The sequence below is a fragment of the Fringilla coelebs genome (genome assembly GCF_963513975.1).
Source record: "Fringilla coelebs genome assembly, chromosome: 2".
In the NCBI taxonomy this organism is placed as follows: Eukaryota; Metazoa; Chordata; class Aves; order Passeriformes; family Fringillidae; genus Fringilla; species Fringilla coelebs.
Window position 1 is genome coordinate 23,063,385 of NC_140029.1, and position 72,089 is coordinate 23,135,473.

A 72,089-nucleotide genomic window follows, 5' to 3' on the forward strand; every position below is an offset into this window, starting at 1 on the left:
AATGTGATAATTTTGTGATAATTGGACCAAGCTTTAAAAAAAACCATTAACATGTACATATACAAACACACATATTTGTTTGAACATGTATATGAACATGTGCAAAACTTGTCCAGCTTGAAATAATGCTCCTAGAAATATGCATGTTCTCTGCTTATATCATGAAGATACCAGTCCGTAGTTATTTTGTAAGATTTATCATTTGTAGAAGTCCTTGTTAAAATACATCTTAATTTGAATTTTATCTTTGATCCTGTCATTGTAGTACATTGTCAGTGGTATAGACTTGATTCAGCTTTCCTTTACACCCATGAATTCAGTTCTTTCTGCAGCATAAGCTAAAGGTGAAATATATACTTAGCGCAACTACAGGAGAGTAACTTATTTGGCATAAACCAGCTAAGCCTCCTCCTCCTGGCTCTTTTTTCAGACACAATATGCTCAACAGCCACAGTAGTAGAGGTCACACAGTTTGGGAGTCAGGATGTACCAATAATCCTGCAGTTCCCATAAAGAGCTAGACATTGCACCTGGTTACTCATGACAGCTTAAGCCACTAAGGTACCAAAAGCAACCTTTACCTTTAGTTCCACTTTCAAATTCAGTTTCAGTACAATCAGTGTTCATCTTTACTGAGTTTTTATGAAATTGAGAGTTGCTAAATTAAATATTCTAGGTTTGGCTTACACAGCTTTGTTTCATACTGCTGTTTCAAATCAAAACCAAACCAAACCAGACCAAAAAAGATTAAACCAAACAAAAATAAACCCCTACAGAAACACCAAGATTAAATTGCCTGTTTAAAATCAAATTGAGTTGAAAGAATAATTCAAATTCCCTAGCTAGTATTTGAAACATTCATCTCTGTTTTAATATTCTTAATTGAGTAGCTTCTTAAACCAGTTAATCTTTTGATTATTTCATTTTACTTTTGCTGATCTTTTCTGTAAAACTTCTTTTTGTTGGCTTTACTTGATTCTCTTTTTTATCAAATTTTCTATCAAAATCTTATTTCATTTGCATAATACTTTACCTTCTTCAAACATTTCAGAATATGCTGTTTTTGCTCTGCCAGTCTGTGAAAGAGAATTTTCTTGAATGCCTTTCTTCAAAAACATTTTAGTTAATAAAGTATTTACTAAATATGTGTGTTACAGGAATTGATTTTTACCATAGAGCTTTTTAAATCAGTAAAAAATAAACATAAACTTATTTTAGTGTTCATACTCCATACCCATAATAATACAGAGTGTATAAGAGATCCAATCATATTGGTTTCATACTGTGGAGTATCTGTCTGTATAAATAAACAAAACTTTGTCAGTTTATTTTTCTACAATGATAGAAGCAATGCTTAAGAATGGGTTTTGAATTATAAATGTAATCAACATACAATTATCATGACTCCTAATCTATAATTCTTTTCCTTGTATTCATTCCTCTTTACATTTTGTTCTATACAGTTTTTATTTTCATCTAGACATCATGCATACACACAGGTATTTTTTCATGTTATTTTTTTCTTTGCTTTTGCTGTAATGTGCAAATACACAATGATTACAAAGTTGTTCTGCCTTATCATAATAGCCTCTTAAAACACCCCCACACTCCCAAAAGTGAATATGTCACTGAATATACTTCTTGAATATACTTAATAAATTTTACTTTGTTTCCCTTCTCCCCTCCCCTGAATCTCTTCTATTTTCATTCTTCAGTATCAAGTTCAGGAAGTAGAAACGTTAACAGACAAAAACCAGTGCTATTCAATGGATATCTGCACCTACATTTGTCATCTTACACTGTGATTATGTGAAATGGGGAAAATAAGAAATTCAAAAGAGAATGAATCTGTTCTACCATCTATATACATCTACAATCTATATACAGACCAGAAGTATCAATATCTAAAAGACCAATTATTTTTATTAGCTCCAAATATAACTTAGTATGGCCAACTGAGGTCTGGACCACAATGGTCTCCAGAGAGTGTGTCTCAGGATAAACAAAAGCAATGATTCTAGTATCCAACAGTTAATTAGAAGGTTTTTAAAAACATGATAGCTGTTGCCTGCATTCAGAAGAACATCCAGCTAGATTCATTACATGCTTTTGAGCTTTTGATCTAACGTAGAAGAGATATCTATAGGTCTACTATTTGTTGTATATATCTTTGCTGAGAAGAATATCACAAATGAATGGCTTAGGTTTGTCCACCATGTTTAACATTTTGAACAGTTGAAGCATTTCTGTTGCACCCTGGGTTTTGCCATAAATCCTTTCACAAAAAAAGTGGTATTTTACCAGTAACTATACACAATGTAAATGTCTTACTCAGCATTACATATTCCAACCCAGAACAAGGAATCTAAATTTTAGTCAAGTGATATCAGGTATCACAGTGAGATATGTAGCTTATCTGCCTCTAAGTACAGAATTTTTTTTCGCATGACCCATAGTATTAGCTGAAGTGATGTTAGAGTAACTGAAGCAAATGTCTCAAATTTTTACTAAAAATACTCAATATATTCAGAGATAAAGAAAAAAAATGGAAGAAATTAGAAGAAAAAAATGTATAAGGCAAAGGTAGTCAATGAGTGAACTGAAAAAGCAGAAAGTGTTCAGATAAAAGCATTTAACTTTAGAAGAAGTCCTGCAGGCAAAGCCAAGATTCTCTGAAACTATTCATGCCAAACTGACTTGTCAGTAGAAAGAGAACTATTTACAGGCACAAGAAACCTAAGTATGGTGAGGGGAATGTTAATAGGAAGTGACTTTCCCTGCCATTATTGATCATGCTAATGGCTTTGAATATTGCTCTTCAGGCTGATGCATGATGCGTGAAAAGGGGATGGTAAGTCCTAATGCAGCCAGAAGATGAGATATCCCCCATTCCTTCCGGTGCTTTAGTATGTACTCTCTGATTCAACAGTAAAATTCATCTTTCACAGGGATTAAAATGAGTAAAAGAATTTCTAATGTTTGCATCTGCTTCTCTGTCATTGTCCCATAGATTAAATCAAATCTACTGCCTACTGAATGCGGTCATTTTTTGCCAGTTTAGTGCCACATTACATTAAATTCAACAAACATATTACAGCAATTTTATGATGTAGTACTAGCTGTGTCAGAGGTTCACAGCTAAACTTTCACTTTTAACAATGAGTTCAAAGGGTACTGGTCAAATATTGTGTCTGGTCTTAACTTGGCACATGAAAGGCACCATCTGGCTGCCTCTTTCCCAGCCATTAAAAGAATAATTTAAATAGTTATAGATATGGCTCTATCAACGACTAAAATTTATTGCTTCCAGGTTCCTTTTTCTTCTAAAGCTCTTTTTACTTACAGTAACTAGGCTTTAATGCAAATATCACATTTGGGACAAACCATATACAATGTTATATCATTTTTTTAGGTGCTGGAGCATGTCCAAACAAGAGCAAAAATGGCTGTGAAACATCTTATAAGGAGTGGCTGAGAGAACTGGAGTTGTTAAGTCTGGAGAAAAGGAAGCTCAGGGAGGACCTTATTACTCTCCTCCACTACCTGAAAGAAGACTCTCAGGAGATGGGGGTTGGCATCTTCCCTAACATCCAGCCTAAACCTTCCCCAGGTAACAAGTGACAAGTCAAGAAGAAGTGGCCCCAGCTGCACCAGGGGAGGTTTAGGCTGGATGTTAGGGAAAATTTCTTCATCAAAAGGGTTGTCAAGCACTGGAACAGGCAACCCAGAAACTGGTGGGTGGAGACACCATCACTGGAGGTATTTCAAAGACTGGATGAGCCACTTAGGGACATGGTTTAGTGGTGGCATTGGCAGTGCTGGCTTAACCATTAGACCTGCTGATCTTGAATACTTTTTCAACCTAAATGGCTATGCAATTCTATTTGGACAAAATTCCTAGTCTTCACATGCAGAAAATAATCAAGGAAAAATTACATTGATGGGTAATGCTGTTTACATTATGTTTAAATTTTAATGTTGTCAGAATTATTGTTTTCACTCCTTTCTACAATTAATGTTTGTTTCAATAGATTAGTAAAAAAAAGAAAATAGTGTTTACCTGATCTCACAAATCCATTCCTTTAGCTGGTTTGCTTTCACTAATAGCTTTGAAATACTGTGGATTTTAATAAAGAAGTAGCCTATTTAATCTATGTATATGTGCGTGAATAAACAAACTTACATATCTACATGTACCCCTATGTACATCAGTAATCAGTACACATTGTGTAAGATGTGTATACTTGTGCATGCATATATATTATTTAGATGTGATTCTGTATATATAGAGACATTTTAACTTTCATTAAATTTGATTGAGTAAAAATGTTATTAACTGCACTGTTTCAATTCAAATAGAAAGTGCAGTGCAAACCCACAATTCCCTTTAAGTAGAGCAGAATGTATATTGGGAATAGAAATATCAAAATTATGGACTTCACATTTGTTTGTTGACTGTGCCATTGTTTATTTTTTTGTCTTTGTCAGTCTTTCTGTCTGAGTGTGACATGGCAGGGTACAGGAAAAACAAATACATTATTTTAATATATTTTTTAGCTTTATTTTATTTTAAGATAGGAGGGTTTTTCAATCTGCTCCTATATTTATTTTATTTTGGTGAGAAAATTGTGATAATTTATATGTATTCTGTTCATAATCAGTTAAAAATATATTATGACAGTCTCAACTAGAAATGAAAAGAAAAAAAAGGGGTTTTTCCCACTATTATTTTTGAAATAATTATGAATCTCCAATTAACACACATGTAAATAATTTTTTATGTCAAATTATAGTACTATCAGAAAAAGCAACCTTAGGAACACATGGACCTAATAAAATAAGAATTTTGTCATAGAAGCTGAGTTTGGTCATAGTACTGTGGTTTGAAAAGGATATCACACTGAACCAACTTCACCGTATTTAACCCCACATGAAACAACGCAGTTCTTCTCTTAGCTGTTTGAGATTCTATTAGCTCCCTTGACTTCAGTGGGAGCTGACTGTATCCCAGTGAAGTAATTATCTTCACTCAGCTAAAAGAACAGAAGCGACTGACTGGGGAGAGGTGCTGCAGCCGAGGCTCAGCATTACTCACACAGCAGGAGTGTGGATGAAAGACACCAGGCACCATCACAGAAGCCACTCAGCCACCAGGTCAAGATAAGAAAAGAAAAACTGTTGGCAGTAATTCCACCTTTCCCTGAGGAATAAAAAAAGCAGCCCTAGATAGCTTTCAGGAAGGATGACAAAAACTTGGTGAAGACTGTAGAACACCTGCACTTAAACTACAAAGAAAAGGAAAAGCTCAATATGTGTTCAAACCAAGGGATAATATACTGCCTCAGGGTATTGTGCTTGTAAACTGCACAATAATGCTGCTGGGTGTGTATATATGTTATTTTAATGCAGCATGAAAAAAAGACTGAAAATGAGAAAGTCATGCTGTATATTTTAAGGGATAACTATAATCCTGGGAATAGTGCCTTAAAATGAGTGTTAAAAATAATGTATAATCTATAGAAGTTTCCACAGGAAAAAAAAAAGTGCTGTGTTTTCATGCCTAAAAGATTCATTTCTGTACATTCTAAAGACAATGTTTTTATATTTCCATAAAGAAAATTTACAGTTAAATCAGTAGGTATTGATAATTTCTCTTTAGGAAAGATCAATCTGAAAACCTATTGAATAATCAGTATGGTAAATTTTATTATAAGTTAATAAAATCTCCTTAATCTAGTGAAGAGTAAAATAAAGTACAGAAACTTAAGACTGGCTAGTACAAAAATTATTCTGAAACATCACTAGTTACACAGAATTTTACACAGAAGATAACAGTGGCGCCATAATGATTGAAGAAGGAAATGCCATGCCCTGCCCCTGAGGAGGAATGACATCTTGCTCTGGCAAAAGCTGGAGCTGTGTGGAAAAGAATTCTGCAGAGAGGAACCTGTGCATGTTGGTGAACGATACATTGAACATGAGCCAGAAATGTTCCTTCCTGGGAAAGACAGCCATATACCTCCCTGGCTACCACAGGCACAGTGCTCCCAGGCACAGTGCCCCCAGCAGACTGACAAAAGTGATCCTTGCCCTCTGCTCAGCCCCAAGAACTGACTTCTGGACTCCTGGGTTCTCCAGTACAGGAAGGACATGAAAAAACTGAAGTGTGTGCAGCTAAGGGCTACAAGGATGATAAAGGGCCTGGGGCATCTGACAGGGCAGCCAGGCTGAAACAGTGGGGCTGTTCAGCATTGAGAAGAGAAGACTCAGGGAGATCTTAGAAATGTGTGAAAATACCTGCCAGGAGGGACTAAAAATATGTCCCTTCTAGGGATTAGACCATCTTTGGGATAAAGCTGAAAAAGATTTGACAGGCTGTTTCCTCTCTTACGGAATACATCTAGCTTGCAAAAAAAACCACTCTGCAAGTCAAACCTATGGAAATCTCAAATGGATTTACAGTTCCAAATTAAAAAAATACAGTTCCAAATTAAAAAAAAAATAGTGTAAATGCACTTTTATCTTGTTCAGTTTATACTATGATCTGGGTTGAACAACAACATTTAATGATCACTGGAAAATGCAGAACACAAAGCTCATTTGTCACATAAAATTTGTCACTGCCAGAAAAAGGCATCAGTATGGAACAATCCAAAATTGTGTGAGAAAAATCTTAGTTGAAAAACAATAAATGTGACACTTTCACCAAGAAAAATCAAAAAATATCACTCCTCATATGAGAAGACAGAACTGGAGCACATGTGCACTCAGTGTGCGACAAAGATGACTAAGCTGTTAGCAAGCTAAGACTAAATACCCAAATCATGGCTTCATGCTGAGAATGATCTAACTTTGAGTGAAAACCATCCTGCCAATCACTGAAATATTACCAATGATTAATTACCCGACTAATTACTTGAGAACGCTTTTCCATAGCCAAAAAGCTAGGAAGCTTGTTCCTTCCTCTCGTTTGGCCTTTCTCAGCCCATGACTGTGCCTGACGATTGTAGCACATTCCCTGACTCCTCCAAGGAGAATGGATGGAAAATCCACCTGCTGCTCCCATATATTATCTTCCTGCCTGTCTACCCCACTCTCCTGAGGTACAGAGTACTGGTCTGTTCACATTTAATAGGGAGTTGAAGGTGACATCAGACACAAAGCTGGGCTGAGGATGAGCATTGGATAAAAAACAGAGAAACAATTCTGCTACCACAATGATTCCACCACCATCATCAATCTGCTGTCAAAGGCAAAGCAATACAGAAATGCCAGTGATGATGTTGAAAACTTTCTGGATTTCTGAGTTCAGTGTGTGCTGAATACTGCTGATGGCTCATTACACCCAGACACTGTGGGCAAGGCAACTTACCTTAAAATGAATTCATACGCCTTTGCCAATTCCCAGCTTGTTGTGTCTTATAGCTCAGACTATAAATGACTTTGTGGCAGCAGCTATCTTTTATTATATTTCTGCAAAATGCTAAACAGTAGAATGCCCAGCATTTAGGAGTTCCAACAATGGAAAGTAGAAGTTAATATATATTCTTTTATTTCACTTTTTCCTCACACAGCCTTTTTCAAAAATATAGTAAGATTAAAAACTATAAAAGGAAAGATCTGTCATGTGCTTAAAACATCTTTATGTGACCTAAGATGAAGAAACACAGTTTGATACAGAAGGTCTTCAAGGTTCTTCTGCATGGTCAGTGCAATAGGGAATTTTTGTGGATAGCCGCCTCCTCCGTCTCCTTGTCCCAATCTCTCCTGCAGTCTCCAGAATCACGGAAGCTTCAGTGGTAACAACAGCTGGAGAAGCTGAAAGGTCTGTATGATGTTTCATTTATACACTTACTAAAAAACATTGCTCTGATTTGCTGATTTTTGACTAGATGCAAGGTGCCTAGCAAGCTGCTCTATCACACCCCTTCTCAGTAGGACAGGATGGAAGAAATAAGATGCAAAAAATTAATGGGTCAAATAAAGGCAGTTTAATAAAGTGAAAGCAAAATTTGCTTGTGCAGGAATAAAGAAAAACAATAGATTTATCTTCTAATTCCGTTAACAGGTGGTGCCAGTCTGTTTCTCAAGAAGTGGAGTTTCAGTATGCATAGTGGTATCTCCAGATGATAAACACAAATAATGAATGGTCCTACCCTTCCTCCTTCTTTCTCTTAGTTTTCATTATCTGAGCAGATGTCATATGGAATGGAACTCCCCTTGGGTCAATTTGAGTGACCTGTACTGGCTATGTACCCGCCCAAAATCTTGTCCACCCCCAGCCTATTGGTAAGGGGGAAATGTTGTTGAGACAGCCCTGGTGCTGTTGAGCACTGCCCAGAAGTTACAAAAACACTGGTATTTTATTAGCTTCTTCCTGGCTATTAATGCAAAGACCAGCACCATGAGGGTTGCTGTGAGGAATATTATCTCAGCCAGACCAAATACAACTGCTTATTCAATGTCTTCCCTTTTAAACTCTTTCCAATTTTAACTCAAAAAGCTTTAAAACACTTACAATTGTACAAAAATAACCCCCTAAAATATTTTGATCATATTTATGAAAGACTCCAGTTTACTACAAAGCTCGAGTTTTCATATGTGGGTGGATGTTTTTTTGTGCTGGTCAAGAACAGTGCACTGGAAAGGCTAAATCATTGACAAATTTGGATTCACAGACGTAGGTTTCTCTGGAATACTGAGAAGAAAAGAGGAAAAATGAAAAAAATATAAAAGCAGCCTCACCCTCTCACCCTGCAAAGATAGAAAATAGTAATAATATAGAGATACCACAGGCAGGATATACAGGAAACCATCTTGATACCAATTACTTGAGTTACTTGTGCCACAATCTTCAACCTACTCATCTTGAATGCTGAAGAAAATTTCTGTATATATAGTTAATACAATTGTCAATTCAGCCAAATCTGAATATCTTTGGTTATTTAGTTCCTAACTAAAGCAGATAAAGTTTTCAATTTACCTACTTTTTTTTTTACCAAATTCTATCTTCTTTTGACAGGATGTAGGTTTGAAAAAATTATTTCATTTGTTTGATTGTCTTTCTTTTTGATTAAAGGAAGTTGGAATCTCTTGGTTGTAGTTTTGTTCATTTCCTTGCTTGGGGTGAGTTTTTTGGGGTTTTGGGGGGTTTTTTGTTTTAGTTGGTTTTGTTAGTTTGTTTGGTTTTGGTTTTTGGGGGTTTTTTTGTGGGCTTTTTGTGGGATTTTTTTGTTTGTTTGTTTTGGGTTTTGTTGTGGTTTTTTTTTGGTGGGGTGTCTTTTAGTTTGGTTTTGGTTTGTTTGTTAGCTTGTGTATTTGATTTTATTTGGGTTTTTTAGGAGAAATTATTAAAAGATGGAAAACCACATGGCCTTTACAGAAATTCGTGTGCAGTCTGATTTAAGCAGGTAACTGAAGAGGGAGAGAAGAGAAAAAAAAAAATTGTTCTTCCTTTTTTCCTAGCTTTTCTCCCCTAGGGAGAGCTGTGGACACTACAGAGTACCCTGAGCTAGCAGTCAGAGATATGCTGCCAGTATTAAATAACGCTGATCTAATCCAACCTAGTCCCAGAAACACACAAATTACAAACATCTGAACTACTTCCAGAAGCCAGGAAAGTAATTTGCCAAATTTTGCTTATTCTTTTCTCTGCTGAGACCAAGGTGACCAACACAGCCAAAATATCAGCCCATGGCTGACATATTTTGTTTTTTCTCTTAGTCTAAGGAATTACAGTCCAAAGATTTTTTTTCTTACATGCAAGTCTTTTATAAAAAATGTCTTACAGTTGTGCACAGCCACAAGGAGCTTAAAGAAATACCCCAGTACTGCTGAAGCTAAATGCTAAAGATACCTGACAGGGAACAATTATTCCTACATTTCCTGGGATTTATCAGTATTACTTTCAGGAAATATCACATTTTACTGCAATTTATTTAAAGTAGTCAAAATTAGGTGCATGCATTTGTATATTGATTTTCTTACCATTTCAAATTTTTCTATTCCTATTTCACATTCCTTTTCATTGAGTGAAGACAGGGTATTTGTTTCTTCAAGGCCATTTTCCTGACACCGGGTATTCAGTTCACAGAATGACAATGCTCAAAGCATTTATGATGTGAGCCAGATGCTACAAAATCGAGATGATGCTGTGTATTTTCCTAGGATTCTGTATTCTGTGCAGAAGTCGATCTCTATCTTAATAACCTTCCAGGATTTCTGCTAAGCCTCAAATCCCTTCTCAATAAGGGTGCTTATACAAAACCTCAGCCGTCACTTTAGTGTTTCAGCTTAGAGTGTACAAAACCTTATGTGCAAATCCTTGTACAGTTTTTACTGCCATTCATTGGCTTTCTTTCCCTGGTACCATTATCTCTAACAGAAAGTATCTGAACTGTTTTCTGTTTACATCTCCCAGACCAAGACAGCCTCTTTCACACACAAAGCTAGCTGAATACCACAGGAGTCACTTAGCAGTAGCAGAATGGCCTGATTTGGATCTTTGCCTGCCTCAAGACATTTAATTTAATTTCATCATTTGCATTTTTCACCAGGAAGTATTGTAAGGAACAGACCATCAAAGGGAATATTATCATGCTGAAATTAAAGAACTCAAATGCATATTGAAGTTCTTTTTTTAAATACAGATATAAGGATTTGCACTGAATGCATGTTATCAGTAGTGCGTGTTCCTATCATACATTTAAAGACAGAAAATGAGATGTTATTGTGGTTTGCAGCTTATTTATATAAACATGAAAAAATTTGTTGGTTTGTTTTTCTCATAATTTTAACATTTAAGTGTTTCTCTGTCTTTATGCAGCAATTGTTGGAGTTACAGTTTTTTATTTCATCTTCTACAGTTAACTCTCCAGTACTCTTCCTCAAAAGCTGAAGCAGCTTTAAAGAAGACCCTATGCAGTTTTGGAAAATATCTTGCTGAGAGAGCACTGTGTATTGACCTGTGGTTAAAGTTAGAATTGAAAGCTGTGTTTTAGGTTTCCTGATTCATCTCCCTACACTCCATAAACCTGACAGATATGTTTGGAGGTTGATGCGAGTTCCCATTGAGGCTTTGTGAACAAACAAAGGTATGACAACTTCCAAATGTTTTGTTATACGGGACACAGGGTTAGGTAGGGGATCCTCAGAAAAGCCAAACTTCAAGGCAAGTAGTCTCCTCTTTCCTAAGTGATTTCAGTATTCTTAAATCATCTTCTACCTCAGCAGGATTGCAAAACCATTGTGAAAGCCTATTATTCATTCTGTGAAAGCCTTTTCCCTCAATTGTGTACTCTCAACCCGAACTGTTCTTATGCCTTTTTATTTTACATTGTGCACCTATATTGTGCATAAAATTATCATCCATCCTGACATTACCTATATCTTTTAAACATTTTATGTTTTCATTAAGGTATAACATCTTACTTTCTGTCCCTTGGGCAGTATCAATCCAGATTATGTTGAATCTAATCAGAAATTATTCTTGAAGAAACACAAAAGAGGAAAATATTTTGCACCCACATCTCAGTGTTAAAGAGGATGGCTTTCCACCATGGAAAAATTTAGGAAAGGGAGATCTCCTTGTTTTCTGGGTTATCTGCAAATGGTGTAGGCCTGGGGGCCACTAGACTTCCCCTTGTTAGTCAGTGTATTATCTGTCTGTGGAATCCCTGGGAGACCTGCTTCGATAATATTTTAGAGTAACCAATTTGACAAGTCTGGCAAGGTACCAGATGCACAAACAGCATGTCTACACTGTAGGTCTGGTCACAATAGCAATCCCAGATGCACAAATACTGTGAGTTACACTGTAAGTCTGGGAGCATTTAATAAGGTATCAGATGCACAAACAGTGTGATTTATTGATTCTGGTGACAGAATAAGATTCAGAAATTGCTGTTGATAAGTACATTGTTATCAGAAAGCACAGCCAATAATATTACCATAGAATAAAGGTAGATTATTTATTCCACTGGGATATTTTCACTGGTATTAACTCTTTAATTTAAATATCATTCCCTGATCATCTTTCCCCAAAATACTCTGCAAATGCACAGAGATCAACCTGCTGAACAGCGGATGCAAGAACAGGCAACAAGTAGAGGAAACAGCAGGAATACCATGCACCAACACTTTTTTTTTTAATGTCCTACCATATTTACCTAGGTATAGTCTGGTGCAAGTCACCTTGGAGAGCACTATTTTTTAGAGTCCTTTAAATTGTTTAGAATCTCTTATGTAGCTTAAATAGTGTGCAATAATTTTATTACTTGAATTGATAATTACTTTTACTGTATATTATTACTTAATTTGCTAAGCTTTAATAAATCAAAGTCAAAAAACGTCAAACTTTTAACTACAGGACACAAAGAAGGTAAAATATTAAAACATGTACAGCCATATGTCTGTAAGGTAGTTGCTGTATGTCCGATAAATATAAAATTTCTAACTATTGTTGGTGACTATGTAGTCCATACAGCAAATAGAGTCTGGAAATGGCTCATATCTTCTAAAAACAGCTATATAGGGCTCAAGTAATTTGGCAAAAGTGAATCTGTTGTGACACTTGAGACAGAAGCTGGATATGCGGCAACATGACCAAGTTTGAGGCAACCTAGAAAAAGAATATATTTATATGGTGAATGTGAAAGGGACTTAAAAGACACTGTCAGTCTTACATGTTTAACATGGTCATAGTACATCAGGGCATCCTAAGGATCTTTAAAATTCTCCTCTGGGAACTTAAACTCCAATATCTACCAGAATCTCAGGACATTAACTTTTGAGTATTCAGATGTTGAAAGTAAGCAGCTAATATCAAAGGGAGTTGCTTTAATGTCACCGAAATTTTTTGGTCCTCTGTGGATCAAAATCTTCAATTCTAATCTTAGACAATCTGAGCTCAGAAAAACTGAACCTAGCCAACTGATCGATGAAAGACATGGAAAAAAAGTAACAAAAGCTATTTCATAGATTGCATGAAGTGATAAAAGAGTAATTGAACAAGGTGAAAAATAGCATCACTTCTGTAGAATATAATATGCCCCGAGTGAAAATAGAAATTGCGAATTGTGTTGGTTTTTTAATGATTTCTAATCTGAGCAGAGGAAGATAAAAAAGAGTTATCTTCCTTGAAAAAAAAAAAAGGATTTTATTGGACTGATGACTAAAATCCATTGCCAATATTTGCTTAAAAATTCAGAAATGAATTAGCCGCATAACTGTTTTAATCAAATTTACCTCTGATCTCACTTATGGTATATAAATCAGAAACAGGAAATACACTAGAATTCACTACAAATGAGAAAACTGAATCAACTGGGATCAAAATTCTGGTCAATGTATTTTATAATGTTTTACTTCCCTCCTCTTCATATTGCTTAGTATCAACTTATGATCATATATATTTAAGTCAAAATTGACACACATAAAATATGTTGAATAGCAACTAAAATATAGTTTATTTTTTTAAGAATTACCTCAAATGCCTGTTAACATTATGTAGTACATGAAGCAATTCCAAACACTGCAGTCTACTATTTATGCTAAATAATATATTGCTTAAATTCCAAGAAAATTTGTCTCTCATGTGTAGGTGCTATAATATTGTTTTACTGCTGTAAGAAACTTATAAATAAAATAAATTAAGGAAGAGAGGACAACCAGATGCAACAGGAAAACAAGATATTATGTTATTTTTCTGAGGTTTTTGTCTTCTAGACTAAATTAAAAAGAAAAAAAAAATGCATCAGGAAAAAAAAGTGACACTAAATTGGAAGTGACAATAGAAAGGCAAGAAGAAGTCATGAAAAAGAGGGAATTGAAGGAAAAATTAAAAAGTATTGACAAATATAGAAAGAGCACATTAATGTGGTAGTGAAACAAGGACAGCATTTTCTGGAACTTCAGAAATGAATCATAGAATACCTCACTGTGGTTTCATTCACTGGTCTCATTGCTAAAACTGCCAATTTTTTAATTAGTATTTGTCTTCAGACTGAGATACATAAGTTTACAAAACAGGTGTCTGCACCTGCATATCACCATGCTATTTAGTTGTATAATCACAGATGTCTGGTGCCCTTTCACATCCCCAGGGCTGTATGAGACTTCAAAATGTGACAGATAGGTTGCACACTTAATAGGTTAAGTTCCTGATTACTCACATTTGTTTTGTGTGTTTTCCAGTGTGAACGTCATCAGATCTGTCATAGAATTGTAGAATCATAGGATAATGTAATCATAGAATTATGTAATCTTTTAGGTTGGAAGGGATCTTTAAAGTTGTCTAGTCTCAACCCCAGTGCCATAGCCAGGAACATCTTTTACGAAATCAGGTTGCTCAGAGTCCTATCAAACCTGTCCTGGAACACTTCAACTTTTCTGGGTGACCTTTTTGAGTCCAATCTAAACCTACACTCTTTAGATTTCAAACAATTTTCCCTTTTCTGAGCATACTAGGCCTTTGTACAAAGTGTCTCTCTCTCCATCTTTTTATAAGTCTCCTTTATGCATTAGAAGGCCACAGCAAAGTGTCTCTGGAGCCTTCTCTTGTCCAGACTGAGCATCTCAACTCTCTCAGCCATTTTGCACAGAGAGCTCTTCCAGCCCTATGATCATTTTCATAATCCCCTTCTGGTGCATCTTTGACCGGTCCATGTGTTTCTTTTGCTGTGGAGCTCCAGAGCTGGATGAAGAACTACAGCTGTGGTCTCACAGGAACGAAGTGAGAAAAGGAGAATCATAGTTGGAGATTGCCCATAGGCTTGTGCAGGACTTCATACTTGGTCTTGCTAGACTTTGTGCGATTTTCATGGTCCCAGTCCTCAGGGCTGTCAAGACCTTTCCACATGATGTCTCTTCCCTTGAGCAAAACAATTGCACTGATTAGCTTGGTGTCTGCCATAGGCAAACCTGCTGAGGGGGCACAGTCCCACTGCCCGTGTCATTCCACTAAGTGGGGTGAATGCATTGGAAGCATTCAATCATTTTGACTATGCCTCTATTACCAGGTTACAAAACCTTAGTTTAGATGCACTTGTTTAGCTGTAATCTTTTACGAATAGTGAAGAGTTTAATTAGATGTAGACTGTTGGGTTTTGTTTGTGGTTTTCTAAGTTGTTAAGGATGACATATTGTCAGTAATGTGAAGAAATAGTGAAGCATCATTAACCATTATTTAATCAAAACTCACTGTAGTCTGCCCAGTCTTTTTCATTCTTCAGAACTCAGCAAAATTTTGATATTAATCTGAATTGTCTACCATTTATCAGTCATGTAATCCTGGCTTTCCTGAAGTCTATTTGAATTAATATTTTGTAAAATGCTTTATATTTATTTATTCATTAATTCTAATGAATAACTGAATCAATACAGGAATAACAGGGCTTTTTGATTACTTTTGTGTTTTAATGTCAGTCTCCATTAATCTGCTGATTAGCTATTGCGATCTTAATTCTTTAAGTAACATGATTAAGCACTGAGGTACATAGCTAGTCATTCGCATAAATTTAATAGTGAAAGACATATTTTAACTTATATTATTAGTAAGAACTGTTTAGTTCAAAAATAAAGAACTTCTAAAAGAAGGATTCAGCATATAAAAAATCAAACCCTAAAGTATTAATCTTTTCATTTATGAAAAAATCCCCAAAACTAAACAACAAAACAAACAAAAAACAGGCTGAAAACACAACCCCTATCATTAGCAATAGTTTTGTCAATTACTTATTTGTAATTAGCCTGGTTGTACTGCACTGTAATTAGTATAATGATCTGCACTACTAAACTTGCCAAACAAACTCCCTCTTCATCATCTGTTACCTCCAACAATTTCTCAAAAGTTTCCATGGAATATTAGTAGGCACATTTTTAGCAGCTGAAACCAGATTTTCATACTTTTCTTTTTTACTGAGTAGTATTTTACATGAAAACTATTCAACAGCAGATAGAAAAACAGAGTGATTAAAAATGTTTAAACAATTTGTATGGTGTCTGTTGTACAAAGAAATAAATCTGAGTAGCAATTTTCTGCTTTTTAAAATTCTGCTGACATTGAGGTTAATGGGATTTCTTGTCTAAGACCAGAAGAAAATGGATATACAAAGATTGCAGGATATCATTGAATTGCTATGCATTTCAAAAGCTTTTCATTGCAGTATATAAATCCACAAATATTACCTCACATATGGTTTGATATTGAAAAAAACCAATATCAGTCATTGCATTTTCATATAAAACTTTACTGATGAAATCTGAATGGGTTTTCCATGTACTTAAAAGCTCAGACACTTCAATTAAATTTATAAAAAAGGGGTTCGTGGGTTGGTTTTGTTTTGATTTTATTTGTTTAATTCCATGGAGTCAGCAACACTGAAAGTATCCACACTGCCAAGGCCACCACTAAGCTATTTTCCTAAGAACCACATCTCCACCTCTTTTAAATACTTCCAGGGACGGTCCCTCAACCACTTGCTTGAGCCATTTGTTCGAATGTTTGACAGTCCTTTTGGTGAAGAAATTTTCCCTAATATCCAATCTAAACCTTTTTCTCCCAGCCCTACCTCTCAGTTGCTCTTCACTAGACTTACACTCCAGACCATCTCTGATGCCTTTCTCTGGACATGCTCCAGCACCTCAACACCTTTCTTGAAGTGAGGGGCCCAGAAATGAACATGGGAGTTGAAGTGCAGCCTCACCTGTGCTGAGTACAAGGGGACAACCGTTGTCCTTCTGGCCGCACTATTTCTGGTACAGGCCAGGAGGCCATTGGCTTTCTTGGACACCTGGGCACACACTGGCTCAAGTTCAGGTGGCTACTGACTAACACCCACAAGGCCCTTTATATGGGCAACTTTCCAGCCACTTTTTCCCCAGCTTGAAGCACTCCATGAGGTTGTGAGCTAAGTGCAGGACCTTTCACTTCACCTTGCTGAACCTCGTGGAATTGGTCTCTGCCCATCAATCCAGCCTGTCCAGATCCCTTTGCAGAGACTTCCTACCCTCAAACAGAACAACATTCCCACCCAAACTATTTCTGTCTTCAAGTTAAGGGTGCATTTGATTCTCTCATCTAGGTTATTGGTAAATATGTTAAACTACTCTGTCCCAATACTGAGCCCTGAGGAACACCACTAGTGAGTGACTGTCAACTGGATTTAACTCCATTGACCACCACTCTGGGCCCAGCAGTTCAGACAGTTTTTTAACCAGGGAAGAATCCACCTGTCCATGCCATGGGCAGCCAGTTTCTCCTGGAGAATCTTGTAGAAAATGGTGTCTAAGACTTTTCTACAGTCTAGGTGGACAACATCCACAGTGGCACTCAAAATTATCTACCCCCATAACTTTCCCCAGAGGTCAGACTAAGATGCATGTTTGCTAGAGACTCCTTCCAGAATTTACTGCAGATGCATCTCACATTTTTCACCTCCAGACCACCAGGATGTCCCTGGTTAACCAGGACTGCTGATAAATGATGGAAAGTAGCTCGGTGAGTTCTTCCACCAGCTCCATCAGTAACCTTGGGTGGATCCCCTCTGATCCCATAAGCTGGTGCATGTCCAAAAGGTATAGAAAGTCACTGATCATTTTCCCTTGGATTATGGGGGCTTCCTTCTGTTCCTCATTCCTGTCATCCTGTTCAGGGGGCTGGGTAATGCAAAAACAATTGATCTCACTGCTAAAGACTGAGGAAAAGAAGAAATTAAGTACTTCTGTCTTTTCCCCATCCTTTGTCTTTATGTTTCTGACAGCATCCAATGAAGAATGGAGATTGTCCGTAATCCTCTTTTATTTGTTAATGCACTTAGAGAAAATAATTTTATTGTCTTTCATGGCAGTACTTAGATTGAGTTCTAGTGGAACTTTGCCTCTTCCAATTATGTCCTGGCATAGCCTTGCCTTATAGTACTCCTGAGTGATGTCTCTGTCCCCCTTCTTCTAAAGTTCATAAAGTCTCCTTTTTCCCTGAGCTTGAACAAAATTTGTTCAGACAGGTTTTTCCCAATGGTTCATATTTTAGCAGTCTGCTGCTGATGTATTTAGGATAATTTTTATTCTGCATGGTAGATTTAGGAGGAATATATATTTATATGGGGGTTTTTTTAGAAGGTGTTGAGCATATAATTTTACTAGGAGATAGGCATACAGGAGAATGCAGAAATCATAACACCTTCTGATGTAATTGGTGTTTCTTGACCTTTCTTCAGGTATTTTGAGACCAAGAACTTTGGTGCTAGCTGGTTTTCTGTTTATTTTTTTAAATAGTATTGCTTCTGTGCTTAAATTCTTCACTATAATGTGATTTGTACATTTACTCAAAAGATGGAAAGCAAGATTTTTTGTTCATGAATAAAATTCTAGACACACACTGTATCTGCAGATTAGTAGTAAATTGAGGAAAATTTGTTTACCCTTAAGGTGTAATGAAAAAGCAATGGAGACGCCTAAATATCATTGACTAGTGACATTTAAGGTGATGCAGGACACACAGCAAAAGCCTAGGGCTGGAGAGTAGGATACAGGACTGTGCAACACTGGGATATTTTCCTTGAGCAGTATCTCAGGGCCAGGTAGGATATCCCAGAGTATCCTGTCACTTTTTGCTTAGTCCCCTCAATTCCTTTCCTAGACTATTTGTGGTTTAGAGGCAGTAGGTTTCTTGCTTCATTTGAACATCAAGAGTCCAAGGTGATTTGAAAAAATTATGGGTATATTATATTCCTGCTTCCCAAATTGTGAGCCTTTGATAGCAGTTACCAGTAAACAGGTATAAATGAGTTTTTAATGCCCCAACTGGCAACACCTGACCCTTCAGATGGCTGTATAATATGCTTTCAAATAATCTCCCTCGGGCTGTGGTTTGAAAGGGAGGTTTACCATGGCCTGAGAGCAACTTGTGATTTATAAATTTCTCTGGAACAGTATTTACAAGGAAATTGGATATCATTATGAAGCAACTGTTTTTACCAGGTGACCTAGGTCAGAGTGGCTTCAGAGTGTTAATGATTATGTTTGCCTGTTTCAAGTAAATTGCTTGTGAATGACCTTGTGGGCCAAAATTGCTTTAAAATAGATACTGTTGATAGCACGCTGCAAGTTGTTAGCATGTTTACTGACCACAAATCATACAAGGCGTTTAAAATAACTCCTGAGGGAACACAAAGAAGCAAATAATAAAGGTAAAGCTACAAAACACAAAAATCTTTCTCTTTTGTGGGGAAAAATGCTATCAATTGTCATGAGACTATCTTTGAGTATTACACTATTTTATAGTCCAATGTCAAAATAAAAAAATGAACATATGATAACCTCCTCTGATGCAGCAATCAAAAATATAATGAAAGTTTTTTTCTTTATGTCAGAATTGTCATTTCTGACAAGTGTCATATTTCCAAATATGTAACTGTTATCAGAGACCATTTTTAAGCATAAAAATTCTAGACTTACACAAAACAGGTGGAATTATTTTGGTGTAACATGAATAATTATTTCTATTCTATTTCTTCCAAAATGACATCTAAAATCCTTCTCAATACTGTTGCTTTTATGAGAGGGGTAGAACTTGAAATCACCAGGGCATCAGACGCTAGATTCCATGGGAACTCACCATTTTGGAGCATTACTGTTTTTTCAGTTATTTCTGAATTCTTGAACTTACATGCATTTATACACTGGACACTTCCTTGAATTAACATTTGGAAACTAAAATGCCAGCAAGATACAATGAAAATACTGTATATTATGTATTTTATACTCATACTGTGGCTTTGGCTAATTTGGGATTTTCAACTGCAATTTTTTCAGCATTTACTCACTAAGTCAGAATCTAAATTAAACTGAAACAAAACAGTTGCTTTAATTTAATCTATTCTCTATTCTATTATCTAATCAGGAAAATGCATCTTTATGTTGTGTAACAACTAACAGACTAATTTCCAGGAAAATTTATGGAACTCTCTGTTTTCAATATTGGGCCAGAATTTTGTGTGCCTGATATTATTAGCATGCTTTCCAACAAATCCTGCTGAAACCTTCTGCCACAAACAAAATGAGACATTTCTTTGTCCCAAATAATTGGTTCCAAAATCTAATTATTTCATTTTTATACTTGCAAATCATAGTAGGTTCCAAAAAGTGAATAAATGGATTTACTTTCTTCAACCTTTGCCTCATAAAAGTAAGTCTAAACTGTATTTTGTGAAAAATTGCTTGAGCTGACCTAGCTGCAGTTGCTGTTAGTTCAACGTGTGGGCAAAAATTCCCATAGAGAATATAGGGGCTTGAATTAAATCTCTTCAAAAAACAAGTTTCCATCAGGCCCCCAAAAGGTTGTAGTTGATGCATTGTCTAAAGGATTTAAAGCAAATTCATGTTCAACTAAGTTGCTAATTGCACTTCCTTTTATCATATATTCTTTGCTTAGCTTTTCTTCAATCACAGTTATACATGACTATGCCTTCTCTCTCAAGGTATGTGGGTCTCTCTTTACTAGTATTGTCATTTCTAAATAAATACTCCAAATAATAATTTCAAATGCCTTCTTCGATTATTATGCTCCTCTTCACGATGTGCATGTCATACAACTCAAAAGGAAAAGCATGCAGCAATCAGAGCCACCCTCTGCAAACTCTCATATTTCTGTCCAACAAGTGATTGTCTTCATCTGCGTTTTCAACAGCAGGCAGGAGGTAATGCTTCATACTGAATGGTTACCATGGTCCTTCAGGAAGGGTCTCCTTTATTCTTCATTACTGAGGTTTTCAAGCCAAAGCTTGTTTTGATTTCCATACCATTTATTCTGTCATGGGAGAATAGAAAATGGTTTCATTTTATTTATATTCTTGTTTTGTCATATATCTTAGCAGTTGTTGTAACGAAGCAAGAGAACACATTATGGTATATGCTGTCATTCTTTTCAACCTTTGCTTCAGTAGGAGGGCAGCACAGAGTTTAAAAACTAATTGCATATAACACAGTTTTCAAAAAGGCAGGCAAGTAAATGTTGGCAATAGCTTGCAAAGATATGGAGCAAGGGGAATGTAAAAGAATATTCTTCTTTGGCTCTATTTCTGTGCTTTCCTAAAGAATATTCAGGCTGTAAAAAGCCTCCTTTATGTCACAAGGAGACCATGCCCTATTATCCTAATGTCACAAATAAACCTTGAATATGTTTTTTTTATTGTTCAAGATTATAATATTTCTGTTTATTGAATCTAAAATCACACATCATCACTGAAGAGGTTTTCAATTTTTTCATTTGAACATTTGCACTTTTTAAACACCATATATTTTTACATTTTCCATGTTACTTCCCGTGCTACTGAAAAAGAATGGTTCATATCCTGTCTGTATTCTAAACTATGAAGAATAAAATAGTACACTGTTACAGAATAGTAATTTGCATATACACATTTTTTCAGTATTTTAAATGGAACTATTTCCAAAATTAAAAGAAACCATTGTTGGCCTTTAGTGACGAAATATTTTCAACATAAAAGATATAAACATCTACTTGCAATTAACCTCCTTGCAGGACAATACAGAACCCTTCATCTCATGCATGAATGACAGCCAAGGCAGGGTCACTGATCTGTGCATCTCTCATTCACAGGTCTGCTCTGAAGACACAGTATCAGTAAGTCTTGTCCAAAGTTTAATAATCACACTCTTGTCCAGTGTCTTTTTTCTGTTTGTACTTGATTGTGAACGGATAGAAATGAAAAAAAAAAATGTTATAGTGTACATATATTTTTATATATATGTGTATATATATTTGGAATGTGTAGTCCAAATAATTTATGCAATGTCAATCATTTATTTTTCCTTTTTTTTCTGTCTTCAAATGTGATTTAGAATATGTCCAATCTAGAGTTTGGTGATTGGTTTTGGAGAAGCAGGGAACAGTGAAAAGCAATATGTTTTAATAAACAATGTTTTGATTATTTGGAAATTCTTAAATGGTTCAATTTCTGTATCATCCAGTAAATCATGTGCCATATGTAGTAGCTGTGCATGAAATAAATGTTTCTGTTTTCATATATGAAGGCAGAATGGCATGAATAATTTATTTTGGAACACTGAATGTCATTCTTTGTTGGGGAATTTTTCTTATACACACTTAGCTATTAGGTCATACAGATAATAAGAGTATATTTGTTAAAAATAGGTTTATGGTTGTCGCAGCTCTCCTAAGAAAGAGTCTTTGTGATATTTTATTTAAGTCAGAGATTTCCACTGACAAAAGTAATGCAAGGGATCATTTTTACTAAGACAATATCTCAAGTTAATTAAATATTTTCTTATCCATTAGACTCACAAGGAAGAGTGCGCTCTAATAGATGAAAAACAGTCTGCTTTTAAAATGGCATTTGAGCAAGACATTTATGGTCAAAGAACATAGCTCATTCTTTTGTGAATTCATTGTTTTAAACCCCAAAATTAACTAAAATTAACAAGAATGAGTAGCACAAAAAATTATAATGGCAAAAATGTATGCCAAATCATCACCTTAGATACACACTATAAGTCTAAACATTTTATTGCTCAATGAAACAGGTTGTAATTAACCTAAAGTTGACTTTGGTGAGAGATAATGAATGCAATGGTTTCTTAAAAAAAAACAAACAACAGAACTTAATCAGTATTTTGATGTTCAAAGTATAAATAAAATCTTATGAAAAAAATTTCAATATTTGCAAAATGTTGCCAGTCTTTCTCAGTCCTTTTTATTAATTCTGAATCTTTTAATATATGTATATATTATGAAAATTCAATGTCACACAATGTCTATTGTCATCCATTGCTAAAGGCAAAATATTTGATAGATGCCACATAACTGTTGCTGTCACATAACTGCATAAAATCACATAAAAGTACAAAGAATTTAGTTGTGTCTTTGGCTTTTTATTTCTCCTTTTTATTTTCTTTTTAACTAACTGTCAATAATTTAGACTTTTACTGGGTCATGGACAATGAAGAGAAACTTTTTATGAACTTACATTTAGGAAGGAAAGACTGTCAAAAAAAAGAGCACACTACATCTTTTTGATCAACAACCAGGTTTTTTGCCAACTGAGCCAAATTGTCGATCTGCTTGTACCTTGAATTAATTCAGAATCCTTTGTTTATGAAAGCACAAACTGTTGCTATTGGAAGTGTGACATTGTCACATACTTTTCCACTTCACTGAAGATTCAAGTAGGAGGAAAAGGTGGGCTAAAATGTCTAAATTTCTTCATCATTATCACCATCATATTTATTAACACAGATCTCTATAAGCTGCATAGATATGTAGGTAAATGATACAGGACAATATAAATCATGCAGATGAGATTTTGCTTCCTATGGGAATATAGTAAAAAGAAATTGGAAAGGCACTGGTGGTGAAGCAAAAGATTCCTTATTTTATTGTCATTATATACATTAATATGCAATTTTTTAATTGTTATTTGAAATATAATTTGATGAATGTCATACAAACAGGAATTGTCTCTGGTATATATATCAAAATCTTGTTTAGATTTTCAGTGGGGAGGTTGGCCTAGTGATACCTGGGATAAAACAGTCTTAAATTGCTCTTTCTATCATCTTCCTGTCAATTATGGCACTTAAGCCTCTGTGTGCCTCCCCATGGATTTTAATACCTCTTTACTATTAAAAAGTATCCAGACTTCTTAATCAAAATTCTTTCATGAAGATTGCAAAATCCATTCTTTGATTATTTGATTAGTTAAGAAGGAAGGTTGACTAAATACAATGACAAAGTTTCAAAAGTGATGAAGATATTTTCCTTCTTTATTTCTTAGCTTCAGAAATCTTGAAGTGCCTTTTAAAGATTTAGTTCAAGAGTTCAAGCTTAGCATTAGACTGTAATATTTTTCACATGGGCACTGCATATTTATCACAACTTTTCTTTGTTGCATCGCAATTCTATGTCAATTTTTGCAGTTGCCTCCACCCTATTTGTCATATGACTTATTCTCAATCAGCCCAGAGAGTTATAAAAAACAGTAAAAATAAAGACTTTAGGAATAATATTAATCTTTATTTATTTGTGCTTAATAAAATCTTGATTTTTTCAAGATCCTGATACATTTGGATCCAGAGAGTAATTAATGGTTTCAGCCTTATATCTGTACTCTGCAACGCAACAGAGAATCATGGAATCTACCCAATAGTTTATTGGTTACATCACTCCAGCCTAACATTTTAGACCTTTTTATCCTGTTAACTGTTGCTATTTGCATTGCTATTACATTCTGGTCTACACATTGTGTTATAAGTCTGAAAAACTGCTAAGAGTTCATCTGTACTTCTTTGTTTCTTCCCTGCACATGTCTATAAAGTATTTTTTGTCACCCCAATTATCTCTGCTTTGTCTTCCCATTAGACAACAAAAACATCTAGTGGGTTAGACATGGTCACAGTGTCATTTGTCTAGGAGATGCTTTTGGATAAGCTTTAAACCACAATATCACCATATAATTTTAAATTAAGTAAAAGAGATGCCTTATTTTCTCTGATCATCCATTTTTAAGTCCCATTTTCTCTTAAGCTTTTTGAAAATCTACCAGGAAAACTAAGACCCAACATTTTTTGCTGCTGTGACCTATATTTATTGCTTTCTTTTGTGGCCTCTGATTCACATACTCTTCTACCTGTAAAAGAGGTTTAAAATATTTTTAAAAACTACACACATAATAAATATATCTGCTGTTTTAACAAAGTGCTGCCACATATTTTGTCATTTGAAAAGGAGAGATTTACTCAAAGCCTTAGTATTTGACTAGTATTCCAACACCCCAGGAATGCTGAGACCCTTGTGCCTGACAAGTCTTTCAGCATCCCATTATGTGATAAGTTAAGGTTTGAGGTTTGCTGATAACATATCTGACTGCAAAAAAGTACTCAAATCAATATGCTAGTTCAAAGCAATATACTAACAGGTTGTAACCCCTAAGAAAAGCAAGCCAGAGGTAATCATTCGTCTTGGATAGAGTACAGTTCTTGCCCAGTAGACGTCTCTAGAGGGGAGAAAACAGGTTCAGCCCATTGACTGATCCCAGAATTTACTCCAAACTCTTCCTTGACTTCTCCCCATTCTCAACTCACTTTTATACTACTTTTTTACATTTAGGTGGTGCTTAGGTGACATTATTCCCACATCTTTCTCAGTGAGGGTGTTTCATACCTTGAGGGTGGGTATCTCAGTATAGCACCTGAGACAGCTTTGGAGTGGGGACACGTGTCAGACCATGGAGAGGTATTTTGCTGCAGCTGATTTTGAGAGAGCCTGGCCCCAGTGTCTCCACTGTTTAGGGTCTACTGTGTGTATAAGGTTGGCTGTGCTGACCCCTTTTCATCCACGGAAGAATAACTGTATTTTCCCCTATAACTTCTGTCCTGTTATCTTTCAACCCACATATTCAATTTCCCACACATTTTCACTTACTTCAGTAAGATAGTTTTAGCAACACGTGTCATTATCAACAATATTTTTAAATAATGTAGAAGCCTTGGAAAAAACCCTTATATAAAAACACCAACAGAGTATACATATTTAGCTACACCATATTAATGTAGTTACTGCTTCATTTTAAACCTGTAACATCTGATCCTTATACTGAAAAATGTAACAAATTCTTTAAAGAACAGCATTGTTTTTAAAGAGTCAAATGTATTTACAGGTATTTTTAGATAACTTATCAAAATGAAATAAATAAAACAAAAATAATTATTCTGTATGTTTACAAGTAAAAACAAATGTAAAGAATGGACATATTCAAACATAGAGTGTAGTCCCATATCTGTTTACAGTAAGTGACTGGATTTCAATGAAATAACAGCTGAGGTAGTTATAACTGGACTAACTTGGATCCTGAAGGTGGGATGGACCTCAGCACAGGCCATTTTGGTCCTTTTCTTGAAGAATGAAGTGCTGTTGAGGCTGGATTCTAAACAGAACCAAAATTTCCCACCTTTTTTTCAAGTGAGATGCTAATAACTAAGTGAAGAAATTAACAAAAAAAACAAAAAAAAAGAAAAGGGAAAGAAAACATCAAAATACAAATTTCTCCCAATCTTTAATTCAACATAATTCCAGGCATGTATAGTGGGCAAATGTGTACAAGTTTGGGTCAGTTGCAGAGACTTATATATGAATTACACTCCAGTTATGTTTGAGCCTAGGTCACAATTAATAAAATCCCTTAGGGGATTTAGCCAGATTTTAATAAGGCGTTATTTACATATATTTACATGAATTCTGGTTGCCAAGGAGCACAAGTAGATGCAGTTTGTCCACATGACTAAAGCATAACATCTTCTTTTTCCCATGACTTAACTTTTTTATTTCAAATAAAATATTATAAAGTGTTTCTATGAAACAATCAGTATCCCCTTAGTCTATGTCTATAACATTTGGTATTGTGTGTCTTTAAGTCTTTTAGGAAAAAAAATTCTATGATGCCTTACTATGTAATTTCTATAGCTAGCCCTTTTTTTTGGATCACACTGTCCCAAAAAAGGCAGTCTACATATCTTGTTGTGCTATTCTACCTGTAAGGACTAGTGGAGCATGCAGTTTATTTTCTTTTTGCCTGGAGAATATTTCAACCTTCTGTCTAATCAAATGCTGTGTGCACACATTTTGAAGTGTAGGCAAAATTGAGCTCATTGACCTAATTTCAAATACATTAAGATACAGCAGTTGTGACCAAGGAAGTTGCTAGCTGCACAGGTTTGTAGACTGTCTGCTGTTAAGATGTGTAAATATCAATTATAGTACCTGAAATAAAGTTTTTAATTATTATTGGTTTTCATTTAGCCAATGTAAGCCAATACACACAAAAAAACCCCAACTTTATTAGCTTTATGAAGAAAGAAACCACCAGTTTTTTAATCATGAAATGTTAGACTGAAATACTATCTCAAGACTTCAGCTTTTATTAGAAGAGAAAGAGATGACTTATGTACAAATGTTATGGTAATTGGAATGTTAATAGATGCATTACAAAGGCAAGAAATTACAATTTAATAGGCCTTTTACTACTCTCTTACTACACTTTAATAGAAAAATTGTGTTTGTGGAAACAGAATAAAATTAAATATGTTTCAGAAATACTTTCATAATTTAAACTTGTATTTAACATATTAATTTAAAAGACATTTAGGGAAAATCCAATTGCAGCCATAAGAATCTAGAAATTATTTACCTATCTGGTATAGTGAAATAAAGAATTTTCTGCCAATATCCAAAATGTACAATGAAATACATTTCTTGAGCAGGAAAGCTCCAACTGCCAATTCTGCCTTTCACTAAGATAAATGGAGACCATGGATTCATCTGATCAGATTTATATATATATAAAATATAGGTTCCTATATTTGAACTTGTCATCTAAGTAAATTAAGCCAGCTTTTCCACAGATAACTCTGAGTTGCATGAATGTAAATTCTGAATGTTCACTTGAGACATCTGTAGTGCTCTTGGTCTGCTCTCTCACTAAAGCAGTGATGTTGAAAATTATTTAATGCAATTAAAGAAAGCATCTTAATTCACATAGTCATCTAGCCTTTTTTTGGACATTAATATTTAAGCAGCACATTCCAGCACATGAATATGACAAAGGATTTTGTGGGAATTTTCTTGTTATAGTGATTTTGTCTCTAGTAGTTTTTTGTGGGTTTTTTTGGTTGGTTGGTTGAGTTTTTGAGTGTTTTTATTTCTTTCTATTTATAGGACAGTCTGCACTGTGTTCCTTCAGCAAACAAACAACCCTAGGAGTTAATCATCTCCCTTTGAATTGAAAAAATGAGCAAAACAAGGCAAGTTAAATAGAAACAGATTGGGACAATAGCATCTATTACAACAGAAAATCTTGTTGAATCATCTCTTTGCTCTTCTTCACACTTAAATGAAAGAGAAAATTAAGAACATCAGTGTATCATTAGGTTTTAGAAATGTTACAAGCACAATGTATTACAATCAAATGTAATTGAAAAATACAGTTTCTTTATGTAAAACTGCATTTTAAATATATCTAATTTTATATATCTAATTTTTAAGTTAAATAAATAATAACTAAATATTTGAGTATTTATAGAGTTATTAAATATTAATAACTTGCAATATTAACTATAAAATAAAATACTTCTACATATTATGTATGTAGGTCATAGATTATTTAAACTATATTTGATATATAATCTTTATAAATTAAATTGTATGAAAGGAGTTTGCCTGGGGATGCACTAGTTTATACTGGCTTTGTTTTTCTTTGGAGGTTTTTGGTTTGGCAATATTTTTTTTTCTGTATTAAACTGTCTTTATTTCCATACATGACTTTTCACACTTTTACTCTTTTACTCTTCTGATTCTGTCCTCCATTCCTGGGGTTGGGTGAGAGAAGCAGCTGTGTGGTGCTTAGCTGATGACCACAACATCAATATATCCTTATGACAGTTTCCTATGAAAGCATTATCAGAAAGAAATTACTAAGTTTTGTAAAGTAAAACGCAGCAAACTCTTTTTCCTCCAGGGGAAAAGCTAAGACCTCATGAATTGCCCATTACTACATGCGTTATCTTACTGTTTCCACAATACACACTCTTGGCACTCTTGGCACTCTTGTATCTTAAATTGCTAAATCTTTTTTGCACTAATTTGCCTCCAGATTACTGACTCAAATGCAGCCCAAAGTGGTAATGAGTTGTCATCACCTGACACCTCTTCAATAACATATGTGGAACAAGGTAAGACTAATCACTACCATCTCTTTCAATGGATATCATTCCCTATAAGTTTCTATCATACATGAAGTACTGCAAATAGGCTGACCTTGCTTACCTTATTGAAAGTTTTTGGATTTTTCATTCTGATTTTCAGATGGAAGGACAACTTAATTCACCTTAATGAGTAGAGTGTTTTTGATTTAATGATGGTAAAAAGTACTGAAAGCTGAGAAAGAAAATGTCAATGAGTCTGAAATAATTTTGGTACAGTACAGTGTGGATGTTAATAATTAGAAGTGTTTTTTGATTCTTCAGCCCCTCCCAAGAAATGTCAGCTTTGCAGAATCATTTGGGTATATGCACAAAATCAGTTACTTTTAACTTTTCTATTGGAATATCAAATTACCCCACTTAGTAGTATATTAGTAGTATATAATATAGACTATTATATGTCTGCATTTGCCTATATAACAACTTCTTGCACGTGCTAAAGAGCCGACTTTTACACACTGCGTATAAACACCGTAAGGTCATCATTGTAGACAGAATGAATGAATAGAATTACATTGCTACCTATAGAGTGAGGCAATGTAATCTTTATTCAACCATGTTACTTCAAGGCTGTCCACAGATACATGTATCTTTGGTCCTCAAAGACAATTTTTGCCAGGTAAGGCATAAACCCCACATCATCAGTATTAATCTATTTTCAGGTAGATGAAACATCTCCAAATATTTGAGTTCCCATATGCTTGGTGGAGATTTACTCAATAGCACTGAAGGAAGTTGGAGAGAAATGGTGGTCAGGGTTTGATCCAGCATGGGTACCATCCACAGGCCATAGGATAGCTGTTGCTGAGAACTGATTTGGTATAATTTCTTTATTAATTTTAATTAATAAAATGGGTTGCATCAAACAAGGGCTAATTAATCCCTTAACATAGATTTTCAATTCTATACCTATACTAACGGATCCACTGTCCCAAAATGTTGTGATAACCTTTGAACTACATTGTATTTTCTGGGCAAAAGGCACTAAAAGTTTTCAGAGCCATGAATCAACTGTCAGGTTTCAGTGCCCTGTCTGTTTCTATGAAAAATTGGTGTCACATAGGTCTCTCCCTTGTGATAAGGTTCACCTTGCTTTGTAGTCTCTAAATGTTAAAGGTTTTATATTTTTTAACAATGTGGAAATTTTGACACATGAATTATCAAAAGAAGAAAAAGCTTATCAGACATATCCCTAGTATTATTATAGGACTGATTTATTTTACAAAACATAACCTTCTAGCGTGAGTTTGGATTCTACAAAGTATCTGAAGCATCCTGTGGGCCTGGCAGGTATGACAGGGGACTTCGAGGAGCCTTGCGCAGCTACAGAGCGACAGCTGAAGTAGAATATTGGATTGGAAGGGACTTCTGGAGGCCATCAAGTCTGACACTAACCTCCAAGTACAGCTATTGCCAAAACCGAATGAAAGCAGACACAGCTTCTGCGGCTATTCTAGATTAGTTTGTTTTGGTTTCATTTTTTTTTCCTCATGACCAGCTTGAACTTTCTAGACGTAGTTTGTCACTATTATCTCTTATATTTTGTCTAGCTAGAAGAGAGATAATTCTTCATCCTGCAGGAAGGAGTCAACAGTCATGGAAGTTCATTGCTCATTATTCATAGCATCAGGTCCATATACCAGATCCTGAACTTCTTTTTCAAGTGAACAGCTACAGGTACTGCAGATAGAGAATTTCTACTGCTGCCAACAATTCTAATTTTCTTTTTTCCTGGGAGCTTTTGCCTTCCTACGGTCCTTAGATGGCTTTATCCATGCTAGCTCATCTACAGGCAGTGGATGATAGGTCTTCTGCAGGTTGTCTGCGAAGATCCTTTCAAACTCTTATCATTCCTCATGAAGCAATGCCCATATCTGCCTTTCTGCATTTCACCTCATCTAACCTGAGTGAATTATAGTCCAAGATTTTCAAAAGATACTAAACTAAAACTTCCAGTATGATATTCAGAATAAGGCATATATTTTTCAAAATTTTCAGCGCCTTTTTTTCTATTGAGATTCCCACATGTAGACTTTTCCTTTGAATTGTGCACTAAAATCATACAACACTTTAGGCAGATATTTAGGAATTAGAATGCTTATTGTTAGTATTGAAAGTACTGTACTGAGGCTTATGCTTCATGTTCAGAATTCCAAGAATCTGACACTCCCCAAATACTGTAGGAGGGTTCCAAAAGCAATTATAATGCCAAAGATGGTTTTGGTTATTTTTATGTGTGTAACAACATTTTGTGTCATTGATCAATACCTCCATCTTTGAATTTTTCCTGTGTAGCAGTAGATATTGCTTTCTAAATAAGGCTTTCTATGAGCAAGGCAAAGAATTGCAATGACTATTCTGAAACTTTAAAATATTAACTTGATGCCTCAGGGAGATCATGTTGAACTAGTTCTCATTAGTTGCAGGACTGCCAGCAATCTAGCAGCTTTGTGAATGTTAGCCAACAACAGCAGTGAGCTCTGCCAGGTAATGTGACAAATCAAGTTGTATTTTTGTAAGTAGCCTTGGCTCCTAACTAAGATTTAGGAGCTCTACAGATCCCCATCAACCTACATATAAAAATATGAAACTTTGCGACCTTCATCTAAATTACTCTGAAACTGAAATGTGTTTTTTGTAGTTTTAATTTGGCTTTTTTTTTTTTTTTTTAGTGGCTTGGTTTTGTTATGGTTGGGTTGTTTTCTTTTTAATTTGTGTTGTTTCTGGTTCATTATTGTGATTTTCTGAAAAACAGAACAACTTCCTTAATGTCAATCCTATGTACTATTTATACTGTTCTAGATTATCTCTACAATATTTGGATTCTTTCTGGCTTGAGGGGAGAAAGCAGGACTTTGTGTATTTCTGTATTTTGAATGATATTATTTATATGTTCACAGTAAAATAAGTCAATGTTTGAGAAACTTCTTTTCAAAATCATTGAGCTCCAATGATGTCCTAACACTGATAACCAATCTCTTTAGTTGTTCCTAGACAGTTGTTTTTGGGAAAATTTGTTTTATATATGTCTTATATATGTGGTTTTCTAATTAAAAGACATTATAGGTATTTTATTGATAAGAAAGTGGACACATCCTTCAGAGCTGATGAATTACTCAGTATTTTTGTTCTCCTGTCACAATGAGTGAAGACTTATGTGGCCACATGACTATCTTGTGCCACTGTTTTACCCTGACCAGGTAGAAAATGACTTTTGCTATAAGGAGTTCAGTTTTCATGCTTGATGGATTGGACTTCTCCAATGGAAGTTATATCTGGTTCTGATCTTCTCAAGGTAATAGTCAGAATCTCTGCCCTTGAGAATCATTTTCAGTACAACAAAACCTTTCTATACTAACAATAAAATGAAGCAGAACTTTGTCAGAAAGCACTCAAATCATTCATTAGTGGATGCAAAGGTGAAGAAGAAAAAATAAAAACCTATATAATGAGCAGGAAAAAAAATGAGTCACTGTCATCAGTGAGCTATCAGAATAGAAGGATGATACTAAATGAAAATAATTTTTTAAATTATGGATAATATGGGGAACAAGAACAGAAAAAAAATGCATTCTGAAATCAAAATGAAAGAAATGGATACACAATTAAGCCAATTCTGAGGTAGTAGAAAAGAGAATTTTCTCTACAAAAATAATGAAAAAACACATTTTTAAATGCAAGTTGAAAAAATAAATGCAAATTCCAAGTCAAGCCCATTTACAAATAAATGAAAAGGTGGCTCATTCGTTAACATTTTGAAGCAATTTACAACTAATCTTATGAAAAGGAATAACTAGAGGGCCTATGGAACTACAGATTAGTTAATTTTGCACTTACGCTAATTACTATTTTCTATATAAATACATTAAAGACAAAGAGGGAGGACAGGACACCTTATAAATATTTACCTTTTGTACCCTCTCTCTTGCAGTGACATTTGAATGCAGACTCTATTTCATACCTAATCTGTAAAGAAGCAGACCATATGCCACTATTTGGTTTTGTTTCTCTTTTCTGTCTTGACATTCATTGAAATCCCTGATGAAAAACTAAGGAAGAAAAATGAGTATCCAAAGGGAAAGAAGTTCACTAAACTAACTGACTAAAAAAAAAACCCCAAAATACTATTAACGACTGCAATGATTGGAAAAGCCCCATGAGAAATGAGATATGTACACCCTTAGAGATAAGTGATAGCACTATCAAAGTGCCTTAGTGAAATAAAAGAATTAGAACAGATGTGAATCTATTCCACATAAGATTGCTAATAACAATGAAAATGAGCAATATTGCTACCTGTGATAGTACTATTCAAGAAGATTAGCATAATGCAGAAAATCTCCTGTTTATTTGGATAGAAAATTTAATTCTGAGACCATGCAATTACTTTTTATCTTTTTTAAAAGGGAATAAAAAATTGACTGAAACAGATAGTATCAAAATGGGTGACTGGAACGCAGTGATTTCATAGAGATGCCTTGTTGATGTCCTAGTTGATATCAGTTTTACTGCTGTATTGTGAACTGAGATCTCTATGTTGAAGTTCATCATTATTTATAATCCCCCTGTAGTGCTACTTTAATCTGCCCATTGTTTATAGTGTAATTAGTATTTTTTGAGAAAGCATTATGTCTGTATAATTCTAAGCTTCTTTCCTCAAAAATATTTACTACTGCTTATTTTAACGATACCAACTTTTATTTCTTAAGGTTAGCAATATTTTTGGTTTTCTCTGTATTAGTACAATCATTTTCAGATTTTTTTTTGCCTAAAATAACTATTTTAAGTTTATCCCTGCTCAGTATGTCAATGTTATTTTGTACCTGATGTCCTATGATATGCTGTTGAGGTTACAATTTATTTTCTTAAGATTTTTTAATGAAAATAATTGCATCAGGACAATAATTGTACTAGAAGATAAATTTGCCTTAATGTTCTATTTTTTTTAATTTTTATTTTTGGTAGTAAGCTATATCCTCTTCCTTTAGATTGCCATAGTAAATGACTAATGAAATCATGACAGTGATGCAACTTACATGTACAGAAAAATCCATTAAAATTTAATGGTAAAAATGTAAGGTGGTTGAACGTTGTGATTATTACAAAGAAAAAAACAAAAAACAGATTTTCAAAATATAACTTTTTTCTCTATATTTCAAAATATTTCTTTCTTGGTTCAATCAAAACTGAGCTCATAGACCTTCATGATACTTTTATGCTTTTTTAAGAAAATAATTTAAGATACAGAGCTAGAAATTCAATAAAAAGAATTTATCTGTGCAATGACAAGTTAAGTGCTGGAAAAGAATTTAAAAATGTTTCTTCTTTCTCTATGGAATTTTCTTTGTTTGGAGGTGTTTAATATTCTCTTTTGGATTTCTCAAGTTAAATCAATCTTCTACATGTGAGAAAGTCCCAGACACATGGTATCTTCCACAAGTTCTACATCTATGGGACTCCAGAGATACATAAGAATATTTTGTGCAGAGAAAACACTGTTGTACTCCATCAGATAATCAGTTAACCTGGAATTTTAATCTAAAAGATAGAATAAACGGTACAGTACAATCAGCAGTGGAAATCTGGTAAAACAACATCTAATACAGACAAATGAAGGTTAGTATTGAACTGAACTAAAGTCATTTAATTCAGTTTAGAAAAAAAATCTATTTTTCTCATTTTAGTCATCCAAGTGGATGATACTATTACTGCTGCTGCTACTACTACTACTACTACTACTACTAAATAATAATAATAATAATGATAATAGTAAAGGATTAATTGCCTTCCTCTGGACTTACTCCAACAATCTATGTCCTTCCTGTGCTGGGGACCCCAGAGCTGTCCAGTACTCCAGGTAGGATCATAACTCATGTCAGTTGATGCCATCATCTGGTTTCATTTTAATAACATCATGGTGTTTCAAAGAGGCAAAGAACTCTAGTGGGTTTTGTGTCATTACAATTAACTCCAAGTTTATTAAAAATTTTAGTAATCCTAGACACCCAAGTTTAAGCTGAATAAGGATCCACCCATGGTATTGACAAGATTTCTGTTGACCATTAGGGGAAATCCTGTGAACAGCTAGGAATCCTCTTGGTTGCCTAAAGGTACTCACCAGGTGCCTTTTAAGATACCGTGATGTAATCCAGCCAAACACAGCTGTGTGTCGTGTCTCTCATCCTCTCTTAGTTATCACTGGATGTCTCAAATGTTTCACCAGTCAGGCCCTCTGCTGTCTGTGACTGTATCTGAATTTTACCCTTTTTACCACCATTTTTACACCGTGAGATTTCTAAATATTAAAACAAAGCTTTGAAAGGGTTGCCCTGCAGCTTTTGGTTATTCACAGTGTTCTGTCTGAAATGCATAGTGGTGTTCACGAGGTAACTGTACCACAATGGGTGCAAACCTCAATCTGTCTTGAGCCCAAAGGAAGGGGTTGCTGATTTGTTGTGGTCCTCCTGATACAGTTACACCTTCTTGCAAATGAGAAAGTCCAATAATTGATTTTTCTGAGTGTCTGCACTGTACACATTTTGAGTTCATATTTTTTCTATATATTTTGAAATTAATACCTGTATCCCAATACTTTAAAAAAAAATATGTTTTGAACTTCCAGGTCATCTTGCATGTTAAAGCCTGTTTGTGTATATGTTGCTTTCACAGGCATTAGTTCTGTTTGCTTCTATGAAAAACAAACATATAAATCTTATTTTCTTAATCATCAGCATCACCAACAATAGAAATAAATGCTGTGACTTTACAATAGCAATAGGAATTCTAATTAAAAAAATCTCTTGCTGAGATTTTTCTAGGACAGCATTACAGTACTCAGCTTCTTCCTGAATCACACAAAATGAAAGGTGACAAAATGTTTGTTTCAGAGCTGTAAAAATGTCCCACAGTCACGAGTTCTCTGGGGTGAAACATCCATTGTTCTATGAACACTTTGGTATAATCTTTTCAATTAAATGCTAAGTATTCTTTAAACCTCCCAGACTACAAAGATTTCTTTCTCCTTTACAGGTAACAAATGTATTGTGGATGATTAGTCAAAATGACAATAGAAACTATCTAAATGGAATTGCTTTTTTAACTTTTTTTTTCTTTTTCCTTGTTTATTGTTCTGATGTTATGAATGTCATGTCAAAAATGACTTACTGCTGAGAAGAATTGCACATTAAATTACTTCTGCACCACATGCCACTCAACAATAGCAAAACATCAGCAGTCATTATTACTTAGGAGGATTTTTGGCATCTAGGTTAAGCTAAATTCTTTGTGTAAAAATTTGGTTTTGCAACTAGTAATGATTCATTTTTTTATTTCAAGATAAGAAAAAGACCTACTGATGTGCTATTTTAATTTACTAATCTTGTCCATCATAATGTGTATTTTTTTAAATTCATGCTCAGTCACAACTTTAATGGATTTTTATACGTCATTTATTTTGTTTACTCGGATTCCAGCATTCATGCCACTTTAATATTCATAACCCTGTCCCCAGGATACTAGTCACACCTCTCCTTGATAACTTTGTGAGGTGAGAGTTTGTCCATGCAACCGTAATAACCACCTTGCACAGGATGTTAACAGGTTTACTTGCAGATATTTTAATCTGCATTGATAATTCTACTCATTTAAAGGACCATGAAAGATTAAATACCACTTGTTGCTGGCTTTTATATTTGATGGACAAAGGTCTAATTTTAGAAATCTGTGGAGAAGAGATTCAAAGAATCTTATCAAGAGCCTTGGAAGTAGTGGGATGGATTTTGAGGATTTAAGTTTTGCTGTGCCAATATACATCATCATAGTTTCAACTGTGGTCTCTTCATACCTCCACAGGTATGCACCTTCATACCTATGCATACCTATGCACAGTTTCCCTCTCCATACTGACTGTAATGCTCACTGAACAGCTGCTGGCCTTGTAACATCTATTCCACTTCTGAAGGAGGTATCTTGGAAACTAATTAATTTCCCTGTTGTTGCTTAGAGACTGTGTTTCACATATTATGGTATTTCCCACTGTCAAATTCATGTTATTAGGCAGAAATCCTAAATTTATATAATTACACCTTGCTTCATTAGCAATTTTAATATAAATGCATTTGGGATTAAGAGTGGTGATGACCTGTACCATAGTTCTCATCATAGGTAAACAAAGTGGGGGTTTCCGCTCAGAGGATTGGGCTTGTTGATTTATGTGCCCAGTTTGGTTCATTCTGGTGCTGATTTCTTCTACAGGAAGGGTGAGCAGTCCTTCAGAGGCTAACTTGATCATCAGTGGAGATGTGTTGGCATAATTCATGGTATCATTCCTGAGAAAGTAAATAATACAAGTCTCAGGGGGTTTTGATTCCCTATTTAAAAGAAGGAAAAACCCACCCAGCACTAACTCTATGCTTCGTGCCACTGCCGTTAGCAGATTCCCAAGCGATCCATGAGGTTCAGTTAGAGTCACAGGCACAGCTCTGCTTTGTGGTAAATTTACCATAACAGCCTGGCTGCCATGCTATAGGATGTTTCCCTTCAATGGAAGGTGGAACATCTGATTCAGGTTTTGCAAAGAATACTTGGTGGGCCCATACCAAATATTTAGTGGGTAAAGTACCCTGGAAAGTCAAGTGTCCTACTGAGTCATGTGTGGCTTAAGGCTCTTTATCAAAAAGTAATTAGACCTTTTTTGAAGGGCTTCTGCATTTTTATTGTGGTAATATGGGGAGTGGAATACACACAGAATTCCTTCCAACTGGTCCCATTCCTGTACCTCCTTATGTAAGAAATGTGACCCACTAAAATTTTCTATGGTATTAGGAAGGAGTAGGATCAGCCTTGAGAACCAGGATCAGTCGTTTGACCTTTAGTTGCCATGAGCTGCCCAGAGACTACTTCTACATCTCTGAGGGTGCATCAGTATCTTGTAAAGGGTCTGAGTGACCTGGTAAAATAAATTTGCCAGGTAGTCCGTAGGGTTTTCCCTTTACTGTTCTGTGGGAATGACTTTAGCATGGTGATCTAATTGTAATTTTATTCTACACTGAGAGCATTCTTTAAGAATAGTTTCACAACTTTTCCTGTTTAGATGGCAGCCCTATGAAGCAAAGTGCTTTCTTTCCAGTGTGACCTCATGTGTCTGAGCAACAACAGAAAATCCAGGTATATGTTTTTTCCAATAAAGTCCCCATTAAGTGCTGCAATTCTTTCTTAGGTTGGAGCATCTGTATTCATTCCATTTTTCTTAAAGCATCTATAGAACTACTGTGCTGCCTGCTATCCACCAAATACCCCAAAATTTTACTTTTTTACTTACTCAGTTTCAGGTGGAATTTCAAATTCTGCTTCATTTAATGCTTCTCATAGTGATTCTATTGCTTCCCTTAACTTTTGTGGGAATCTCCTCCATTTAGAATATCATCTATATTTTGGTAGTTTCACATTTGATGTGAGTGAGACCATCAGTAAAAGTGCAGCAAATGCAGCAATGAGCAATCATGGGTGATTTCTTGCACCTCTGAGGAAGCCTGTTAAAGGTGTATTGGATTTCTCACTATGTAATGGCAAACTGCACTTCATCCTTTTCAAGTAAAGGACTCATGAAAAAGATGTCCTTAAAATCTAGAGCAGGCATCCAAGCATGAGCAGCTCCCCATCTCAGTGTCACTGTCTCAGCAATATTTGGAACTGCAGCAGTTAAAGTTGCATTAGCATTTTATTGTTGTTAATCAACTGTAAAATGCCACTGCCCAGTTGGCTTTTTACTGGCCACACTGGTAAATTATAAGATGAATGAGGCCTTTTAATGATGGCTCTTTTTTTTTCCCAATCTGTCAACACTTTGTCAGTCCCTGTAAGTGCTGCTCTTGGCAGGGGTTATTGTTTTACTTTAGTTACTTTAGTAGAAGACAATGATATTGATGTCTCTGATAGATTTATAAAAATTGTCCCACATTCTTTCACATTCTATTTGTATCCCTGGCAACCTAGTGCCTCTCACTCCATAAAGTTCCATTTGGGAGTTTCCCTGTTTGCCCACAAAGTAAATTAAATCCTAAAAGGCTTGTATGGGCAGCCCCCACAGGAATCTCAAACTTAATAAACCATTTTTCCTCTGCAGGCCAGATGGAAAATTTTTCTGTGGGATGCTCAGGAGTTTTAACAATAACAATCTAGTCCATCCCATCCAGCACCCATAACTCACTAATTCCTACACAAATCCACTGCATCCATTGGCTGCACACATCCCTCTTGCTGCTTAGGAGCTGTGGTGTTTTGGACATGAACCTCCCATATTCAATCCTAAAAGTTTGCTACAAAAGTCTTGAGACTGTCTGGAAGAGCCTGAATAAGAAGGGTTAATGTGGCTGGATTTATGGGTGCTAATGTAAGAGACCCTGTAAACTACCCCTCCCATACACAGTATGAGTACAGGCTGCTTTCTGCACAGAATCTGTGAGATCAGAGAATGCAGTAGTTTTACTGTCCAGCAGGTCTCCCCTGCCCCACAGATATGTTCCTCCTGCCTGATGTACCACCAAATAAAGAATAATCATGATCTCTGCTACTTGTGGGTAAAACATGCCAAGACCACAATAACCTCCTGCCTCTTCCTCACTCCATGAAATCCAATCTCCCCTGGTCAGGGAGACTCACCACACATATTCCATTTCAGATTCTTCTGAATGACTGGAAAACTTGTAATTTCACTAATTCTGAAGGAGAACAGGGAATTGTACACAATGCATTATGAATTTACTTCTCTCCCCCTTACCAACTTCAGTATTAATTAATGGTTGTAAAGGGAAAGCATAAGGGAGAGGGGCAGAGGCCACAATAAAATTTTCTTCACTCTCATTCCAAATGCTCCCATACCAAGTTTTAGAATCCTTATAAAAGGTTTTTTGTGAATTTGACTAGCCATTCTTGGAGAGGGCAATTGACTTATTAACAGATGTAATGTTTCTTGCAGATGTTTGACAAGTTTTTCTGCTGTAGATAATTGACATTTTAAAATTCCAGTTTCAGCTACAAGAGAGTCTACACAAATTTCCATTTTTTCTATAATTCCTTATTTAAAAGCCAATGAGGCTTTTTTCACATTACTTTTTGATAGAATCAATGCATTTTTTTCTGTAGGTGGAGATTCTCAGGCTCTGAACCGTCAAAAAATGTCTAATACAACACAGATGCTTTTCTCTTTTCCAGCTTTTAGTTTCTGTTTTGTTAAACACTGGTCAATTAGTCTATCATCTTACCTTTCCAAGACTTTTTAACAGTCTTTCCAAAAATGTGATATTCAAAATCATTGTCCTTTGGTTTTTGAAAAGGTTTTCAAAAAGACTGGAGCTTCAGCATAGTCTCTTCCAGCTCTGCCAACAAAGTCTGCTAGTAGCTTTTACTGTATCAAAGTTACATAAATGTTTGTAAAATCTGTATCTACTATTTAAAGAGTGGGCTAAATTTTATTATTAAAATTTTCTTTGAAATATTTTGGTTGTTTGCATGAGTTTTCTTTCCTTGTCATTCCACAATCAGATGTAAATAATAATCTGGCTAACAGAGCAAGATTTATTCACAGTATGAGTAAGGATGATTACTTAATAAAGCATTCTTCTTCTGACACCGTCTACAATTGCTAAAGTACAGGTTTTTTTTAAGACTCTGTTGCACCCAGGACTGAAAAATCATATTTAAACTCAATGAAATGGTGTTTAGGACAGAAATATCTAAAGGATTTTCCTAAAAGGAGGTTTGGTAAATGAATGCACTAACATTGACTGAGGTGAATAAGTCAAAACTCCCAGAAGCAGCAAGTAAAACGATCTTCCCGCACCTAGTATGATAGCACATAAATATTTTTTCCCTTAGCAAAATGGTCTGTGTTTCCCAAAGACCATTTCTTTTGGAAAAACTAGTAAGTACTTAATTTGTAACTGCTTCTTTTGTGCTCTCTTCCTTTCTTTTTCCCCTTCTGTGCAAGTGTCCAGATAAAGCAGGAGGTGTGCAGAAGACATTGCTCACAAATGAGCACTGCGTCCTCATTTTTTGGTTTAGGATTTGGATTCTTTTTGAGAGACAACTCAGGCTCCATAGCACCTGATAGTGACTTAAAATATCTTGAGCCCCGTTCTCTGTGAGATGGAGCTCCATTTCTGGGCTGTGCACACAGAAATTTCCCTGGGCCCCAGTGGCTCCCATCCACCAAGTGGCTCACAGTGAGAGAGATGCTGCCTGGAGTCAGGCATGTGTTCAGGTGTTCCCCTGCATCCTTTCTATCTATCCCTCATGAAATTGCATCACAGGGTCACTAACCTTTGTCTGTAATTAAAGGAGAGACATGGCTATATCGAAATGATTCTACACTGCACACTGGACACACTCCAGATGCCAACATCTTTTAGGTTTCTTTGTAGGCAATCCCATCATGTATCTTAGGTATTTTGAGCCAATGGTCTAACATTAGTTAAAATGCCCAAGTTAAATATAACCCTACGAACCCTTGGTGGATGGTCAAAAGTTTCCTTCTATTTGATAGGGAAGGATTTGAGGACACTGATACGCACCAGCTCAAATACAAGGTGTTCTTCATATTCCCAGTGCAATATCAAATGTCTTCTTTAGAACTGTTCAGAGTCTCCTCTAGGCAGGTAAGAATCTGAATCAATTTGAATAGCAAAAGTTTGTACAGGACAATAAAACAGTGGAAATTACAGTTCAGTTATATCATCCTAGCTGAAATAAGGACAGACAATTACAAATTTCTTTCTACTTTAAAAAGTAAAATAATATTTAAGGTGTTTTTACAGTACTATCTGCTTACTGTATTTTAAAATTATTTTATTCTAATAGGAAACATCAACATAACTAATATTTAAGAATAATTTTCATTTTATTCCACTTTAAAATTATTCTAGTTTTTGAATGTACACTAAAATGTTATCAAAAAAGTGCAACCCACTGATGGCTATAAATAATTTAGGAATTTCTTTAACTAATTTAATTGTTTAAAAAGTATGGTCTGACCTGCAATAATTTTTGAAATATATTTCTCTAATTCAAAATTAAAAAGCTTTTCAATGAGACTCCTATCTGATTTTTAAAAATGAATTCCTATAATCAAATCCTCTTGTCAATGACTGTTTGATTTAAGCAGGCAAAATATCTTCAGTTAGATATTAACTGAGTTTCCTCAGCATGCTAAAAATATCATGGGTCCTCTTGAAGTCAATTTTCCAAGTACTTTACGTCTTATGAAGGTGAGATTACTCCCTTACTTTTCAGATGATAAAATTAAATTAAACTTATTTGAGGATGAGATTCTCTTTCTTATTATGGAAAATATTATAGAAACATTTTATACTTTTAAATGGATTCTACCCTCTTCCCATCTCATTGGAAAAGCATAACAATAGGAATATTACTGTTGAAGCATTTGGCATTTGTCTTGCAAACAATAGCAGGTGTTTAATTATGCATTTCAAAAAGACCATTGAAACTTTCCCAGCAGTGGTGAGCAGGTCACACCATTAGAAAGATGCTTTTAGGGAAACCTGCACATATTGTTCTTCTTTTCTGAATTACTGCATTATACTTACTGAAGAGAGAAAAGTTAAAAAGGAAAATATAAAGTCAACTATATAAAAACTAAAAGCAAATAATTGAAAATATTTTCTTTCAGCAAAATGTTCAGCAGAAAAATTTGTTATTCATAGAATTCTCAATTTTTCATTAGAAGTCATCTGATTTAAATAGAACTATATAAATGTAAATTTAATAGTCACTTTTAAATGAAAGAGACCTTCCCTTGATGAAATGTAATGTACTAACCATACAGAAACTTTTAGAAAGGTACAGGACCAGCTGATTTGGCTCGGAAGCAGTGCAGAGTAGATATTAAGAAATTATTAAAGGCAGATTTCATGAACTGTCATAATAACCTCAGAAAATACAGACAATAATAACATCTTTCAGAGTCATCCATATTAACGAAAAAGAAGACTATGAAATATCAAAAGTAACTATGCCATTTTGGATACAACATAATAAATATACTCTCCTTTTAAATGGGACAGAAATGTTTTTAAGCCTCCGAGCACTTTGCGCAGCTCTGACCACGTGCGCTGAAGTTCAATGTCATGTCATATCACGAGTGGTGCACTTCCCAGCTAGTTAGGCAAGTACTCATATGACTATGTAATATACTTCTCTTCTTCAGAGACTTGAAAAATTGGAATATTCTTGATGTTTGATGGCTGAAGTTGCTATTTATAATAATGACTCAGTTTACAATATTGTTATCTATAAGGTAGGTACACATTCAGCAAACTTATGTTCGTATACTGATCATTCCTTCTTTGACACGTGACAGGTAAGAAAGGGTTTTGTTATTTTTTAGAAGAAACCTTTGCAGTACCTTGGGTTTGGTCCTAAAAGTTTGAACTTGAGAATTTAAAAAAAAAAAACACACATAGTGTCAAGTTCTGTTTTCACAGAGTGAAGAAAGCATTCATAATATTTCAAGTTCTCATTGTAAAACAATAGCCTACAGGAAGATTTCATAACTGAGAGCTAATGGATTTTCAGTTATTGCAGGAATGGGTCTCAAGCTCTAGGTTCAGGAAGCAGAGAAAGCTGTAGAAATTCAAATCAGCAAGAAGCAAGTAAAGGGATGTATTATTTTTTTCCAGGTTACAGCAGGTAACAAGGACCAGACTCAAAAGACTGAGAGAAAAATACTAAAAACCTGAAAACAAAAGCCATTTTTCATAGCTTACAGGTATGATAATGAAGTCAAGACAATTTTGGCCTTTGATTTAATTCAATTTTTCTTTCTGTTGCACTTTTAGATACTTTAAAGTTCAGGTAAAATTCATAGAAAATCATACTAAAGTGTATATAAATAATTTAGTTCATACATATGATTGCTTGCATGATATTTGAAATTAAATATTGCTGAAAAAGATGTATCTTATTGGAAAATAGTGAAAAATTTATTTTTCAATTGTGCTTCTCTTGGCCAGATTATTAAAAGTCATCTAAGCAAAATCTGCTACGTGGTCTTAACTGGAAATTGACTGTAGGTAATTTGTGGTGCTTTAATTTTATTACAGATTTTAAAGAAAAAAATCAATTGGTGGATGAATGCCCAACATCCAGTACAGTCTCTACTGCTTTTTTTCCAATTTTATCAGAATAAAAAAATTTCTGAGTAACATTATGTGCAGTATTCGGCAAGCATCTAATTGAAAAAAGTTTCATTACAGCATTCATATAATTAAGTGCACTTTCATGGAGCACATAGTAAATATTAATCAGCAAGAGCCATTAAAAATGATGCAACATATGCCAGTTATGGTTGCTATGAAAAATATTTTGCATCACATTATAGTATATTTTTTCAAAGTTTTTTTTTCCCCTCTCTTATTTGTTATTTTTTCTCAAACTTGAATTTTGCTTGTCTTAGTGTTTTTTTTACCTCTTCTTGGACAAAAATTCCCTTCAATTTTTTCCTCTCTTGTAGTACAACTTACTCCTTTCTGGTTAGCCACTCTCTAGATAAGATTTTGTGTAGGCATAGATTCACCAAAAAAACTAGTATATTTCTGCTAAAGAAGAATGGAGGATATTTTTAATTGCCTTTTGATGTTATCAAAAGAGCATTTGGAGGCAAATTGAAAAAAAACTGCATCTTCATAGACTCAATTTTGGAAAATTGTCTCAAATTCATTATGAATATGAACACCAGACATTAGGATCAGCAAGTCAACAACAAAGCTAAGCTAATAAAACATATTTTGAAGTGTTTTCAAAACTGAGAAGTCCTGAAAAAATTCTTCCATACCCTACTGAAATTAGAGCTTTGACAAAGAATTTTGTATGAAATTGTGTTGATAGTCTAACTCCTCTTAGGTAGAGGTATAAAAAAATTGGCTATGTTTACAATGTAGAAGACTTAATGGATATTGCTTAAATCTAGCCCCAAAATCCTTTCATATTAATTGAGGTTGCAACTAGTAGTATTAATTAATGCACACAGAAAAATATAAATGTAATTTTAATTTCTGCCAGTCAGATGCTGGAAAGCATTGTCCATGGAAAGCCCCTTAAGTGGATTTTTTCATCTTCTGACCAGTCGCAAAACACATACAGGCACCCTCTAAAATCCTTTGCTCTGAGAAAATGAAAGGATGTAATTTCTTTCAAATAGACATACAGTTTGTGATATAAAGACTTGATTCAGGAAGCTTAAGTTGGACATTGACTTCTTGACTTTGTTAAAAACTAAGTTTTGCGTTAGAGAGGCTACAAACCAAAGAGATCTCTTGAAGGAAAAAGTCATGCAGATGAAACTGAGTGACCAGCTAAGAGGTGGAATGTGTTCTTAAAAACCCCTGTGAAGGTCTAGGGTGGGAGTGGGGCAGAGTTAGTGCCTTTTTACCATCTTACAGGTTTGCATGTTTTACCTGGTGAATGTTCAAACTTATTCACTTTTTTCTATAATCTTTTTTTCTTTTTTTTTGTACTGAGATCTGAATGTAAAAGCTGCACATGAAAACTTACATGTTATTCATAGCAAGAATTTTCTTTACTGTTGCAAAATCCAATAATTATGCTTAAAAGCCACACAATGCAGAGAAGCATATTCCTAAATACTGCATAGAATTAGGCATATAGAAGGCAGAGTGACAGATATTCAGATACAAGTTAGTAACGATAACAGCAACAATAACAATCATAATAAATTACTCTGAAAACAAAACATGCCTTATGTAAAAAATTTTCCTATGGAAATCAGATATTATGACACTCAAGTCAAATGGTTCCTCTTAATGCAACAGATCTGTGAAAATTTTATCAGCATTATCTTACAAAGATGAACAGTGCAGCCTAATAGTAAAATGCAGAACACATTTCTCTTTTTGTTTAGCCATCCAAATCTGCAGACCATTAGTACTTGTGAACATTTCATTTTGTTTAAAAAGTATAATATAATTTCCCATCAGAGAATTCATATATCTCTCAAATCTTCTCTGACTACTAACATGAGGATATTAAGAAAACTATAATGCTGGTGAACTTTCTATAGGATAGAATGGCAAGAAAGGCAGATCTTCTGATTTCTTAGCAGAAAAGTGGTGGCTGATTGACTACAAATTACCCTTCTTTTTTGCAATGGATTGGCACTGTAGAGAGTGACAGCCTTTCTGAACATTCAGTTCTAATGGGTACAGTATCAGAATCTGTTGAGAAGCCAGATTTCAAGGCATTCTCTTTTTTTAGTTCACTGCTTGCAATTGGGCACTAACATCCATATTACTTTTCTTTTCCTTTTTTTTTTTTTTGTTTTGTTTGTTTTGTTTTGTTTTTGTTTTGTTTGTGGGGTTTTGTGTTTTTTTGTTTTCCTTTAATTTATTTTGACTGAAGGGTAAGCCAGCTGGAAAAAATAATAAAAAATAAAAATAAGTTGGTAAGTCCAAAAGCATGTTCCTACTTTACACAAAATCTATGTTATTACATCAGCCTGATTAAAGCCTTCCTAGGCTACTCATATGTCATTTGCATCACATTTTACTGGATGCTTTCTTGTTTATATTAATGGCCTATTGCTCTACCTTAATGAGCTTCTCAGGCTCTAAAAGTACTGCTTTCACAGCCAGCTTACATTACTCTCAGAAAATCTATGAAAAAAATACTTTTCCATTTATCTACTGTTGTAAATTTACACAGTGCTTTCAAGGGAGACAAAAATCTTCCGTCTTAGGTTCCTATAGGCAAGGGCTTGGTCTGTACTTACACAATTTTACTTCTATGACTATGTCAGGTAGTGCAACCCTTTTTTAACCATTACAACTACAGTAATAAAAATCCTTGTATGGTGGCACTAGTGAAACCACCCTTGAAACAATATTTGGAAAAACACACAAATGCGGAAACACACAAACTTGAACTCCTGGATGCCTATCTGTTATCAAAGTGAATGAACTAGGTGTCTAAATACTTTAGATGGCAAGACTTATTTAGCCATACATTTCCGCTGAATGGTGGTCCTAATTATCAGTGGATTTTCTGCCAAAGTTTTATCTCTGGAAGCATATGAAACAAAGATGCTCAAAAGAGACATCTAAGATCGTGAAGGCCAAATAGCAGAAGAAAACGCACACTTACGAATTAAAAAAAATATAAAGGGAACTTCTCTTTGGCTTTCAGTCTTGTTTGATGTATTTCCACTCCCTTTTTCAACATACTCTTTCCAGTGCACTGAAAGTTGGTATTCCAGGGGTATTTTGTCCCACACTTCAGTTTACTCACTATATTTCACATGCTTTATCATCACTCCTGCTTATTCAACTGATGCCTCATTCTGAAAACTCCTGAATTTTCAGTCACCATCACCTCCCCTTCATAATCTGGCCCTAAAATGCACACTAAATGTAGCAAAATTGTGCTGAAACTACAGTGTAAAAGCAACATTTGAGTTGTTTGTCCACCTACACTTATGACAAAAATGACCAGCCATTTACCTGCATCTCTACTATTTGACATGTGCTTATTATCATCTTTTCCACTACCATTTGTGGACAGACCACTGCCATCATAGGGAGTGGTGAAAACAAGTGGCACTAAGTGGATGAGGGGAGTAGTACTTGCCATTTAGTTTTTTCTGAATGTGCAGTCCTGGAGATTCCACAGCATGGAGGTGGCAGGCAGAATAAACTGGTTATATCCTGCCTCCCACAGCTGAGTAGGGTTTGACCAGGAACATAGTGCCTTTGTCAGCCCTGTGACAACCATTGTGGGGAAAAAAGTGCATTGCAACAGATGGATATTTGTATCAATTCAAGTCTTTCTCTAGAGCAGAAGGTTGGTGGAGACATAATGACATATGAAAATATATTACTCCCCCAGAAACTCTCCAAGCATAAATAAAAAGTATTCAAAATTTATCAGAACATGTGCTTAATTACATATTACTGTCTTAACTTCAGATGTTGGAATATCCAAAGAAAGCATCACTTCTCCCTTCATATTTTGTGTGAAGCATCTACAGGAGTACAGGAGTTAAATCATAAAAATAACTAATTGCTTTCAACAGTTGGAGAAGAATATATTGTTATTTGCTATTCTGTGTTATGAGGTATTCAGTACTATGCTAATATGTATCATTATTCATCATATATGTATTTGAGATTTCGAAGCTCTTCATATCTCCTATGAGAAAAGTGTAGTTGCCGTATTTGAAATTTAGGAGCTTTATTTTAACAATGATAATATTTTGCATGTCCACATGCTCCAGGAGGCATAATATGTTCTTAAAATATGTTTAAACAGCAGCTTAGACTCACTTGTAGAAGTAACTGGGCAAACTGTTCATAGTGTATAATGCACTTGGCATATATAATCTTTTATTTGTAAATTGTGTCTGAGCAGCATTTGATTTATTTCCATATTCAGAATTGCTCAACTATAGCTTGACCCACTGCCAGCTTCTGAATTACTGTTATAAAATCTGCATAATTTTCTTTTATGGATGATGTAATCCCTACCCAGATCACACGGCATTATTCCCTTTCCCTCAGTAATTAGCCACAGCCAATTAAAAAAAAATAGTTTTATCTCTATAACAAAGAGATAAGATGCACCAGAATCACTGAACAGCAGCTTGTCAGAGGTTGGAAAAGATGTTAGGGGGACAAGTTGATCAGTCCCCTTCTTCATGTAGGACCACCTGGAACGATTTACAAAGTTGCAACATTTTTATGTGTGGTATTTTTTAGTTCATTGTCTAAGTTCAATTAATTTTTTTCCCTAAGTATTAATCATTTTCAGTAGGGCTTTATGAATGAAAATGCTGAAAAAGGTGCTATTTTCTATTTTGTTTTCTTATAAACTTAATTTTTTCTTTGGTTTGTAACCATTAGTTTACATGTTTTAGGAAAAAAAAGTATATAATAACGGAAAGGACAAATGTCTTTTTCTTAATATTATATAGATTCTATTTAGAAGATTTCCCATGTGATTTAATAAATGTGGGACTATTTTTATATTTTTTCTTTATACTTCCCAATTTAGCTGCTTCAAAACCAGAAGACTATAGTTTTAAAGCAATTTGAAACAAACAACACAGTATTTCTTGTGTGTTGGATTCGTAATTAAATAAAGAGGCATCATAGCAATCTAATTATTCTAAATTATTTTTGTGCAGTTGTTTTGTCTATCTGAAAAGTTTTAACGAGCTGTACATTTAGCAGCTACTGTATTCCAAAAGGATGTGTTGACAACTGTTCTGCAGAAGCAGGAATGTGTTTTGAGGCAAAAATTCCTGAATGTGATTACACAACTAAATAAAATATAATTTCCTATAGCTATATCATCACAAGGTGAAGACTTGAATCTCTTTATTAATCATGGGAGATTTTAATTTTTTGTTTTCCTTGAGTTGTTACTGCTTGCTTTTTCCTTCTGCTTAATAAAGAGACATAGGTGACTTGAGAACATTCTTTTCTTCAGAACGCCACAATAAAATAATCTTTGGGGAGAAAAAAAAATCTAATAAAATTACACAATTCTACTTTGAGTGGATGATATTTTTAAAATTAAAAAAAAAATAGACAGAAGCTTTTAAAATTTTTTAAGGCTAATCTTTTCCAAGCTTTAAAAACATTTCTTCTGTTAAATATTCAAGCACTGAATAAAAGTTAGCTCTTAGTCAAATAATCTTACAGCATTTTGGAGCCAAAAAGGTAGAGTTGCTTGGAAGTCATGGGTTAGAGAGTCAGTTTGATTGATCTGGCAGGGTTTCTGGATATATTTTTAAATTAATAAAAATGAAATGTCTCTGACTTACCTCATATTTGCAATGAAGTTTTCCTGCAGCAGTAGCTGCCCTTGTGTATGCCACTTACTCTGCTTTAATGGGGCTTTTTTTAGGTAGCTGACAGGTTGAGAAATGGGGGGTTTATTTCTGCTGTTTTATGTTTCTGCTTTCATTTGTTGTTTATATAATTCTGGAAGAAACAGCATAGGGTTTGTATTGCTTCTGTAATGTTAGGCCATTCACTCTTACTTCCCAAGTTTCGGAAGGGTGCCATTAAAGAAAAATCAAAGACGGTGGAAAAGGTCAGTCTTTCAAAATGTAAATGCAGGTGCAAACCTCATGCTGTTAGCCATCAGTCATATTGATTTCAAAAATTCAGTTCACTTTCAGTGTTGTGCTTTAATAAATTTGACTTTGACAGACAGTTGAGATTGATTTAATGTAGTTATTCACCACATACAAGGCAGACTACAAGCATGTTTGTTTGCTCTTGATATAGCAGTTTTTTGATATGAGCTGATGTAATCATGCTGCCAACTCCAAGTCTTCTGCTTGTTGCCTTGGCAGCCAAAAAATAGACTGATAAGACACCTAGGGCTTCTTCTTACAATTAGCAAATTTTACCAGTATAATCTCTAAGTCAGTAAGGTGGAAAAACTAATTAATTTCATACAGTATTCTTAATAAATAAAGCTTACTGAGGGAGCACAAGCTTGTGGAAAGAGAAACTTGGTATAAAACTCTCAACTGAAAAACACTAGGACAGAACACCACCTACCACCTTTTAGACTGCAATAAAAAAAGGCTAGAATATATAATTAATATCTCAACTTTTTACCCACAACCTTGATATTTCTCGACTTTGGCCTTGCACTGTGTCATGATTCAGAAGATATATAAAACATAGAAAAGTTTATTTAGGAAAGACCTGTTGTATCTACATCAGCTTGTTAAAATTTGTTCAGTAGCAGAAACACCACATGAATTTTAGTTGTTCATCTTCCTTAATTTCTGCAGCACTTCTTTGAAATCCAAAATAATTAATTGGCCCTGAAAAATGCACTACCATCAATATTAGAAAAAACTAAGAATACAGTGGATAGAATTTAATAATTTTAAAGTGTATTTATTTTCTGCACATTTTGTCAGTTTGAAGTTCTATACAATGCTTCAAGAGGGTTTTCCCACTGTTTGTAGTACAGGAATTTAAATAACCTGACTTAAGTCTTTGAAGATTTGTTTCAACTAAAGTTAGGGCTTTCTGGTGTAGTCACTTGGATTTTGGAACTCAGAGGTTCCTTTTGAGGGTAAGGACAGAAGCATTAACTCTGACAGCAGACTTTATCTGATTTATACTAGACACTAACCATAAGATGACTCTCAGGTACTCCCAAAATAAAAGGCAGCCCATTTTCACCCAGAGTTATCTTGCTGGGGGGCTTCATTCCCTGGTCTGATCAGATGCCCTGAGGAGACATCTCAGGTAAGTGTATATTAAGTGATGTCCCCTTCCTTTTCTAGATCTTCATAGCATCATAAAACCACAAAATCATAGAATAGCCTCGGTTGGAAGTGACTTTATAGATCATCTAGTTCCAGTCATGCTGCTGTGGCCAGGAACACCCTTCAGTAGACCAGACTGCTCAACCTTACCTTGAACACCTTTAGGGGTCAGATACCCACAGCTTAACCTAATTCTTCTTTAGAGAGTTCTAAATGTCTTCATATGCTTCTTTGTGTTGGAAACTCTTAAATTCAACCAGATTGGTTCAGTTGGCCATCAGACCAGAACCTTAGAAGGTTCTCCAAAGAGACAAATTATCTGTGCCTTATGATGTGTGTTCCTATCACTCCATACCAATACCTTTTCCTGGAAAACTGTAGAGGTATGCTCTTCTTCTCATCCAGTAGCAATTGGGGAAACACAATGATATTGAAAAAATTGAATGCAACTGATATCTAGATCATAATCTTGAGGTTCCCTCTAACACTCTTTATAAAACCAACTTTGTAACTAGAGTATATCATTCATAAACTCAATCAGCACAAACCAAAGTATGTCTTTATTTTGGTTCATCAGCTTTTCTCAGCTCTTAAATGTAAACATATGACAGTTAATTGAATTCTGCTATTATTAATGCTACTGTATTTAGGTAAGGTATAAATAGAATACAAAAAGATTTTGTCCTAATGTATATTTTTAAAGGTTTAATAAAGAAAAAATTCAATCAATATCTCATGATTGGAATGGTGGAAAAATTGCATTTCCCTGGTTTAGATATATTAGCCTTCAGACCTTTCTTCTGTTTTCTCTCAGTAGCCCATAATTCAGATTACCATAATGCTGTGCTACCTACAAGATTCTTATCAGAAGAGATCTCTTGACATCTTGCTATCTTCTGCCAACAAAGAGTAACAATCTGTTCAGTGTCTGTAGTGGAAAGACATCCCAGCAGAAAAATAGATAAGATTGCAAGAGAAATACACAACAGGAGGAAGCTGCCAGAAAGTTTACATGGTAAGAAAGTTCAGGAAAGAAGTAGAATCTTGTCCTGCATTATCCATCCTAATTTTGGATGAATTTCTGGTGACAAAACACATTTTCAAATATTGCCTTTGGTTACAAAGGGAAATAAAGATGGCAATTGCAAGCTAATTTAAATTCATATTGTGTATTTTTTTACTTGTCATGGTTTAACCCTGGAGGGCAGCTCAGCACCAGTGGAATAGGGAAGAGAATCAGAAGGGTTGAAACAAAAGTCCTTGGGATTAAGATGAGGGCAGATTAATAGGTAAACCAAAAAGCTGTCCAAGCAATGCAAAACAAGGAACTCATTCACTGCTTCCATCCACAGAGATGTTTGGCTATATCCAGGAAAATTGGGCTCTGTCACACACAGCAGTTACTTAGCAAGGCAAATGCCATGAAGTGTGTACCCCATTTTCTTTTTCATTCTCCATTTTATAATGATGAGCACAATGTTGTATGGTGTGGAAAATCCTTTTGGTCAGTTGAGTAAATGGTTCCTGCTGTGTGCATCCCCTGTCTACTCACTGGCAGGGCATCATGAGAGGCGAGAAAGAGCCATAGAATTATAGAATGCTTTGGGTTGGAAGGGACCTTGAAGATCATCTAGTTCCAATTTCCCTAGCAAGGGCAGGGACACCTTCTGCTAGACCAGGCTGCTCAGAGCTCCATCCAAGCTGGCCTTGAACACTGCTAGGGATGGGATATCCACACATTCTCTGGCAAATCTGTTCCAGCATCTCACCATGCTCACAGTGAAGAATTTCTTTCTTTTCTTTAATCTAAGACTGCCCTCTTTCAATTTAAAGCCATCACACTTTGTTCTATCACTGTGTACCCTCATAAAAAAGTCACTCTTCAACTGCTTTGTAGGCCTCCTTGAGGTATTGAAATAAGGTATTGGCAAAAGACCTCCCTGGACCCTTTTATTCTCCAGGCTGAAAGACATCAACACTGAATTTTCCCGCAGTTGCTAAATCATCCCAATGTTATCAGCAATATTTGCATCATAAATACGCAACATTCTGTCCTCTGTGGAGAAGTTGAACTCTATCCCAGACAGGACCAGTAGATTAGGTGTTGTTTGTTGTTTTTTTTTTTTAAATTAGTCCTTCTGGTAAAATGGCACATGTAAAGTTGTCTTAAACTAGACAGCATTGTGTTGAGGAGTAGGACTGCTAGTAGCCAGGCTATTCCCTTAGAAAACCCCAAGAAGAGAAAACACAGCAAAACGAACAAACCAAAACAAAACCAACAAAAGCTAAGTATCTCAAAAAAACCTCAAACAAATAAACCAAACCAAACAAAGAAAAAAAACCCCCACAAACCCAAAAACGAAACCGAAAAACCCCACCAAAGAGAAGAAATAGAAAGAAAAGGGAGAAAACCCCAGTATTTTCATTCCCAATCATACATACCTACTTCAGGCTTTTATGAATTTCTGGTATTTTGTTGATTTCAAGACTTTGCATAGCTTTTTTGCAGGTAATTCTTGAAACAGCCCTCTAAAATCAAACATTAGTCTTTTGCATACCTAATCACAGAATTGTCCTCCAAAAGGTAAAATAAAAATAACACCACAGAAGTACTGAAAACAGAGGAGGGCTAAACTCTGACACTTTAATTCATGAGAAGATTCATCTTTTTCACTCTTATTCCAATATCTATATAGCTTTCAAAGCAAATAATGATGGAATGAACATAATGATGGAACAGAAATGCCAGAGAAATAAACTGCTACTGTCATGCTAACTCTACTGAAAAATATTTCTAGAGACACAAAGGCCATAGTTTTATGACATATATTATGACATAATGGAATTCATCTATTTAGTTAGCCCCTAAAGGGAGAAAGCCCAAATAAACAAGCAAACAAAAACCTCACCAAAAGCAAAAATTATTTGTCTAGCACATAATGCAAAGTGCACTCACAGACACATACTTTGGCTTTGTTATCCTTTTACAAGACAGTCAAGTGCAATTTTTTTGGTTTTTTGAACTTGTGTTCAACTTCCAGCAGAAAATCAAAAAGCTTTGTGAAGTATTGTTATGATTCAGGTACAGCTGGTAGCTTTGACCCTTTCGCTTCCCCCTCACACAATCACTTTAGCTGGAGGACAGTTTTGGTTGACTTCTAGCAGGAAATTATATTGATTAAAAAAATAACATATGAATAAATTGTGTAGTAAAAAGGACGATCCCCTAACAGTGTCTAAATGAAATCTAGTCAAAGTGTTCTGGAACTAACTACAGCAATATGAAAACAGGAGTATTTTTTAGCAATGACCCAAAATATATATCATTACAGATAATATGGAATTTCTTCAGAAGTAATTTGATGCAGTGAAATAAACATTTACATGTTTCATGTACATTATGAATCTAATTGCCGTGTTCCAACAAAAGTGTTGATGATGTAAATACTTTTTACTGTCTGGAAGGGTGGATTATGAAAATAATTTTACCTGGTCTGCTCGAGATGCCTAGTTAAGGATGAGACAACATTCAGCTTTGGAAATGAATTTTTCTTCTTTTTATCAATGCAATTTAATTAACAAGATATCTGTAAGTTAGTAGATGCTCTATGTGGTCAGATAAATCTTATGGTCTTCTTGAATTTCAGTGTTTTACGAGAACGTGTTCCACATAGAATGATGTGAAAATTGATATCAAAGCAGGCACTTTGAAAACAGCACTTGTTTTAAAAAGGTTGCAATTTCTGATTTTTTTTAGTGTGAATAATACAAAATCTGACCTTTAAATTTGAAGGGAGAATACTTAGGTGCATTTCAGATCAACTGAGATGAAAACCACACGTTCATGGCAGAGTTTCTTCAGCATAAATTAAGCAAGTCATGGCATTAAACAGATAATTGTCTGTAGCTAACCAGAGAAATGTAGAGAGAGAGACAGAGACAGAGGAACAAACTACAAAACTGCCTTGGTTTTTGATGACATGGAGTGGGAAATTTTATCCTAGAGTGAATGTACAACAGCATACCGAGTCAAACCACAGTATCATTAATTATATATACAAGGAAATAGTGAAACTGTGTCTCCAAATCCATGACTTTTCTTATTACCACACATTCCAGAAAGTCTGAAATGACTCCAGAGAAATCCAGTAAAAGTAGTCAGTGAAAAAAATAGAAAAAGAAATCAAAAAGGATGCTGGTTTTGACATTAGAGAAATGATAGTGGAGAGGCAATATGGTATCTCTTGTCTGAAATACCAATAATGGGAAAAAATAAATTATGTGAAATTAAAATTGGAGTAGATGTGGAGGACTTATTCAGGATCCAGGAACAATATTTAGCAAATGGAAAATATTTAGCAAGTGGAAAAATATTTAGCAAATGTTTGACAAATTTAAGCTTGCAACTACACTTCTAATCTTTAGTGTCTTTAATACTGCTCCATACAGGCAAAGTGAACCCATAAAGATGGAGTTTAAAATGAGCTTATGACAGGAATTTATTATTTTTTCTCTTTTGCAATGTAAAGTGGTGTATCAGAATTATTTATTGATTAAATAAAAGAAATTAAAGCACCATGGAATCTCTGAGATTTTCTTATGAAATCTCAGTTATTTTCTTTCAGCTTACACTGGCAGTTGCAATAAGTTCCTTCTTTTTCAAATAACTCTAAAGATAAAAATTGTAATTACATTGGGGCACTAGAAGTGATGCAGAGGGTAGGAAAACATATATATTAACTGTCATTAAACACAGAGAAACAGTAAGGCAATGCTTTGAATGAATGCATAACAGTTTTACAAGACTAATTTGAATATGTATATTGATATAGTATTCCAGAGACTCAAAGCAGCTCCTAGACTGAGCAAAATTACTTTAAGTTGGGTGCCACAAATTTTATTTAATTAAATTTTAGTTTATTAGCTTTTCAGGTCATTCAGTTATCTAGTTAATTTTTACTCTGCTTTCATCTGATAGAAGCTTAGGTTTCAATATCTAAAACATGTCCAATTAAAATCATATAAACACAAGTACGCATTTATCATTTGCATATTCACAGCTTGCCCACCCTCTATAAACTTAAAATGATTTTTCAGAATTTTAAAATTGCTCCTAGCTAAGAATATAAACAGGTAATTTTTTTCCAATTAGTGCCATAAAAAGTAGGCAAAATTCTAGAGGTATTAAGATCCTCAGTTTCCTTTTATACTCTGTGTAAAAATTTATGAGCCATTTTAATATTTTAAATGAACTACTTGATGGAGTCATTCCACTGACATCAAGAGAATTGTTTACAAAAGAAGAGACAGTTCAGTGTACCTCATGATGGCAAAATCCCTAAGTGTATGGGAACTGAATTTTATAAAATAAGTGATATATTTCTCATCTTTCATTTGTTGGTAATTTTGTGGTAGTACAGAAGGAAAAATATGTAAAGGTTTTTGTTCAGTCATTATTGTATTGATTTCAAATTAATTGATGTAAAAAAATATCTAACACATTAAAAAAATGAAGGTGTGAATTGTAAGTAATATACATATTATTTTGCTATTGCTGAATTCTTATTTCGCTTAATAAACCAGAAGTGGTCAGCAGTCCATAAATGAAAAGTGCTTATTGCCTCAGCTCATGCACACAGTGCTCAGTGCAGCTCTTGGGAAAGCCCCATCAGTGAAGAGTGGAAAGTGAAGAATGGTGGACATGTAGACATTTTACATGCAAAGTGAGTAGCTAAAGGTAAGCCAGGCAGCTAATCAAACATCTTTAAAGCCTGCATTTTATCTGATTGAGTCAACATTCATAGAAAAGAGTTTGGCAGGTGAAAATTAGGGAGAATAGCTAGCTGTCCAAAGAAAATTGCTTTTTCAATTCCCTGTAAATTGTTGTGCTCTAGAACAGTATTAGGAGCAGACATTCAGGCTGAATATAAAGGAGGTTTGAGTCTTTAAGAAAGGGCAAGAAAGTGAGTGGGAAAAGAAGGCTTCTTCATACGCTATTATTGTATACTACCTATTCTCAAGGAAAACACTCCAGAAATAAGATATATAATATACACTGATTATACCAATTGTACAGCTGTGAGTAGTATAACATGTAAGTCTTTTCTTTACAATAAATGTCTCCTTGTTGCATATTACTGCTTATGCCTACCTGTACCCTTATTTGCACAATCCAGGTGGTTAAGTGTTCACTGACAAACTTTACTGCATGAATGCATTTCTGTGAAGTTTGTTAGATAATACATACCTGTCCAAATTATCATGCTTTGCCTTCAGGTGCAGAAATCACCAAAGATTCAGCAAGTAAATGGAGATGTAAGGGTTCGTATTGACTGACTATCTAATGTCATCATACACCTAGACTGAGAATACTCTGAGGAAAGAGCTTGAGAAACCCTTTCTTTTTCTTTTCTTAGTTCTGGAACACCAGGTAAAGGTCAAAGACAAAAAAAGAAATTGGACATAGAAACTGCTATGCCGTAACTGTAATGAGTCAGTAGTTCAGAAGTCAGTGATGTAGCTAACTGTGTATTTGACAGCCTTCTGAATTTTTAGCCAAAATGAACATGTAACTACTTACAGCTTGGCAGTTCCAGGGAGAATTTCTGTCAGAAAAGAAAGCTGTTAAAATTGCTCTTCCATCTACCAATATAATCATACCTTTGAAAACAGTTAAAGATGTCTGGCCATACATTTTGCTTCATCAAAATTGAAATGACAGAGAAGAAATAATAGAAAATTTTAAGTAATTGTCTCCCATCTATAAACCATATATCAGGTCCGTGCACTGACATAAATAAATAAATCGGACCTATGTCAAGGAAGATGCTCATCTGACTGATAGAGCTGAAAAAGAAGTGGGGGCATTCAATGCTCTTTTTGCCTCAGTCTTTATAGCGATAGACGAGTGTGGATCCACTGTGAGCAAACAGCAGCTTTCCTTCTGTGGGTGCTGATATTGTAAGGGAGCCACTTTATCAGCTGAACCTTCACAATACCATAGGGTCCAGTGAGATTCATCCCACAGTACTGAAGGGTTTGGAGCTATTGTGTGTTATGGCTAAACACCTCTCAATCATCTACCAAAGTTCCTGGGACTCTGGGGAGGTTCCTGCTAACTGGAAGACGGTTAGTGTTATTCCAATACACAAAAAAAGCATAAGGGAAGGCCCAGATAACTATAGATCTGTTATTTTAACTTTTTTTTTCTGGAAAAAAAATACTATGGAACATATTATACTGGGTGCTACTGAAAGCCATTTAGAGAATAATGCAACCACCAGGCACATTCAATGTGTGTTCCAAAGGGAAAGTTCTTTTTAAGTAATTTGAGACCCTTCTATGATAAAGTCACCCCCCTATTGGATGGAGGGAAGGCAGTGTATTTCTCTGGATTTTAGTAAGATTTTTCATACGTTTCCTTTCAGCATCTTCCTGAGAAGTTATCCAACAGTGGGATGAGCAGGTTCACGATGCACTGGGGGAAGACTGGTGGAAGGTCAGGACTAAGGGGGTTATAGTGCATGGAGCCACATCTGGCTGGTCTAGTGAAAGGTGTCCCTGCTCCTTGTGACAGGGGAGTTGGAATTAGATGATCTTTAGGGTCCTTTCCAACACAAGACATTGTATAATTCTATGACAATTCTACTTTCACCATTTTCTACTAAATGAAGTTGGATGTGAAAGTTTTATTTGTAGAACACAGTGTTCCTTTGCATGCGGGCCAGAGGAGACAGCTCTTAACAAGATGATTTTCAAGCTATTCTACCTTTCTTGATCTGAATCTAAATTTTAAAATTAATTTAATCTTAGCTAATTTTCCCTTATGCTAGTTTAAGGAGTTCTCTGAGGTTTGGTTTGATTGGTTTGGGGGTATTTTTCTGTTTGTTTATTTGTTTGTGATATTTTGATGCTTACTTAGTCTGCTTTACATCCGATGTATTGCCACACATTAGATTTTCACAGTCTTTTTTTGTCTCCACTGTAATTTTCTCTTTTTGCAGTGTTTTGGGGGTTAGGGTTTCCTTACTCTGTTTTCAGCAATGAGGAAACAAATACAATTTTTCCTTGTTTTTCTCTAACTGTTTTTTACTTATTTCAGTATCTTCCAGTTAATGTAAAAGAAAGGCATGTCAGAACACATGCAAACCAGATCAAATATCTTATTGTAGCACTTGGTTGAAATATCAGCTAAGTGGAAGAGATGCTCAGCTGGAGTACAGTGTGCAAAAAATAAATAATGGATGTAGCCATTTTGTCTTTTCTGGAAAACTCAGTGCAGTTCAGTACATATACTAGAGTCCCTGCACCTTTTGTACCTCAAAGACTGTCAAAGGATTTCACTCCATATTTAATAGGAAAAATTCACAGTCATCCTGTGAATTCTGTACACTGAAGGGTAGTGAATGAAGTCTAAGATCTCTTCACAGATATCTCTGTCAAAGGGTGCAAAATTTGTCCTCTGTCTGCCCACAAAGTAGCATTCTGCTCAAGATAAAAGATATAGCAGTGCAAATAATGAGATGAATGGCACCTTGCACCAGTCATGAAAAAGGGTGAATTCACCCCAGCTGAAAACATCAAATAGCAAGAAAAAATGATAAAGAAAAGAAGTAAAACTCTTTAATCTTAAAACCAGCTGAGAGCTTTATTCTCTTACTATGTTTTTAAACATAAAAATTACTGTTATAATACATTATAAGAATATCAAGGCTGTTAGATCATCACTTACTACTTACTATTAAACATGAAATTTCAGAATTTTTTATTTATTTATGGTTTTCTAGAAATTCAAGGAACTCATTCCAAATGTAGCAAGAGGTTTAGATGATTAACTTATCAAATTAAAACAGGAGTGAACAGAACTTAAGAAAGTTTTGATAGATTCTTCTGACAAGCATGAGGGTTCCTAGAGCTGACACAGATGGCTGTGTAAATGTAAGTACATGTATAACATGTACACTCTGTTCAAACTCCCAAACACTTCCCATCTTGTAAATATCCTAAGGGTATTCAGATTAAAATTAATAATTAAGTTCAGGCATAATACAGAGACCAAATAATTGCTATATAATTGTGCGCAGAAAATAATAATTTTCTACTAATTTCAAGATCAACTACTAGTAGATTTTTGAGGCTAGGTTTACTCTTAATATTAGGTGATCATATCTCAAAATATTTTACTGTCTAACACAATATTTCAAAGTTTCTATGCCCTCAAAAATGACCATATTTCTTGCATCAATTAGGACAGAGAAGCTGAACTATATTTTATTAATATTGCATTTCTAATTCCAAGATAAGTAACTGTTGATGCATTTAAAGTTCTACAGAGATGTCATAGATGTTCTCAAGCCTCATTTTAGCTTGAGTTTTCCAAGGTCTCTCTTCCTACATGGAAGGAATTCTCCTCACCACATGGCAACAGTCCTTGTTCCTCCAGCCTTATCATGAAGGGAAAAAAACATACAAAAATTCCCCAAAACAAACCACAGAAAATAAGTGATTGTGTTTTAAACTGTTAGTACATTTGTAGATACTTATATTCAGGCTACTAAGCTCCATTTCATTCAACTATCCGGACATTTAAATCTTCACCTGCCTTATCTATAACTTTTACATATTTTGTGCATTTTCTAACACTTGCAGACTGTTTAGATTCAGGCAATAAATAGGAATAAATAGGAAAAAAATTAGAATTATTTGAGAAATCAATTTAATCCCCTGAAAAGCATGAAATGCCAATTAATGAATTAAGAATAATAGCAATACGTCAATGGTACAACCTGCTTCCTTTCTGCATATGGTATTTACCTATCTTTTAAAAGAAAATACTTTTGGGGTTTTTTCCTCCTACAATTAAAATTTCACTGTTAAAGAAAGAAAATAATTTTATTAGAATTGTCCAAAACTTTGAAATTTGCCAGCTGAAATGGTGCCATTTTAATCAAGTCCAATTGCCTGTTTGTCTATGAAGACTAAATGACTTTTGAGATCCTTAGAGTGTCCAAAGTATTAGATTGAGAAGTCTTTCTGGGACACTGAAAGAGCAGTTATTCTTGTACTGAAACTTGGTTTGGACCACTTTTTTGGTAGGGGTCTAACTATTCATGCTACTTTTTAGATTCTAACTTTTTCTAACACAGAGTGAATTAAATAACATAGACTTTCACAACAGTTTGCATTTTGAGAGTCTTTTTTTTGTATTGTTCTACTTCCAGATAAGGCCATCTAGGAAAAAAAAAGAGCAAAAGAAAAAGAAAAAAAAATAGAAAAATAAAATGAAAATACATGGGAAAAAGAAAAGAAGAAGAGAAGAGGGGAAAGGGAAATAAAGGGCTTACGGAAGAGCAGCTGTGTTTAATAACTTGAGAAATAGTAGCTGTTTAAAATACATAGAATCCTCCTGCAAAAATCCAGTTTTGGAAAATTTCATTACAATTTTAATTAAGTCTAAACTTTGCCACACAAAATATTTTGGGATGTAAGACAGAGTTCTCAGGGAACACTGGGTTTATTCTTGAGGTAGCAAGGTAGTTATATATTTGTGTTCACAAGGTGAAGTGAGAAAGACATGAGGAAGAAGGCTTGATGAAAACCTGCTCACAAACAATTTGAATTATTATCTAGTAGCAGCATGAAATTTGACAGTAGCATTACACCTCACAGATAACCCTGTCCACTGAATAAATGTTATTTTCTCAAGCAATATAATGCATCATGCATAAAAAAGAGGTAGAGATGCAGAGAAGAAAGGTCTGTTTGTTTGCACAGAATTCCCTTAGGCATTTTCTTCCAGTGGGTGCAATTCTTTCCAAATCTATAGCTATAGTGTACTGTGAGAGATAAAATCCTCAGTGTATCTCATATTAATTAATCCAGTTCATAAAAAGAGCTCCAGTTCTCAATGAAATATATGCCTCAAAACCATTAAATAATAACATGTTGGCCTAGAAATCAAGTTTGTGAACAATAAATATAATATGGTTATTTGTTAATTTTGAAACAAACGAGCTCCTGACTAAGAAAACAATTAATAAATCTGGGTCTAAAATCCATCCATAACTGGAAATATCTCTGGCTTCCACTAATATAAATAATTTTGTGCTATATTTCCATATAATATAGCACAAAATTATTTATATTAGTGGAAGCCAGAGATATTTCGAGCTTAAGGGCTCTTGTGGCAGAAAGCACATGAAGAACCATGTAGTTATAGCATTTCAAGATATTTGCTATCAAGATTTCCCCAAAAGGATTATATCCTGGATTTCTGCCCAGGGATACATCAGAGCTGTTCCTGACAGCATGTAGTCAACACGTAGATGAGCTCATTAACTACATCTCTGGAACACTTTGCATTGCAAATCTCCTGCATGCTCCTCCTTGTCAAAGACTTGCATTTTCCTAAATTGTGGGGATTCAGCAAGAATGGACTATTGGTATTCCTACTTGCTCTTAGCATCAGATTGGTATCCCTGAGGCATAAATTAAGCTCAGTCTACACAGCAGCTAAAGATGTGGTTCTTTTTTTTTCTTTTTTTTAATCTTAAGAAATTACATAAACCAGGATGTCTCTGTTGATAAATGCAACTTAAAATATGGGAAATTCCATTCCATATAAATTTGTATTGGCTTGATCCTAGTTCTTCCATTATGGACTTTGTGGACGCCTATAGTGGTTTTACCTTTGATTCTCCTTAGTAGCTGGTACAGTGCTGTGTTTTTGGATTTAAGCTGAGAATAATCTTGATAATGTTGATAATATTGATATCTTATCTGTTGCTGAGCAGTGCTTACCTTAAATCAGGGACTTTTCAGTTTCCCATGTTCTGCCAGTGCAGATCTTCTGAAAAACCCAGAGGGGAGCATTGGCAGGACAGATGACCTGAACTGACCAAAGAGAATGATTTCTGTGAGAATGAGAAGTATATTAAAAATGAAGCTTTTCATGCATAGAATTAGTTTTAAAACATAAAATAGATTAAATTTTGTTTTCTGTAATGTAACTTTCAAGTAATTAACTGAAATGTAAGTTTCACAGAAGTTCAACTACAATATAATTTTTAAGGGGTGGTTGGTTGGTTGGTTGGTTGGTTGGTCAGTCGGTTGGTTGGTTGGTTGGTTGGTATTTTTCAACATAGATGGTATATAATTTTTTTGCTGCACAATCATCTTGCTTGAGCTCTTCTTTGTTTTTCATTAATTATTTTAAAAATCTTCACACATAACAAACTGCAGTTATTTTAGTCAGAGTTCTACCTAAAATCTTCAGCAGAAATATGGCATGTGTTTGAGTTGTTGTAGTTTTGTTTGGGTATTTTAATTTCGTTTGCATACCTGGGCATTGAATTCATGTTACTGGCAAGTTCTTTCCAATGTATGACTACATAATCATACAAATTACATTGATCTATTAGATTAATTAAATTCTAAGAAATCAAGAGATAAATACTTAAGTAAGATAACAGTGCAGGAAAGAGAAATTTTCATTGCACATCTTTTTGATTAAATTAAGCTGCTGTAAATGAACATCTTTCAACCAAATAAAAAAGACACAGACTTAAATCCAAACAGTTTATAACAAGTAGACTATTTGCAAGGTTTTCATATGGCTAGGAATGACAGGAACAGAGTACTAAGCAAGAAAAAAGAATTTATGACCACAATTATGCATGGTTTAGAAGTCTTAGAAAGAAAAGTCTTAGAATGAACCAATACTCTTACATCATGCATATTTTTTCTATTTTTTAAAGCAATTATATTCATTTAATCTAAATTCATAGTGACAGAAGTAGACTTTATCTTTTAGCATAATTGAATAGCAGATGGGAAATCACACAAATAAAACAAGGGAACACTAAAAGAGAGAACTCTAATATTTTCCATTTCTGCTGAAACTGGCACTTCTTTCTTGAGATACAGATTGTGTTCAGAAAAAAGCCCCAGTCTATGTTTTCTTTTTTTCTTTTATTTTAAATATTTTTCAGTTGTTCAGAAAGAGATTATTTGACTTCCTCATCTAATTAAAAACAATATTTCTTCTTTTTTGTTTGCTTCTTCTCAAAGAGAGCAGTTCGCAGAGATGAACATCATTGTACAATTCAATTAAAATAAAGCTATACTTCTTAACTGTCATGGTTTTCAGCCATGATACCATTCCTTTTTCTCAGTAGCCATGAGGGTTTGGAGCTTGGAGCCCTGTGGAAGTGTCAGTGTTTTTATTCTATGCCATCTACTGGGTGAAGAAATAAGGGATACTCACATCTGGGAAAGAGGGCTTTCAGAAGAAAAGTGACACCATTAAGGGTTCATTCACCATTTTGTTCATTGTCTCATGGTTGTGCCATATCAGTTCAGGCTTGGTGAGCAATTTTTGCATGTAAATCACCCTAATTTTCTTATTGATATTGTTGCTCTTACTGTTTATTTTTTTTTACTCTCATTGTTGTTTCCAGTAAATTGTTCTTATCTCAACCCATAATCTCTCTCTTTTGTTTCTCTCACATTAGGGTGCAGGAGAAGGGGAGAGAGAGTGTTGTTCTTAAACTGCAATAATAATTTTGTGGGGTTTTCCCTTCTCTGTATCTGTGATATTTTTTATCCATTTCCTGGAGCACTCCTAGGGGTTAGCTACCCAAGTCTTTTTCCACTCAATATTTTGTTTCCATAAAGATAATTTGGCTGTTGAATCAGGGAGAACTATGGCTCCTGCAACACCTGAGAGTAAAAGAATAAAACTGATGAGATCCTCCATGTTCGGGAAGTGTAATATCAAGTTTTTGATCTAAAATATTACAAATTCTTAGCAGACAATCTGTAAGGTTTTTTTTTTTTCCAAATAAATGGATATTTCACAAAATTAAAAAAAGAAAATTCTCAGAAAAATTCCAACTTAGTGTAGCAGAAGTTAAGAAGCTCTCTACAGAACCTGGAATTATGTCAGAGGTTTTCCTGCATCAAGTCCTGCTCTCCTGTTGCTGTATCAATTGCATCCCTTTGGTGACTCAAGCATGTATTTTAACATTCACAAGAATATACCAATCGTAGTGTTGCATGGGTGGATTTCTCTTTAGTAAATTCTTATGCGAATTAGTTGGTGTGCAAAAATAAAAATTTTGAAGACTTTACTCTCTAGAATTAATATGTAGCTGTAGACAGAGTAGACACATCACAATAGTCTGATTTCAGAGAAAACAGTTGAGATTGTTACACAATTAAGTGTAACTTTCAGAAAACAGTCATCAAGGAAAACTAATAAAAATATTACCAGGGTAAAGAAAGGGGGATCTTTATAAAATAAGTATGCAAATTATTTTCAGAACGAATTTTTAGAACACTATTGAATCTACCCTTGGGATTTTCTAAGAAATAAATGCTTCAGGTTCTTATATATACTGACTTGCTGGAATGTGCTGTAGGTAATTAGATATTGATTCTCACTGTCAATGGGTATACCACCTATTATCCATTTCCATGCAATGTGAAATGTATAAAGTCTGAAATAATCTTGGAACTAATTTTAAATAGCTACATTTTAATTACATATTCTGTGCCACTAAGAAAACTAATCCAATTAGAAACTGAAGAGTGTAAGAAATTTTTAATGGCTAAGTGACTCAAACATTAAGAGCAGTCACTGAAATTTGCTCACTGCTGTTTTTCATATGTACATATATTTGTATGCTTTCTGATCTAATAATGTTTGGTCTCATTTGTTAGCAAACATCTGTAGAATAGATGTTAATAGAAATAACTAAAATCAATCTGAGATTAGTTTTTCTTGAAAATTTATTACAAGATTAATGTCTAGTTCCATATACAGTAATTATTATTTTTAGAGTAGCTAATCATAGAATCACAGAGTATGAGGAGTTGAAAGGGACCCAGGAGGATCATTGAGTCCCAGCACTGCACAGGACCATTTCCAAGAATCATACTGCATCCTCAACAGTACTGTCTAAACACTTGCTGAGCTCTGACAAGCTGGTGCAGTGACCAGTTCCCTGGGGATATTGTTCCAGTGCTCAAAAACACTCTGGGTGAAGACCTTTACTCTAATAACCAATCTAAATCTACCCTGATACAACCCCAGACCATTCCCGAAGGTAAATGTGACCTTAAAAATCTTACATTGTGTTCCTTTGTTGATGATATTATTCTTCTTTGTCTTAGATAAAATTAGAGAATGATTTTTGAGTGAAAAAAGTAAAAGAACAAAGCCAAACAGAGTTCTCAGAAGAAACATAAAAAACTCAGAAGAAGTAGCTAAATATGCTGCTAAGCTATACTTACATATTGAATATTTTGCTGGTACAATAGGCTGATTTTCTTTGGCCTTGGCTGAGTTTCTATCTGCATGTTTCTGCGCAGAGGAAGAACTGGGTATAGAGAGTCAAAAGCCATGGCTTAAATGTACTTTTTTCCTAAGATAGATGATATTGAGCATAAAGCATAAAGCTTTCCTTTGAAGAAGTTTTGTAATTATATGGTGCTAACGGGATCAATACGTTCTAAAGTTGTTTCTTTGTGTTTCCAGGTGTTTCCCTGCCTTGATGAATTAAGGGTATTATTTTTTCTTTTTTAGCAAATTAAAATTCTTATGCATATTTAAAACTCTATAGGAGTAAGTTTTTTATATGGATAAACTGCTTTGTCACTAAATATAGTACCTAATTTATATTACAAAAAGAAAATGTTATGTATAATAAAACCTTTCTATTTTTCTTAATTATTTTTGTTTTATTTCTGAGTTTAAGGAGTCTGATGATATGAATTTAGAATATTAACATAACTGTGCTATTCCCTGCAAAACTTGTGGCTTAAGTTTTGCTTGAAGTATTTAATTGAGAGCTCATCATTGAGTAAATCACCCTAATTACTTTGTTGTCTCACTTAAATGTATGTCAGACTATCTGAGCCATGAGTAAGCTTCTGAAAACAGGTACTTTCTCTGTTATTACACACATGCAGTGTGTCTGAGCTTTTATCCTGTCTTTCTGGAAGAAACAGTAACAGAAGTCCAGAGCTTCCAGGCAAGAAAACAGTGTGCAATGCCTTACTGTGCCAAAAGCATAGATTTTAATGAAAGGATCTCAATGAAAACAATCAAAAAAAACAAAACAAAAAAACAACCAACCAAACAAGAACCCCTCCAAAAGCAAACAAAAACAATAGGAAAAACAAGTTTTATCGAGATTTAAATGTTAGTTGTTTACACAGTTTTGAATGAAGTAATTTGCCTCTTGCTGTCTCCATCCAGAGGAAAAAAAAAATAATCTTGCAGTCTGCTAAGGACAATTTAGTTTTCTCCTCCTGGCAGCTGATGAAGCCAAATAAAGATGGGGTCTCAAGTTTATATAACTTGGCAGCATTCTTTAGACATTAACAGCAGATGGTGATATTTTCTCATTTCAAAAATTTCTCTTCTAGTGATGCTCGTATTAAAAGATATTCAGGCTTTAATAAGAATTACTGTGCCATCAAAATATTTTTTTTTCTTCCTTCAGGTTGACAGATTAGAATCTCAATAGTTACTAAAATTAGTAGCTTAAATAATGACATTAGCCTTATCTCTGGAGGAAGTACATAATATTGGATGTATCAAACAATGAGATCCTATTTTGTAGTAATCTTCCTATCACTAAAGCCCGGCAGGAAAGACCTATTTCATCGTATATAATAAAGATGGCAGACTCCCAGATGTCAAGAAAGTATTTTGTTACTGGCTTGTTAGTATCACAATAAGTCCTGATGACAAATTCACAGTACTATGGGCACCCTTTAATTTTTCCTTAGCGCTTGTTAGAACACCGCCAATAACTGAGGAAATGTGGGTTGGGTTGAGCTACTGAGAAGGAAATATAACAGGATGTTGCCACAGTGTTTACAACATTAAATATTTGTGTAAACATCTCCCCCTGAGATCAGGTGGGAAAAAACAAAATCAATGAGAATTAATTATCAGCTGCTTATCATCATAAATTCACTCACAGATTATCCATTCCTAGGAGCTTGAATGGTTATCACAGAGGTGCACATGCAGACAGTGAAAGCCTGTTACGGTGCTGCACAGAAGAAGTGCAGGTCAGCAGTGAAGATAGTGGTAAACTGCAACTCCTGTATAAATTTTCATTCAGCTGATGTATCTGAAAAGTGAGAAGAATGATATTGAGCTGACATATGCATTTTAAGAATGCAAAATCAACAAAGGAGTAAAGAAAAAGAAAAAAAATCTATGTGTAAAATCCAAAGAGGCCATTGGAAATTATCAAGTTCATAAACACTATTTATGAACCTGATATTCTTTTATGACAACATGACCATCCTTAGCGGATGGAGGGAAAATCTGTGCATGCTGTATATCTGGATTTCAGTAAAGCATTTGTGCCATCTCCTACAGCGTTCTCATGGAGATACTAGCTGCTCATGGCTTGGATGGGTGCACTCTTCTCTGGGTAAAAATGTCTGGATGACTGTGCCCAGAGAGTGGTGCTGAATGGAGTTACATCCAACTGATAGGCAGTCATGAGTGCTGTCCTCCAGGGCCCAGCATTGAGGTCAGTCCTGTTGAACATCTTTATGAATGGTCTGGAGAGGGGATGGAATGTCCCCTCAGTAAGTTTGCCACCAACACCAAGTGAGAAAAGGATTGCTGGCTCAAAACAACTGAAGTATGTGTGTGCCTGTACGTGTGTGAGTGTGTGTGCCCCCCTCTTCCCCTCAAATATTTCAATTGCTTTGAGCCAGTAACCATTTTCTCCAGTCTCTCACAAGGTAGGAGTATTTATCTGCAGGAGAGAACAAAGGCTCTGAAGAGGAATCTGGCCAATCTGGATCCGCGGGCTGAAGCCAATCACAAGAGGTTCAATAAGGTGCAGTGCCAGGTCCTGCACTTGGGACACAGCAACCCATGAAGTCATACAGGCTGGGGGCAGAGTGCTTGGAAAGCTACTCAGAGGAAAGGGGTCTGTTGGCTGAACATGATCCACAGGTGGCCAAGAAGGCCAATGGCCTTGATTGCCCCCTTGTACTGAGCCCTGGTAAGGCTGTACCTTGAGTGCTGTGCTCACTTCTGGACCATTCTCTACAAGGAAGATGCTTAGGTGCTGGAGTAGGTCCAAAGAAGAACAAAGGGCTTTTGCCCCCACAGAGAAAATTAACAAGCTATTAAAAAGTATCAGAATTGAAAAAAATGTCATGGGGTTGATTTTCTTGGATACTTTAGACATGTTGAGATGATTACATATGCATTTGGTCCAACTTTGTAATATATCATGTACTTAAAATGACTGTGGATGCAAAATTATTCTTTTTAAGCAGATTTTTACATCAGGCAGTTTGTCTCTGAAGCAGCTTCCTGACTCAGTGGTATAAATTAATTAATTAATAAAAAATGAAAAAGGTCTTGAAAACTTAATACATTGCTAACCATAGTTGACTATATTTTTTTCTTTCTCATTTACATTGCAGATACTGTGATCTAAATGTTGATTTGCCTTCAGCATATTATTTTGCAGGAAATGGTATGTAATTGACATTCAAATCATTCTCCTTATACTGCTAGTAGTGGGTTCCTTCCAGAAGGGAAAATTGTCTTTAGATTAATTTTAAAAATCCAGCATGCTTTCTTATAAGTCACTGGTTCTTTTCTGACATAATTTAAATTTAAAAGAGTAAAATAAATTCCACATCTACTCAATAACAAGGTTGTGTTTAGAAAATAAATGACACTGTGTTAAAGTAAAAACAGCATACTCCATCACAACAATTTGCATATATTATCGATCATTTGAGTACACTTCATTTGGTATTCTATGAGATAGGTCTGAACAGAACAGAGCAGAACAGAATGTCCTCTTCACTCTCATAATTTCTTTCCTTTATTTTTTTTAACCATTTCGTGATATGGAAATCTTCAATATTGAAATCAGAACCATTTTTTATTCTGTCATAATCAGATGATTAAATATATACAGATTTAAAATGCTGTGTAACGTTATCTTGAACTGCAGTACAAAAATGATGAAATTTGAAAATGTGTGTTGAATGTATTTTCAAAGAGCTGTAATGCTAGAACTGCAAGCAACTACTTTGTTGATTAGGCATTAGACAACTGAAGAAGATGTTGAAAAAGAGAGAACAGAGAGAAAACAGAAAAAATGCTGATCATATTTGTGCTGAATAACAAAGCGATGAAAGTTGAAGAAAGCACCATCAGGGAGGGCTGGATCTCACAGGTCCAAAGGCAAGTCATGAGAAACAGCCAGATCCCATACAAAACTGGAGAGGAGCACAGGGGAACCTTTGCAGAGTATGATCTTGCAAGGAAGGCAGTGCCTAGGTAACTTTATCAGTAACATTGTGCAAGGCTGAGACTGCCTGCACAGAGGTATGAAAATGGTTTGTGCTACCATTTGGAGGCACCTTTCCAGTTTGGACGAATGGACAAGGAGGCATCTCAGAAATTTCATCAAGAGGCATGTGCTAAGTCCTGCAGCTGGGAAGGAATAACTCTATGTGCCAATACATGCTGGGGGTTTACTGGTTGTAAAACAGCTTTGCAGAGGAGGGCTTGTCAGTCCTGCTGCACACCAAGCTGAATATGAGCCAGTAGTGCACAATCACAGATAAAAAAAGAACAAACAGACTCCTGGATGCCACGAGGGAGCAACCATCAGATTGGAAGAGTGATTCTTCTCCTCTACCCACATGAGAATCATCTGGAGTGCTGGGGTGCTGGGTCTAGTGCTGGGATCCCCATTACAAGGCAAACATGAAGAGACAGAGTTGAGTCCAGCAAAAAGCACAGATGGTCAGTAGATTGGGGCACTTCTCATAGCAAGAGAGACAGAAAGCTAAGGCTGTTCAGCTTGAAGTGGAGAAGGCTAAAAGGAGATTTTTCCAATGTGTAGAAATGCCTTTACGTGAGGGTCTTCTAAAGAAAATGAAGTCAGACTCTGTTCAGTGGTGCTCAGTAACATGACATCCACTGACCAATGGATGCAAATGAAAATGCAGAAAATTACATTCAAACATAAGAAAACAGTTCTGCTGGGACAGGGTTCAAACACCGGAACAAGCTGCAGAAAGAATGTAAAGTTCTCTATCCTTGGAAATATTCAAAACATGATTGGATCAGCCCTGAGCAACCTGTTCTAGCTGACTGGGTGGCATTACAGGACCTCCAGAGGGGTCTTAAAAATTTAACTATTCTTTGGTCCTGTAAGTTTATGAAATATCAAATGTCCATACAGATGTAACAAATGGGGGAAATCAGTACAGACTGGATGTTTATCTGGAACGACAGTAGGACCAAAAAAAGGAGGTTAGCAAGTAGGAGGGCTGTTGGAGGGGCAAGGGCTGCAGATTGAGTGGTTTGTGCTTCCAGGCTGCCTGGAATCACTATCAAAACCTTGCCTGGGCCACCCTGGCTGGGGCCAGACAATAAATCTAACCCATCACTGTTGGTACTTCAAAGGAGAGGGGCTAGCTTGAAAACAAGTGGAAGACTTTTTTGAAAAGAGACAAGGAGAAAACTATTTTCTGACAGGAAGAACTGAGACACTTTCTGTATCTGAAAGCCCCACAGGATTATATTTAGGAAAACTTTATTTTTTTTTATTTTACATTTACCTGCAAAGGCTTATCCAAAAAAGAAAAGTAGATCAGAGCAGTAGAAGAATCAATAGATTGTGTAGCATGTCCCACTGTTTTTCTGGTGAGAGAGAATCCACCTGTATCAAAAGGATTGTGCAGGAGAGTTGTAGCAGCAGCTGGATATGAATAAAACTTCCTACCAGGCTACCCTAGGGATGGAAGCATCTGTGTTGGTTTTGGTCTGTGGGAGTTTTCTGTTTGGGGTTTTGTTTTGTGGGTTTTTTTTGGGGGGGTGGTTTTTGGGGTGGTTTTTTTTAGTTTTTTGTTGTTGCTGGTTTTTTTTTCTCTCAGAAACATCAAAGTTTAGATAAGTAGT